This window comes from Heptranchias perlo, chromosome 19, assembly GCF_035084215.1.
Source record: "Heptranchias perlo isolate sHepPer1 chromosome 19, sHepPer1.hap1, whole genome shotgun sequence".
NCBI lineage: Eukaryota > Metazoa > Chordata > Chondrichthyes > Hexanchiformes > Hexanchidae > Heptranchias > Heptranchias perlo.
The window spans coordinates 47395246-47456193 of NC_090343.1; the positions used below are offsets into that span (position 1 = coordinate 47395246).

Sequence of the window (60948 nt, forward strand, 5' to 3'; positions counted from 1 at the left end):
CCTTGTTATTTCTCTTCTCCACCCATAACGATTCTACATCCTGATCCTCCGATCCAAGATCCTTCCTCACTACTGTCTTTATCTCATCCTTTATTATCAGGGCTACTCCCTCCTTTTCCATTTTGTCTGTCTTTCCGAAATCAAATACCCTGGAAATATTTAGTTCCAAACCTTGGTCACCCTGCAACCACATCTCTGTAATGGCTACTAGATCAAACCCATTTATCCCTATTTGTGATATTAATTCATCTACCTTGTAATGAATGCTTTGTGCATTGAGGTAAAGCACCTTTTAATTTTAACTTTTTCCTATTTTTCCCTTTGACCTTATTCACTGATGCACTATTACCGTTAAACTCTCTGTCCCTTCCTGATACACTCTGCTTATCTTTACCCAATCGCTACTCTGCTCAATGGCCTTGACTTTTCTCTTTAGACGTATAAATTTACCCTTACCTGAACCTTCCCCTCCCCCCCCCTCCTTTTTAGTTTAAAGCCCTATCTACTGTCTAGTTATTTGATTCATCAGGACACTGGTCCCAGCCCGGTTTAAGTGGAGCCCGTCCCAATGGAACAGCTCCCTCTTTTCCCAGTACTGGTGCCAGTGCCCCATGAATTGAAACCCCTGTCTCCCACACCACTCTTTGAGCCATGCATTTAACTCTCGAATCTGTTTGAACCTATACTAATTTGCATGTGGCTCAGGTACTAATGCAGAGATTATTACCTTTGAGGTTCTGCTTATTAATTTCGACCCTAGCTCCTCAAACTCCATCAGCAGATTCACTAATGTCCTTTAGGGAAGGAAACCTGCCATCCTTACCCGGTCTGGCCTATGTGTAACTCCGGACTCTGCAATGTGGCTGATTCTTAATTGCCCTCTGAAATGGCCTAGCAAGCCACTCAGTTGTAAAATCTCGCTACGAAAAGTCACAATAAGAATAAAACCGGACGGACCACCCGGCATCAGACCACTAGGCACCGGACAGGACAAAGGCAAACCAAGCCCAGTCGACCCTGAAAAGTCCTCCTCACTAACATTTGGGGACTTGTGCCAAAATTGGGAGAGCTGTCCCACAGACTAGTCAAGCAACAGCCTGACATAGCCATACTCACAGAATCATATCTTTCAGCCCACGTCCCAGACTCTTCCATCACCATCCCTGGGTATGTCCTGTCCCACCGGCAGGACAGACCCACCAGAGGTAGCAGTACAGTGGTATACAGTCAGGAGGGAGTGGCCCTGGGAGTCCTCAACATTGACTCTGGACCCCATGAAATCTCATGGCACCAGGTCAAACATGGGCAAGGAAACCTCCTGCTGATTACAACCTACCGCCCTCCCTCAGCTGATGAATCAGTCCTCCTCCATGTTGAACACCACTTGGAGGAAGCACTGAGGGTAGCAAGGGCACAGAATGTACTCTGGGTGGGGGACTTCAATGTCCATCACCAAGAGTGGCTCGGTAGCACCACAACTGACTGAGCTGGCCGAGTCCTGAAGGACATAGCTGCCAGACCAGGCCTGCGGCAGGTGGTGAGTGAACCAACATGAGGGAAAAACCTACTTGACCTCGTCCTCACCAATCTACCTGTCGCAGATGCATCTGTCCATGACAGTATTGGTAGGAGTGACCACCAGGGATCAACCCTGGTTCAATGAGGAGTGTAGAAGTACATGCCAGGAGCAGCACCAGGCGTATCTAAAAATGAGGTGCCAACCTGCTGAAGCTACAACACAGCACTACATGCATGTTAAACAGCGGAAGCAACATGCTATAGACAGAGCTAAGCAATTCCACAACCAACGGATCAGATCAAAGCTCTGCAGTCCTGCCACATCCAGTCGTGAATGGTGGTGGACAATTAAACAGGAGGAGGAGGCTCTGTGAACATCCCCATCCCCAATGATGGCAGAGTCCAGCACATGAGTGCAAAAGACAATGCTGAAGCATTTGCAACCATCTTCAGCCAGAAGTGCTGAGTGGATGATCCATCTCGGCCTCCTCCCGATATCCCTACCATCACAGAAGCCAGTCTTCAGTCAATTTGATTCACTCCACGTGATATCAAGAAAAGGCTGAGCGCATTGGATACAGCAAAGGCTATGGGCCCCGGCAACATCCCAGCTGTAGTGCTGAAGACTTGTACTCCAGAACTAGCTGCGCCTCTAGCCAAGCTGTTCCAGTACAGCTACAACACCGGCATCTACCCGACAATGTGGAAAATTGCCCAGTTATGTCCTGTCCACAAAAAGCAGGACAAATCCAATCCGGCCAATTACCACCCCATCAGTCTACTCTCAATCATCAGCAAAGTGATGGAAGGTGTCGTCGACAGTGCTATCAAGCGGCACTTACACACCAATAACCTGCTCACCGATGCTCAGTTTGGGTTCCACCAGGACCATTTGGCTCCAGACCTCACTACAGTCTTGGTCCAAACATAGACAAAAGAGATAAATTCCAGAGGTGAGGTGAGAATGACTGCCCTTGACAACAAGACAGCATTTGACCGAGTGTGGCACCAAGGAGCCCGAGTAAAATTGAAGTCAATGGGAATCAGGGGCAAAACTCTCCAGTGGCTGGAGTCATACCTAGCACAAAGGAAGATGGTAGTGGTTGTTGGAGGCCAATCATCTCAGCCCCAGGACATTGCTGAACGAGTTCCTCAGGGCAGTGTCCTAGGCTCAACCATCTTTAGCTGCTTCATCAATGACCTTCCCTCCGTCATAAGGTCAGAAGTGGGGATGTTTGTTGGTGATTGCACAGTGTTGAGTTCCATTCGCAATCCCTCAGATCATGAAGCAGTCCGTGCCCGCATGCAGCAAGACCTGGACAACATTCAGGCTTGGGCTGATAAGTGGCAAGTAACATTTGGGCAAGACAAATGCCAGGCAATGACCCTCTCCAACAAGAGAATCTAACCACCTCCCCTTGACAGTCAACGGCATTACCATCGCCAAATCCCCCACCATCAACCTCCTGGGGGTTACCACTGACCAGAAATTTAATTGGACCAGCCACATAAATAATGTGGCTACAAGAGCAGGTCAGAGGCTGGGTATTCTGTGGTGGTGACTCACCTCCTGACTCCCCAAAGCCTTTCCACCATCTACAAGGCACAAGTCAGGAGTGTGATGGAATACTCTCCACTTGCCTGGATGAGAGCAGCTCCAACAACACTCAAGAATCTTGACACCATCCGGGACAAAGCAGCCTGCTTCATCAGCACCCAAGCCACCACCCTAAACTTTCACTCCCTTCACCACTGGGGTACCATGGCTGCAGTGTGTACCATCTACAAGATGCTCTGCAGCAACTCACCAAGGCTTCTTCGACAGCACCTCCCAAACCTGCGACCTCTACAACCTAGAAGGACAAGGGCAGCAGGCACATGGGAACAACACCACCTGCATGTTCCCCTCCAAGTCACACACCATCCCGACTTGGAAATATATCGCCGTTTCTTCATCGTCGCTGGCTCAAAATCCTTGAACTCCCTACCTAACAGCACTGTGGGAGAACCTTCATCACACGGACTGCAGCGGTTCAAGAAGGCAGCTCACCACCACCTTCTCAAGGGCAATTAGGGATGGGCAATAAATGCTGGCCTTGCCAGCGATGCCCACATCCCATGAACGAATAATTTTTAAAAAGCAGAACCTCATGCCTAGTTCTGCCGATGTCGTTGATTCCCATGTGGACCATGACAACTGGATCCTCCCCCTCATGCTCCAAATTCTTTTCCAACCGTGAGGAGATGTCCTTAACGCTGGCACTGGGCAGGCAACACAACCTTTGGGACTCTTGGTCGTGGCTGCAAAGAACAGTATCTATCCCCCTGACCATACTAACCCCTACCACTACCACCTTCCTTTTTACTCCCCCCACTTGAATGGCCTCATGAACCACGGTGCTGAGGTCGGTTTGCCCATCCTCCCTGCAGCCCTTGTTCTCATCCATACAGGTAGCATGTACCTATTGGACAATGTCAAAGGCTGAGGCTCCTCCATCACTGCATCCTGGGTCCCCATACCTGCCTGACTCGCAGTCACATCCTCCTGTCCCTGACACAGGCCAAATCTAAACTACTAACTAACGTAAGGGGTGTGACTGCCTCCTGGATCAAAGTGTCCAGATAACTCTTCCCCCTCCCTGATGCATCGCAATGTCTGCAGCTCGGTCTCCAGCTCAACAACTCTGAGCCGAAGTTCCTCGAGTTGCAGATACTTACTGCAGATGTGCTTGCTCAGGATCTCACTGCACTCCACCGACTCCCACATGCTGCAGTTACAACACATCACCTGCCCTGCCATCTCGATCTAACCTTGTTTTATAAATTTAATTCGTTAAAGTTTTCGATATTTTTAGTTTTATTAACTAATTAGTTTATATAGCTTAAGTTATTAAGCTAGATAAACTAATTACAGGGAGTGGTTCCTGCCCCCCCCCCCCCGCTCAGGTCCACTCTCTCCCCTTTTGCAGGGAGTGGTTCCTGGACCCCCCGCTCAGGTCCATACTCTCCCCTTTTGCAGGGAGTGGTTCCTGGACCCCTCGCTCAGGTCCACACTCTCCCCTTTTGCAGGGAGTGGTTCCTGGACCCCCCGCTCAGGTCCATACTCTCCCCTTTTGCAGGGAGTGGTTCCTGGACCCCTCGCTCAGGTCCACACTCTCCCCTTTTGCAGGGAGTGGTTCCTGGACCCCCCGCTCAGGTCCATACTCTCCCCTTTTGCAGGGAGTGGTTCCTGGACCCCCCGCTCAGGTCCACTCTCTCCCCTTTTGCAGGGAGTGGTTCCTGGACACCCCGCTCAGGTCCACTCTCTCCCCTTTTGCAGGGAGTGGTTCCTGGACCCCCCGCTCAGGTCCACACTCTCCCCTTTTGCAGGGAGTGGTTCCTGGACCCCCCGCTCAGGTCCACACTCTCCCCTTTTGCAGGGAGTGGTTCCTGGACCCCCCGCTCAGGTCCATACTCTCCCCTTTTGCAGGGAGTGGTTCCTGGACCCCCCGCTCAGGTCCATACTCTCCCCTTTTGCAGGGAGTGGTTCCTGGACCCCCTGCTCAGGTCCACTCTCTTGTGCTACTGCCACCACCACCCTCGCTGCCGCTTTTATAGGCCAATATTCTGGTTGGGACTGGCTGTTGGTGTTAGGAAAGATTACTGCTTTTTTCCATTCTAGGTGACTCCCTATGCAATTAACCTCCCTGGGGATTGGGTGAGCGGTCATCAGTTCATCTAACGGAGCCGACCAAGGTTATTTTTTTAAATTACTATTTGGTCTGTCCTGGGAGGCCCGGAGAATTTAATTAACAGCGCTATATCGGGCGAGTGTTGCTTTGGATGGCAGAAATCGGAGACGAGTGTGTATTAGTGAATCATTGATTTTACTTTAATGCTGAGGTATCATTTTACCATTTCCCTCAAAAAGAGTGATGACTAATGGCAGGTGAAATGGTTTTATTAGGTAGTGTTTTTTCTGAAAGTGTTTTTTTTCCCAGGGTGTGATGCTTCCTGAAGTGTCAACCAGCTCTCAGTTAATATCTATGAACCCACTGTAGAAGCCCTACGGAGCACCTTTTGCCATTTACATTAGTATAGCATCTACAGAAACAAGGAGAGATGTGAAATGTAGGGTCTCCTCTTGAAGCCAAAGTTGTCACTTGAATCAAAATCTTTCCTCAGAGGTAGGAGATACCTGGCTTTTTAAAGACAGCAAAGTACTTTGGGGAAGGATAGACCTGGGGAGCAAGTTCTATGTTAAATAAACCAATCTGAATCCAGCAAACATTTGTTCCATATAAGTGACATCCTACATTCCAGGTTGGCTGCAATTTTGTTGGAGGCTGCATATTGCTGAATCTGCTAGTAGTGACCTGCTCTCCGTACATCTCCGTTCCCAAAGCATCACATTCTCTTAATATATGGGCAGCAGCTGTAGTGAGTAGTTCTGAATAGAGGGGAAAAAAATGAAATTTCCAAACTCCAACCAAACTACACTAGTTTCCACCCCCTCTCCCTCACCAGTCTAGACTGTTGTCCTGAGGTTATCAAACTCCGTCACACTAGTCTTTTCTATATCTAACTTTACCCTGCTGTGGAGTTCCAAGTCAGGAGTAGTTCTAAGAGGGAGCAGTGTTAAAATTAATGGGAAGTAATTTGACCACGCATTCACCACTGCTGTATATATACTATTAGACATGTTTAACTGCAGTTGGGTAAAATATTTCAGAGTATCCTCTCCGAGACACCGTCTCAAAGATTTAACTCTCAAGTTATAGCATTTTGAAAATCACATCTCTTATACATTTTCAATGATAAAGCAAGGAAAAGGGCCACGGTCTGTTCTACAAGGACCCCCAAGTTTGAGAAGAGTAATCCTGAAGACCATGTAAATCAAGCAGCAATGGTTAAGCTTGAGTTTTTAAATCCTGTAGATTGTAAGAGGAAAGGAAGACTTGGAAAAGGAGGGGGAGGATCTAGTTGTCGTGGTCCATGTCAGCACCAGTGACATAAGGAAGAACAAGGAGGAGGTCCTGCTAAGGGAATATCAGAAGCTAGGAACTAAATTAAAAAGTAGAACCACACAGGCGGTAATCTCAGGATTACTACCCGAACCACATGCTAATTGGCAGAGGGATAAACAGATCAGGACGGTGGATGCGTGGGTGAAAGACTGGTGTGGGAAGGAGGGGTTCCATTTCATGGGACACTGGCACCAATACTGGGACAGGAAGGAGCTGTACCACTGGGACGGGCTCCACCTGAACTGGAATGGGACCAGAGTCCGAGCGGAGAGGATAAATAGGCCGGTGCATAAGGCTTTAAACTAGCAAGATCGGGGATGGGGGGGGGGGATCTGGTAGCAATAACAAAAGCTTAAAGATAAAAGAAACAGGGGATGAGTGTAAAGATCAGACCAGGGTAAGGAATAAAGATAATATAAATGGTCAAGGAAAAAATACACTTATAAAATGGAAGTATAAAAAGACTGTTAATTAAAGTAAAAGGAACAACTATTAAAGATGAATTAAACTCCCTGAAAAGCAATGTACATAGCGCCCAAAATAAAACGGGGGAACTGGAGGCAATAATCTGTAGCGAGGATGTTGTAGGAATAACTGAAACGTGGCTACATAAAGAACAGGACTGGCAACTAAATATTGCAGGTTATAACATAATCAGAAAGGATAGGGAAGGAAGGGGGTGGAGTAGCTGTACTAATTAGAGATAACACAATGGCAGTAGAGAAAGGGGACATAACTAACAGAAGGATAGAAACAGAATCCATATGGATTGAAATAAAAGATGAGAAGGAATCGATCACTAACAGGGGTATACTACAGACCACCTAATTGTGGAAAGGAGGTGGAAGAAGAAATATGTAAGCAAGTATGTGACATGAGTAAAGGACATGGAATAATAATCACGGGAGATTTTAACTACCCCCAAATAAACTGGTAAGAAGAGGTAGGTAAAGTGGTACAGGGACTGGAGATTTTACAGTGTGTGCAGGACTCCTCTCTTACCCAGTGTGTAAAAAGCCCAAGAGACTGCTGGATCTAGTAATGGGAAATGATCCAAAATAAACAAGAGAATTAAGCGTGGGGGTATATCCAGGCAATAGCAATCACAACATAATAAGGTGTAAGATAAAGATTGAGAAGGACATATGTTAAACAATGACCAAAGTAATAAATTGGAAAAAAGCTGATTTTCAGGGGCTGAAAATAAACTGGAAAAATTTACTGATAACAAAGAAATAGAACAGTAGTGAGAAACATTTCAAACGGTGATCAGTAGAGTCCAGGAGAAATGTATCCCACTAAAGAGCAAGAACAAACTATGATACACCACACAACATGGAAGAATAAAGAAATAAGGGCAAAATTGAAACTAAAGGAAAAGGCACACTCCAAGTACATCAACAACAGAGAGAATGACAAAAGGGAATATGAAAAGGTTAGGAAAGAAGTTTAAAAGAAACAATTAGGAAAGAAAAGAGAAACTGTGAAATTAAATTATCAAGGAATATAAAAAGATATAGTAAAGTATTCTATAGGTACATAAATAACAAAAGAAAAATCAGGATTGCAATAGGGCCATTAAGGGATGCACAAGATAAACTCACAGGTAACGGCAGCGAAATGGCAGAAATATTAAATAATTACTTTGCTTTGGTATTTACCAGGGAAAAAGATATAAAGATATTTAAGATAGAAAGGGGGGAGATTTGATTTAATTGATTTAATTTTGATTTAATTGACAGTATTGGTAGGAGTGACCACCGCACAGTTCCAGTGGAGACGAAGTCCCGTCTTTAAACTGAGGACACCGTCCATCATGTTATGTGGTGCTGCCAGCATGCTAAATGGGATAGATTCTGAACAGATCTAGCAATTCAAAACTGAATTGTATTCCACCACAATCTGTAACCTCATGGCCAGGCATCTCCCTCACTCTACCATTACCAACAAGCCAGGAGATCATCCCTGGTTCAACGAGGAGTGTATAAGGCCATGCCAGGAGCAGCACCAGGCATACATAAAATGAGTTGCCAACCTGGTGAAGCTACAACACAGGACTACATGCATGCTAAACAGTGGAAGCAGCATGCTAGAAACAAAACTAAGTGATCCCATAACCATCGGATCAGATCAAAGGCCTGCAGTCCTGCCGCATCCAGTTGTAAATGGTGGTGGACAATTAAACAACCAACGGGAAGAGGAGGCTCTGTGAACATCCCCATCCCCAATGATGGCACAACCAAGCACGTGAGTGCAAAAGACGAGGCTGAAACGTTTGCAACGAACTTCAGCCAGAAGATGATCCATCTCGGCCTCCTCCCAAGATCCCCACCATCACAGAAGCCAGTCTTCAGCCAATTCGATTCACTCCACGTGATATCAAGAAAAGGATGAGTGCACTGGATACAACAAAGGCTATGGGCCCCGACAACATCCCGGCTGTAGTGCTGAAGACTTGTGCTCCAAAACTAGCTGCGCCTCTAGCCAAGCTGTTCCAATACAGCTACAACACTGGCATCTACCCGACAATGTGGAAAATTGCCCAGGTATGTTCTATCCACAAAAAGCAGGATGAGTCCAATCCGGCCAATTACCGACCCATCAGTCTACTCTCAATCATCAGCAAAGTGATGGAAGGTGTCATCAACAGTGCTATCAAGAAGCACTTACTCACCAATAACCTGCTCACCGATGCTCAGTTTGGGTTCCGCCAGGACCACTCGGCTCCAGACCTCATTACAGCCATGGTCCAAACATGGACAAAAGAGATAAATTCCAGAGGTGAGGTGAGAATGACTGCCCCTGACTTCAAGGCAGCATTTGACCGAGTGTGGCACCAAGGAGCCCTAGTAAAATTGAAGTCAATGGAATCAGGGGGAAAACTCTCCAATGGCTGGAGTCATACCTAGCACAAAGGAAGATGGTAGTGGTTGTTGAAGGCCAATCATCTCAGCCCCAGAACATTGCTGCAGGAGTTCCTCAGGGCAGTGTCCTAGGCCCAACCATCTTCAGCTGCTTCATCAATGACCTTCCTTCCATCATAAGGTCAGAAATGGGGATGTTCGCTGACGATTGCACAGTGTTCAGTTCTATTTGCAAACCCTCAGATAATGGAGCAATCCATGCCCGCATGCAGCAAGACCTGGACAACATCCAGGCTTGGGCTGATAAGTAGCAAGTAACATTTGGGCCAGACAAGTGCCAGGCAATGACCATCTCCAACAAGAGAGAGTCTAACCACCTCCCCTTGACATTCAACGGCATTACCATCGCCGAATCCCCCACCATCAACATCCTGGGGGTCACCATTGACCAGAAACTTAACTGGACCAGCCATATAAATACTGTGGCTACAAGAGCAGGTCAGAGGCTGGGTATTCTGTGGTGGTGACTCACCTCCTGACTCCCCAAAGCCTTTCCACCATCTACAAGGCACAAGTCAGGAGTGTGATGGAATACTCTCCACTTGCCTGGATGAGTGCAGCTCCAACAACACTCAAGAAGCTCGACACCAACAAGGACAAAGCAGCCAGCTTGACTGGCACCCCATCCACCACTGTAAACATTCACTCCCTCCACCATCGGCCCACTGTGGTTGTAGTGTGTACCATCTACAAGATGCACTGCAGCAGCTCACCAAGGCTTTTTTGACAGCACCTCCCAAACCTCTAGCACCTAGAAGGACAAGGGCAGCAGGCACATGGGAACACCACCACCTGCACGTTCCCCTCCAAGTCGCACATCATCCTGACTTGGAAATATATCGCTGTTCCTTCATCGTCGCTGGCTCAAAATCCTGGAACTCCCTTCCTAACAGCACTGTGGGAGAACCGTCACCACACGGACTGCAGCGGTTCAAGAAGGCGGCTCACCACCACCTTCTCTCGGGCAATTAGGGATGGGCAATAAATGCCGGCCTCGCCAGCGATGCCCACATCCCATGAATGACTGAAAAAAAACTTAGAGAGGATAAAACCCTGGTCCTAATGAATTGCATCCGTGCATATTAAAAGAAGTTAGGGAAGAGGAAACAGAGGCACTATTACATATATATAAAAATTCACTAGAAAAGTGAATAATGCCAGAGGACTGGCAGACAGTTAATGTGATTCCTATATTTATTTGAAAAGGGAGATGGAACCAGTCCAGGAAACTACAGACCAATTAGCTCAATGGTGGTGATAGGAAAGATAATGGAATCCTCACTCAAAATGTAATAGAAAAACATCTAAAAACTGAAAATATAATAAAGAATAGTCAACACAGATTTCAAAAGGGAAGGTCATGCTAATGAATTCTTTGACAAAGTAACAGAAAGGGTGGATAAGGGTAATGTAGTAGATGTAATATATATGGATTTTCATAAGGCCTTCGATAAGGTACCACATAGTAGACTCATGACTAAGGTCAGAGCATGTGGAGTCAGGGAACAGATAGCAGAATGGATAGCAAGCTGGCTACAAACAGAAAAGAGAGAGTAGCAGTTAAAGGTAGTTACTCAGACTGGCAAAAGTTGGGAAGTGATGTTCCACAGGGATCGCTGCTGGGACCACTGTTGTTCACCATTTATGTAAACGATTTGGACTTGGGAATTCGAAGTAAAATTTCAAAATTTGCAGATGACACCAAATTGAGGATATAGTTAATATTGAGGAGGACTGTGACAAAATGCAGGAAGACATTAATAAACTTGCAGAACGGGTGTGTAATTGGCAAATGAATTTCAATATAGATAAGTATGAAGTATTACATTTTGATAGGAAGAATAAGGGGGCCACATACTGCTTGAATAATAAGAGTCTAAATGGGGTAGAGGAGCTGAGGGATCTGGGGGTAGATAAGAACATAAGAATATAAGAAATAGGAGCAGGAGTAGGCCATACGGCCCCTCGAGCCTGCTCCGCCATTCAATAAGATCATCGCTGATCTTCAACCTCAACTCCACTTTCCCGCCCAATCCCCATATCCCTTGATTCCCTTAGTGTCCAAAAATCTATCAATTTCAGTCTTGAATATACTCAATGACTGAGCATCCACAGCCCTCTGGGGTAGAGAATTCCAAAGATTCACAACCTTCTGAGTGAAGAAATTTTTCCTCATCTCGGTCCTAAATGGCCGACCCCTTTTCCTGAGAGTATGACCTCTTAGTTCTAGATTCTCCAGCCAGGGGAAACAACCTCTCAGCATCTATCATGTCTAGCTCTCTAAGAATTTTATACGTTTCAATGAGATCACCTCTCATTCTTCTAAACTCCAGAAAATACAGGCCCATTCTACTCAATCTCTCCTCACAGGACAACCCTCTCAACCCAGGAATCAATCTAGTGAACCTTCACTGCACCCCCTCTAAGGCAAGTATATCCTTCCCTAGGTAAGGAGACCAAAACTGTACGCAGTCCTCCAGGTCTGGTCTCACCAGAGCCCCATATAATTGCAGCAAGACCTCCTTACTCTTATACACCAACCCCTTGCAATAAAGGCCAACATACCATTTGCCTTCCTATTTGCTTCCTGTACCTGCATGTTAACTTTCTGTGATTCATGTACAAGGACACCCAAATCCCTCTGAACACCAACATTTCTTAGTCCCTCACATTTTACAAAATATTCTGCTTTTCCATTCTTCCTACCAAAGTGCATAATTTCGCATTTCTCCACATTATACTCCATCTGGCCCCTTCTTGCCCAGGGGGCAAGTTTCGGACTTAACTACATCACTCTCAAACTCAATATGAAATTCTATCATATTATGATCACTCTGCCCCAGAAGATCTCTTACTATGAGATTACTAATTAATCCTCCCTAATTACACAATGCTAGATCTAAAATAGCCTATTCCCTGGTTGGTTCCTCGACATATTGCTCTAGAAAACTGTCATGAATACATTCCATGAACTCGTCCTCCAAACTACTTTGGCCAATTTGATTTGCCCAGTCTATATGAAGATTAAAATCCCCATGATTATTGCATTGATCTTGTTACATGCTCCTCTAATTTCCTGATTTATACTCTGTCCAACACCATAACTACTTTTAGCGGGCCTATAAACTATTCCCACCAGTGTTTTCTGCCCCTTGTTATTTCTTAGCTCCGCCCATACTGATTCTACATCCTGATTTTCTGAGCTAAGATCCTTTCTCACTACTGCCTTTATCTCATCCTTTATTATCAGGGCTACCTTCCCTCCCCCCGCCTCCTTTTCCATTTTGCCTATCTTTTCTAAAAGTCAAGTACACTGGAATATTTAGTTCATCCTAAAACCATGCCTCAGTAATGGTTACTAGATCAAACCCATTTATCTCTATTGGTGCCGTTAATTCATCTATCTTGTTATGAATGCTTTGTGCATTCAGTTATAGCACCTTTAATTTTAACTTTTTATTATTTTTCCCTGATGTGAACTTAGTCATTAAATGCCCTATTAAACCATTGTTAAACTCTGTATCCCTTCCTGACACACTCGGCTTGGTTTTACCCAAATCGCTACTCTGCTCTACAGCTTTGACTTTTCTCTTTAGACGTATAAATTTATCCTTACCCGAACCCTCCCCCACTCTTAATAGTTAAGCCCTATCTACCGCCCTAGTTATTTGATTCACCAGGACACTGGTCCCAGCCTGGTTTAAGTGGAGCCCGTCCCAACGGAACAGCTCCCTCTTTCCCCAGTACTAGTGCCAGTGCCCCATGAATTGAAACCCCTGCCTCCCACACCACTCTTTCAGCCACACATTTAACCATCTAATCTGTTTGTCCCTATGCCAATTTGTGTATGGCTCAAGTGGTAATACCTTTGAGGTTCTGCTTTTTAATTTGCACCCTCACTCCTCAAACTCCCTCAGCAGAACCTCATTCCTAGTTCTACCTATGTCATTGTTCTTTTGTTCTTATTAATTGAGCCTTCAGGGAGCTTTTTTTGATACTAAATCACTAAAAGTAGCAATGCAGGTTAATAAGGCCATAAAAAAGCAAATCAAGCACTAAGGTTCATTTCTAGATGGATAGAATTCAAAAGCAGAAAAGTTATGTTAAACTTGTATGGAGCCTTGGTTAGACCACACTTGGAGTACTGTGCACAGTTCTGGTCTCCATATTATAAAAAGGATATAGAGGCACTGGAGAAGGTGCAAAAAAGATCTACTATGATTATACCAGAACTGAGATGTTATATCTATCAGGAAAGATTGAACAGGCTGGGGCTCTTTTCTCTAGAAATGAGAAGACTGAGGGGTGACATTAGAGGTCTTTAAGATTATAAAGGGGTTTGATAGGGTAGAAGTAGAGAAATGTTTGCACTTGTGGGGGAGACCAGAACTAGGGGCCATAAATATAAGATAGTCACTAATAAATCCAATAGGGAATTCAGGAGAAACTTCTTTACCCAAAGAATGGTTAGAATGTGGAACTCGCTACCAACAGGTCCATGCCGGTGTTTATTCCCCACACGAGTCTCCTCCCTCCCTACTTCCTTCAGCCCTATCAGCATATCCTTCCATTTCTTTCTCCCTAATGTGTTTATCCAGCTTCCCCTTAAATGCATCTATGCTAGTTGCCTCAACTACTCCATGTGGTAGCGAGTTCCACATTCTAACCACTCTTTGGAGTTTCCTCTCTCATTGCTTGTCTCTGTCCATCTTTCTTTTCTCTCAGATTTGGTCTGATACCCCCATTGGTGCCTTACAAAGGCCCCAAAATGGTCTTGACTGTTTACTCCAGATGTAGTTACAGAAGATTTTTATATTGTTCCTTAATCTAATTGTCTATTTTTGCATGTTTAGCCAGTTTTTTATAACAGTCTTCACCCTATTATACTGCTGTTTACCCACCATTGAGCTTGTGGACCTTTGAAGAACACACTCTTTTGTGCTCTTATTCCTTGCATTGCTTGCTTTGTTTCCTCTTATTCCTATTGGGATTCTTGCCCTCTGATATAAATTAATTTTGTAATCCTCGCATTGTGCAATTAAAAGCTTCTCCAAGCTTTGTCCCTCTAACCATCAATTCCAGTCCATCTCCATTAACAGCTACCCCATTCCCCCAAAGTCCACCTTCCCACAGGATCCCAGAACACTGCACACCATATTATGGAACATTAATTATGTGCAGTGTCCGGGGAGCCTGTATATTAATCAGGGCCAGTTTTATGGATCAGTCTCTCTTTCATGATGTTTAGGAAAGTAAAATAGAAGTACAAATTGGCTGAAATTTTGATGCTTTGTCTGAATGTTTATGTAGGGGAATGAGCACGAGAGGGACCTCTGGGTGTTGTATTATTTGGAAATACAGAATGAATCAACCAGGCATTGTGTTTAAAGAATATACTACGCATCAATCATCTGATCATTAGTTGCATAAGATTAGTTGGGGAGAGAGATGGTAGTGTTCAATGGCCTGCTTATTCTGAATGATTGGTGGTGTCATTGTAAGAATGATTAACACCCGTCATATCAAATTCCTTTCTCTTATAAATAGTTTCATATATTGGTCAGCTTGGCCTAGCTGGTAGCACTCTTGCTTCTGAACCAGAGGCTGTGGGTTTAAACCCCTCTCCAGGACTTGAGGATAGGATTTGGTCTGTTGCTTCAATACAGCACTGAGGGGATGCTGCATTGTTGGAGGTGCCATCCTTCATAGAAATTACAAGGAAACAGACCGTTCAGCCCAATCAGACCTTGTTGGTGTTTATCCTCCACACGAGCAGCAGTCCTAATCCCATGTGCCCCATATCCTTTAATGCTCCTTTCCTTCAGCCACCTATCTAACCTCTTAAATGTTGACAGGGTCTCTGCTTCAATCATTAACTCCAGTAGTGTAAACCACAGCCCCACGACCCTCTGTGTGTTAATAAAAAAAGTTTCTCCTGCTCTTTGTCCTAAATCTCTTACATTTAATCTTATACCTTTGTCACTTTGTTCTAGACCCCACCGCCTCCCCCCCCAACCACTGGAAACAGTCAGTTTCTATCAACTCTGTCCCACCTCTTCATAATTCTAAACACCTCCATCAAATCATCCCATAATTCTAATAAAAATAGCCCAAATTTTTTTGAGTCTTTCTTCGTATTTGTATTGCCTCAAACCAGGCAACATTATGCATAGCAGCAGTCCTCCTGCAAGCTGTTGAGTGTGACCCCATGTACCTACTCTGGTGGCTTCAGGTGGATGTTAAGGTTCCCATGGCACGATTTCAGGAACAGCAGAGAGGCCTCCCAGTGTCCTGGCCAATATTCTTCCCTCAACTAACACCATCAAAAACAGATTAACTTGTCATTCAACTCATTGTTCTTTGTCATTATCAAGCCATTGTCTTCAGTCCCTGCCACAAACTCCTTTCTCCCTGGCCACTGTCTGAGGCTGAACCAGACCGTTCACAACTTTGGTGTCCTATTTGACCCTGAGATGAGCTTTCGACCACATATCTGCTCCATCACCAAGACCGCCGACTTCCACCTCCACAACATTGCCTGTCTCCCCCCCTGCCTCAACTCAGTTGCTGCTGAAACCCTCATCCATGCCTTTGTTACCTCTAGACTTGACTATTCCAATGCTCCACCCTCTTTCACCCTCCATAAACCTGAGCTCATCCAAAACTCTGCTGCCCGTACCCTAACTCACACCAAGCCCCGTTCACCCATCACCCCTATTCTCGCTGACCTACATTGGCTCCCAGTCTGGGAATGCCTCGAATTTAAAATTTTCATCCTTGTTTTCAAATGCCTCCATGGCCTCACCCCTCCCTACCTCTGTAACCTCCTCCAGCCCTACAACCCTCCGAGATCTCTGCGCTCCTCCAATTCTTGCCTCTTGTGCACCAATTGGCTTCCATATCTTCAGCTGCCTAGGCCCTAAACTCTGGAATTCCCTCCCATAACCTCATTACCTCTCCCTCCTCCTTTAAGACACTCCTTAAAACCTACCTCTTTGGCCAAGCTTTTAGTCACCTGTCCTAATATCTCCTTCTGTGGCTCAGTGTCAAATTTTGTTTGATAATCGCTCCTGTGAAGCGCCTTGGGACGTTTTACTATGTTAGCAATAGTATATGAATGCAAGTTGTTGTTGTTGTGGAACTTTGTTGTGTGAAAAATGGCTCTGGCATTAGTCACTGCGCTTCAAAATAATTCATAGTATGTGAAGCGCTTAGGGACATTTCAGAAATGTAATAAGATAATATATAAACACAAGTTCCTTTCTCAAGAATTCAGTTCAACATTTCCACAAAAAGAGGCACCTCCGACAATGCAGCACTCTCACAACACTGTGCTGAAGTAACAGCTTAGATCGTGCTCAAGTCCTGGAGTGGGACTCAAACTCACAAGCTTTTGCCTCAGAGGTGGCAATGCTACCACTGAGCCAAGCCTGACACCTTGAGAATGATGGTTTTTGCCCACTTTGGAGTACTCCGTGTACCCAAGCACTCCCAAATCAGATCCAGCATAGGTTGGAATAAAATCACAGAAAATTTACAGCACAAAATGAGGCCATTCGGCCCATCGAGTCCGTGCCGGCTCTATGCAAGAGCAATCCAGCTAGTCCCACTCCTGCGTCCTATCCCCGTAGCCCTGCAAATTTTTTCCTTTCAAATACTTATCCAGTTCCCTTTTGAAAGCCACGATTGAATCTGCCTCCATCATCCCCCGCTTGCAGTGCATTCCAGATCCTAACCACTCGTTGCGTAAAAAAGTTTTTCCTTATGTTACCTTTGGTTCTTTTGCCAATCGCCTTAAATCAATGTCCTCTGGTTCTTGACCCTTCCGCCAATGGGAACAGTTTCTCTCTCTATCCACTCTGTCCAGATCCTTCATGATTTTAAATACCTCTATCAAATCTCCTCACAACCTTCTCTGTTCCAACGATGCAGAGCAAAGTTCCCCCTCCTCTGCTCCAACAATGTTTCTTTATCCTAACCTCAGAAGTGTATTCTCTACCTCACCAGTGTGACATTTCCATTTCTCAAACTAGCCTTTCCTACATTGGCCCGGATGCAGCGCGAGTCTCGCTATGCTAACTAGAATCATAGAATGATACAGCACAGAATGAGGCCATTTGGCCCATCGTGCCTGTGCTGGCTCTTTGAAAGAGCTATCCAATTAGTCACACTCCCCTGTTCTTTCCCTATAGCCATGCAAATTTTTCCTCTTCAAATATTTATCCAATTCCCTTTTGAAAGTTATTATTGAATCAGGCAGTGCATTCCAGATCATAACAATTCGCTGCGTAAAAATGTTTTTCCTCATGTCACCTCTGGCTTTTTTACCAAATACCATAAATCTGTGTCCTCTGGTTACCAACCCTTCTGCCACTGGATTCAGTTTCTCCTTATTTACTCTATTAAAACCCTTCATGATTTTGAACATCTCTATCAAATCTCCCCTAAACCTTCTCTGCTCTAAGGAGAACAACCCCAGCTTCTCTAGTCTCTCCTCATAACTTACGTCCCTCATCCCTGGTACCATTCTAATAAATCTCTTCTGCACCCTCTCTAAGGCCTTGATATCCTTCCTAAAGTGTGGTTCCTAACCAATGTTTTATAAAGGTTTAGCATAACTTCCATTCTTTTGTAATCTATGCCTCTATTTATAAAGCCCAAGATCCCATATGCTTTTTTAACATCCTTCTCAACTTGTTCTGCGATCTTCAAAGACTTGTGTACGTACACCTCTAAGTCTCTCTGTTCCTGCATCCCCTTTAAAATTGTACCATTTAGTTTATATTGCCTCTCCTCATTCTTCCTACCAAAATATATCTAACTATTCCCCAGAAGTAAAAACCTCTCAATTCTTTATTACTGCCTTATTGCCCAGGGAATTCGGATGGCTCCTGTAAGACTGAACTTCGGAGTGATAAATACACTCATAAATTCCCTGTGACCTAATGATTTTGTAGTAAAAGTTTTGTGAAATGTAAAGTAGATCTGTTTATGATATTTACACCAAATGAATAGATGGGGCATAATGGCATCGACTGATTTGATCAATTTGATGGCATTTTGGTTCCTGTCTCAGAACTGCAAGCACGGGAATTTGAAATGACAAGCTATTTTAAAGCAGGATTTTATCCAGTCTATTAATTCCAAATGAGTCATTAAGGTTTGTAATGATAACAGTAATGGGATGTTACATCAACGCTTCAAAGTCATATAATGTGAGCACCTGACAACTTTTCAGAAAAAAAGGTGAAATTTCTAATTATGAAATTGCTGCTATTATTCCACAATAAGGAACAAAAACATTTAATTAGGAGCTGGGTAATAATTTTCTCCACTCCAAGAGATACACTGACCACACTTAAGATGCTTTGTAGCATTTCTACACCATGCTTACGCAATAGGATTAAACTCAGTTTAAGTTGTGGGATGGGCAGTACTTTCTTGACATTGGGTTCACCTGTAATATCATTTACTCCTACTCCTCCCATGTTCAGTATTCTTCCAATCCTCCTTAGATATGGGGGTGTTGCCAGAGGACTGGAGAATTGCAACTATTACACTCTTATTCAAAAAAGGGTGTAAGGATAAACCCAGCAACTACAGACCAGTCAGTTTAACCTCGATGGTGGGGAAGCTTTTAGAAATGATCATTCGGGACAAAATTAATAGTCATTTGGACAAGTGTGGATTAATAAAGGAAAGCCAGCATGGATTTGTTAAAGGCAAATCGTGTTTAACTAACCTGATAGAGTTTTATGATGAGAAAACAGAGAGGGTAGATGAGGGCAATGCGGTAGATGTTATGTATATGGACGTTCAAAAGGCGGTTGATAAAGTGTCACATGATAGGCTTGTCAGCAAAGCCGAATCCCATGAAATAAAAGGGGCAGTGGCAGCATGGATATAAAATTAGCTATGTGACAGGAAACAGAAAGTTGCAGTGATTGGTTGTTTCTCAGACTGGAGGAAGGTATACAGTAGTGGTCCCCAGGGGTCGGTACTAGGACTACTGCTTTTCTTGATATATATTAATGACCTAGACTTGGGGTGTACAGGGCATAATTTCAAAATTTGCAGATGACATAAAACTTGGAAGTATAGTGAACAGTGAGGAGGATAGTCATAGACTTCAAGAGGACATATTCAGGCTGGTGGAATGGGCAGACACGTGGCAGATGAAATTTAACGCAGAGAAGTACGAAGTGATACATTTTGCTAGGAAGAACGAGGAGAGGCAATATGAACTAAAGGGCACAATTCTAAAGGGGGTGCAGGAACAGAGAGACCTGGAGGTATAGATGCACAGGTCGTTGAAGGTGGCAGCGCAGGTTGAGAAAGTGGTTAAAAAAGCAAACGGGATCCGGGGCTTTATAAATAGAGGCATAGAATACAAAAGCAAGGAGGTTGTGATGAACCTTGATAAAACACTGGTTCGGCCATAACTGGATTAAAGTGTCCAGTTCTGGGCACAGCACTTTAGGGAGGATGTGAAGGCCTTAGAGAGGGTGCAGAAGAGATTTACTAGAATGGTTCCAGGGATGAGAGACTTCAGTTACATGGATAGACTGGAAAAGCTAGGGTTGTTCTCCTTAGAGCAGAGAAGGTTGAGAGGAGATTTGATAGAGTTGTACAAAATCATGAGGAGTGTAGACAGAGTGGATAGAGAGAAACTGTTCCCATTGACGGACGGGTCGGGAACCAGAGGACATAGATTTAAGGTGATTGGCAAAAGAACCAAAGGCAACATGAGCTGGTTATGATCTGGAATGCACTGCCTGAAAGGTTGGTGAAGGCAGATTCAACTATGGCTTTCAAAAGGGAATTAGGTAAGTACTTAAAGGGAAAAAAAATTGCAGGGGCATGGGGAAGGGGTGGGGGAGTGGTTCTAGCTGTATTGTTCTTGCAGAGAGCCGGTACAGGCTCGACAGGCCGAATGGCCTCCTTCTGTGCTATAACCATTCTGTGTGTTTCAATTTCAATTATCCTCTGGAAACAATAGACTAGCCTAAATTCACAAGTGAGAAATCCCAGTTCCTCTCACCTTTTAAGATGTTAAAGATTGGGAATGATGACTTTTCTCTCCTCTGTACATAAAACCTTGGTTTAACCATTTTGTTTTTTTATCCCCGTCAACAAATTAATTTCTGCTGAAGGTGAAACTGATCATAAAACCCAAGAGCTCCTCAAAGAATCTAATGATTCATTTTCCTTTAAGAAAGAACAAAAAACATTGTCTTTATATAGGGCATTTCATGACCTCAGGACATTCCAAAGCACTTCACAGCCAATGAAGTATTTTTGAAGTGTAGTCAGTTGTAATGTAGGGAAATGTGGCAGCCAGTTAGTGCACAGCAAGGTCCCACAAACATCAATGAGATAAATCACCAGCTAATCTGTTTCACTGAGTGTTGGTTAAGGGGTAAATGTTGGCCAGAACGCTGGGGAGGACACGTGCGTCCTCAAAACTTTTCACCGCTGTATCACTAACATACTTCTTTCTTTCATAGAAACATAGAAAATAGGAGCAGGAGTAGGCCATTTGGCCCTTCGAGCCTGCTCCGCCATTCAATATGATCACGGCTGATCGTCTATCTCAATACCATATTCCCACTCTCTCCCCATACCCCATTTTGCCTTTTGTGTCTAGAAATCTATCTAGCTCCTTCTTAAATATATTCAGTGACTTGGCCTCCACAGCCTCCTGTGGTAGAGAATTCCACAGGTTCACCACCCTCTGAGTGAAGAAATTTCTCCTCATCTCACTCCTAAATGTCCTACCCTGTATCCTGAGACTGTGACCCCTCATTCTGGACCCCTCAGCCAGGGGAAACATCCTCCCTGCATCCAGTCTGTCTAGCCCTGTCAAAATTTAAATGTTTCAATGAGATCCCCTCTCATTCTTCTAAACTCGAGTGAATACAGGCCGAGTCGACCCAATCTCTCCTCATATGACAGTCCTGCCATCCCAGGGATCAGTCTGGTGAACAAGGCAAGGCAAGCCCGTACACAGTAGCAGGGAGCAGGCAGCCATTGGAGGAGGGCCAGTCCTGCAGTTTTAAACCATCTTTCCCTCCTTCCCTTCTCACTTAAAGTTCATCCTTACATATAATGCAGGACAAATTTCTGCTGCTTTCAGAAGCCAACCATCTGTGTCTGCTCACCTATGCCACTAAATGCAAACTCTAGGCCCTCTTTTCCATTTCAGCTCCAGAACCTCACTCAGCCCTCAGGAAGCAGAAGATGATGATGAAGAGGGCAGCATTGCAAAACAGGAATCGTCACCTTACACTTGTAGATACCAGCTCAGAAACTAGCACCACATATGGTTCAGAGGATAAGCTCGAAGGATTTGCATGTGGAAGGGCAGGGGGTTAGGATGGACCAGGAAGCATCTTGCCAGAGGGGGAAGCTCACATCTTAGCCCCGCTGCGCAGGGTACAGATGGGAGCCATTGGGGGTGCATCATACATAAGATTGATGGCAATTCACAGGGACCTCCCAAATGCAGTGGACTGCCTACCAGCAAGCTTGCGCACAATGTCGGAGAGCATGGAGGAGTCCAGCTCCAACTTGTGTGCTGTCTTTGCTCACGGCATTGAGACCATGCAGTCAAACATGGAGCGTGTTGTCAGCTCTATGAGCACTGAAGGGGACCCACGGCAATAGAGCCTCTGGTGACAACTCTAACAAGTTTGATGGAAGCTCTGTGCTGCCATCTTGGCTCCGGGGCCTAGCATCTCCTCTGATTTACAAAGTCTGAAGGAGAGCGTAGAAAGGGGCTTCGAGGGGCTCCCAGCAGGCCTGGATTCCGTTCTTATGTAGAGCAGTGGGAATGCTGAGGTTCAGACCCTGAGAGTGGCTTTGGCATCATGGAGCACCTACTGTCCACATCATCTCTCAGGATGACAGCACACCTGCTCCCCTGCCAGCCTCTCAACCAGTGCCCTTACTTGTGCCGGACAGTCAGCTGGACCAGACTGCACCGGCCAAAGCTGAGTCCCAGCAATCTGCAGTCGGGTCATCAGTGGCCAGAGCTCCTCGAGTTTGCCCACCACAAATGTCCTCAGCGGAAGGCCAGCAGCTTTCCACCTCTCAAACCGGTAGCTACTTGGGAACCACCTCGTAGGAGCACTAGAAAAGGTAAAAGAGCACATAAAACAGGAACTAGGGCTTTGCACAAGGGTGATTTGTGGCTAGATAGCAGTTATGTAACCGTGTGAAATGAAGAATGGAGTTTATTGAATATAAAAATATTGGTCTTCATAACCTTAGTGATGTAACATGAACATCCATGAAGTTGTACAGTTTGAGGGCATTGATATGGTGGGTGTCAAGACTGGGTCAAATGGAAGGAGTGTTGATGCTCTGGACATGGGAGGAATTGATCAGGAGAGGAATTTGCTGCCTTACAGCTCTGCCAGCTCGTTGTACTGCTAAGCCGTGCACTTCTTCTGCATCGTCTGATTCCTCATCCCCTTCTTCATTTTCCTGCTCCATTTCTTCCTCCTGACACAGCTCCAAGGCAACCTCCCTTCTACAGCAAGATTGTGCAGCATGCGGCAAACGATAACCAATCTTCAGACCCACTCTGGGCTGTACTGAAGGAGCCCTCCCGAGCTGTTACAGTCTGAGTCAGAAGGCTGTGGGTTCAACTCTCATCCAGAGACTTGAGCAAATAATCTACGACACTTCAGTGCAGTACTGAGGGAGTGCTGGACTGTCAGAAGTGCCGACTTTCGGATGAGACGTTAAACCAGAGACTTCTGTCCTCTCAGGTGGATGTAAAAGGTCCCATGGCACTATTCGAAGAAGAGCTGGGGAATTCTCCTGGTGTCCTGGACAATATTTATCTCTCAACCAATGTTACTTAAAGAACATATCTGGTCATTATCTCATTGCTGTTTGTGGGACCTTGTTGTGCACATTTCCTACAACAGTGACTACACTTCAAAAGTACTTCATTGGCTGTAAAGTGCTTTGGGAAATCCTGAGGTTGTGAAAGGTGCTATATAAATGCAAGTTCCATCTTTCTTTCTTTAAATCAAGCCAGGGGTCAGCTTTTGAAACACACAGCACGCAACACGCAACAGGCAGGCCATTCTACCAACCAAGCCAGCACTTTTGCAACATGCTAAACAAACCGCTCCTCAGGAAGGGCATGGTTCTCACCTTTAGTCCGGCCCATACTTACCTAATGAAGACAACTGTGGATGGAAGCTCACAGCAGAAGGATGGGAACCACTATAGTCCTCTTTACCATAGCAGCGCGTTACGCATTAATTCATCGTGGTTCAACGCGATGCTGCAGTTGTGCAAAAGCAGCCTTGAAGTGTTTGGCCTTTGCTTCTGCTGAATGGATTGAATAATAACCTGACAGTGCTGTGTCTAAAGTTGGATCGAATCCCATTCAACAACAGCTTTTAATACTGGCGGATAAATAAGACTGAATTGACATTCCATAACTAATTTGTTTTTAGATGGAGCCATTTTTCTTGCAAGGGAATAGTGCAACTTTTTGGTTTAATTAAATCTTGAAAACTTTATTTTTGGTGAATTGTTCAGTGCGTTTTAAATAAACAAATGGGAAAGTAAGGCAACGGTAATATTTTTCCCAACATGGGAAGGAGGGAAAGAAAGACAGACAGACAGAAAGAAAGAAAGCACCCCCTCCCAACAGAATCGCTGTGCCGTTTTATGCTTTGTCGTGAGATGCACAATTCAAGACTGTCATTGCTGCAGCATCAGAGAAGCTACAAATCTTTTGAAAATGGCTGAGCGCTGCAACACATTTAATTTACAAAGAAATAAACCTTTTTTTTGTTGATGAGAGAAACACAAGCTTGTGAGAAGGCCCTGTTTACAAGAGAATTTTTTTTTAAAAAGGGGGAATAAAAACATAAATGCTGGGAATCCGAAATGAGGAAAAGTGCTGGAAAAGCGCAGTCAGCATCTTAGAGACAGTTAGTGATCCTTCTTCAGAATAGGCCAGTTCTGTCGAGCAGTCCCACTCGAAACTCCAACCACGGAGACGCTGCTTATCCCGCTGTATACGTCTACCATTCTCCCTTTTTGTTTGGTGATATCCATGAATAGAATCAGTGCTGCCTGTGGAAACCACAGGTTGAAGGGCTGGTCAGGTGTCATACCTCTGGGATGTCCCCTCCATATCCTTTCCTGCCATCAAATAAATCCTCCGCCCCTCCCACCCACACAACGAAGTACACAGTTGACGTCAATAGGACACCACAGGTTCCAACCATCCAGGATTATTCAGGAATTATTACCTGGTAGAACCTCCTCCAGCCCTATTGCCCATTCAGTTTCTGTCTCTCATGGATCAACACCTCTGCCCCCACCATCGTCAGAGGCAAAGATAAATTACATCGAATTTTTACAGCACAGAAACAGGCCATTCGGCCCAACAGGTCCAAACCGGTGTTTATGTTCCACACGAGCCGCCTCCCTCCCTACTTCATCTAACTCAAGAAAGAAAAAAAAGAACTTGCATTTATAAAGTGACTATTAAGGCCTCAGGACATCCCAAAGCACTTTACAACCAATTAAGTACTTTTTGAAGTGTAGTCACTGTTGTAATATAAGAAACGTGGCAGCTAATTTGGCACAGCAAGATCCCACAAACAGCAATGTGATAATGACCAGATAATCTGTTTTAGTGATGTTGGTGGAGGGATAAATGCGGGTCCAAATATCAGGCCGAACTCCCCTGCTCTTCTTCGAAATAGTGCCCTGGGATCTTTTATATCCATCAGAGGGGGCAGACGGGGCCTCGGTTTCTTAGATCCCCAAGAAGCCTCCGACAGTGCAGCACTCCCTCAGCACTGCACTGGAGTGTCAGCCTAGATTTTGTGCTCAAGTCTCTGGAGTGGAACTTGAGCCCACAACCTTCTGACTCAGAGGCGAGAGTGCTACCCACTGAGCCATGGCTGACAAAGCCTTCAGCAATCTTGGTCGCATCCTCCTGAACCCTCTCCCTAAACCCCTCCCATTTGCTTCATCTTTTTGGTCCTCTATCTCAACCACTACCCGCCACCACACCCGTCCATTTCTTCTCCATGAAGCATCTTGAGATTTCCTACATTAAAGGTGCTACATAAATGCAAGCTCTTGTTATTGTATAGCAGATTCCTGGAAGGCCTGCCTTTTCTAAAGCATATTACACTTTTAAAAAATCAATTCTAACATTTTGCTTAGTTTTCACAACGTTGGACACTCATTTAGGAAATGAATCACTTCGAACTCTCAATCCCCGAGGACACAATTATCCATTTGGCTCCCCTCAATTTGCGTATCACGCAATAATGTTCACAGACAGCTTGCTAGTGCTAGATAGACATCAAACTTTGACATTCTTAATGAAAGGAACTCACTGACTGAAACAAACACAGTACCAGGAAGAGGAAGGGGGCAGGCAATTTTTATTTAATGAATGAACTCATCGTAGAGGAGAGTTTTTAGGGGTGCAATTCATTAACTGCCCCTTAGTGACATTTACCTCACTTGAGAGGCTTCAATCCCATGACTCACTGTAAAACAAAAGACACTGAATGATCGAAGTGTATTATAGTAACTGGTAGTGAGAGAATATCCTCTTACCATTGTTATAACCTTCAATGGGGTATTGCAATCCATGTTATAACTCAGCAAGCACTTTTATTTTAAAGATAAATTTCAGTTAGTCCCACTACTTTTCTGCTATTTGAAAACAGGTGCCTGAGTTTAGAAGTGAGGAGATCGAGTTCCTCACTACAAGAAGAGACTGGAAATGGAGAACGAGGTCCCCAGAATCACAGGAGGAGCATGAGGCTGGACATGGAGACAGAGTTACTTAAAGTGAAGATTGGAAATGAGGGTCTTGAGCCCCTCACAAGCTGCAGAAAGTGATCTGAAATGAGACTTTGCACCTTTCCCAGCTAGGGATAAGGATTGGGGATTGGAGAAAAAACATGTGTAGTTCAGAAGCCGAAGGCTGGGGTTATGGACTGGAATTAAGGAGCAAAGGGGGGGGCACATGGTCAAGATTGGGGTCGGGGACTGAAATGGAGGAGCACAAATGAGCCCTGAACATGCTACTTAAAAATATGAAATATCAACTACAAAATTATGACATCTAAACCTATGCACAATCTTTTCCTGAGCTTGCTACCAATGAAAGGATTCAATCCAATTTTTAAAAATCATTGGTATCACTCGGTCATTCCTTATTCTTGTTTTTTTTTGTTTAACAAGGGCTGGTCAGAAGTGACTTTGCAACAGTTGTTTTGAGTTGAATGGCTGTTGCAAGCTCCTCTCTAATGACACAGGGAGGCCAATGCCCTCCACTCGCAGTGTGATTGACAAAGGGGCTCTGCGGAAATGTCTGTCGTCAGGTTTCCCGGCCGTCAATTCAAACCGTAGAGGGGCTGATAGCACGAACGGGAGCTACCAGCGGGGAATGGAGCGGCAAGTCGTGGACAGTGCACCCCTGAATGATGGGCAAAGCCCCCCCTCCCCCCATTAGTAGCACTCATTTGTAAAACAGTCCCCCAAAATGAACAAGTGTGATTAAGAGGGCTGGAATACACAGAGGTTTAAATGGAGATAAGAGTTTGCATTATACGACACATCAGATGAATCCTCGCAATACAGGCGCACCTTATATCTCAGTTTATCACTTTTGCAGATGCCTTTGCCCCCTCACTGCCCGTAGGCAAACAAGCAATTCTATCCGCATCACCCACATGCCACTGACCCTCAACTGGCATCATCCACACTTCACAACAATCAGGTTCACAGTGGCTGACCTGGTTAACAGTAGGTTGCACAGCACGTCAAAGATTTCCACATACCAATCCGCAAGTTCAGGCATTAATTTAACTCAGCTGCAGGGGAGCACTGGCTTCCAATTCGTCCCAACTGAAAAACACGGTGAAACCACTGCGCTGTTAACATGCAATTAATCCAACTCAGAAGCAGCCGCTGGTTGTGATATGTGCTCTGCCCAGCCTCTGCTTTAGTAAGTATGAAGATTTCAGATGGGTGGGACCCCACGCAATCTACGGATTACATTAGCAATCCTCTTTGCCACCCCGCCGCTGGGCTCGACAATCTGGAAGGTCCTCGTGAGGAGATTGTAGAAGGAGCCGTAGCCAACTGCTACCACGGTACAGGTCAGGCAGATGACATTGTAGGGCATGCTGAAATCAGGAGTCGGCAAATTCACCAGCAAGGCCTCGGTGTAGAGTCTGACAAAGTAAATGGAGGAGTCGATGGATGGAAACCTGCAGTAATATACATATTACACTGGTTAAAAAATGGCTCTTGTTGCTCTTCCAAAAGTAACAGTCTATAAATACCGCTCTACATAATTAATAAAATAAAGAAATAGTTTGATGGTATATGATTCATTAAACCAATAATCTTCAAACTTTTCCCAGGATTTACCCTGCAAATATAGATGTATTCCCAGTGTCTCTCCTGCAAATATAGATGTAATTATAAGATGCCCATTGCAAATACTCACTCTCTTCCAGGGCACTCCCCCCTGCAAATCTACACTCCTGAAACCCCCACACCCTTCATAAGTATTTACTCAATCCCAGGGTAAGCCTGCTAAATATCAAAACATTCCTGGGGACTCCCTGTTCTAACTTAAGGATATTAGTGCTGAAAACATTACTGAATTCTAACTGTGAATCAGTGACAACAATAACAATTTGCATTTATATAGCACCTTTAACGTCGTAAAACATCCCAAGGCGCTTCACAGGAGCGTTATCAGGCAAAATTTGACACCGAGCGACATAAGGAGGTATTAGAATAGGTGGTCAACAAGGTAGGTTTTAAGGAGCGTTTTAAAGGAGGAGAGAGAGGTAGAGAGGGGGAGAGGTTTAGGGAGGGAATTCCAGAGCTTAGGGCCTAGGCAGCTGAAGGCACGGCTGCCAATGGTGGAGCAATTAAAATCGAGGATGCGCAAGAGGCAAGAATTGGAGGAGTGCAGAGATCTCAGAGGTTTGTAGGGCTGGAGGAGGTTACAGAGATAGGGAAGGGCAAGGCCACGGGGGATTTGAAAAAAAGGATGAGAATTTTTAAATCGAGGGGTTCCCGGACCGGGAGCCAATGTAGGTCAGCGAGCACAGGGGTGATGAGTGAACGGGACTTGGTGCAAATTAGGATGAGCTTTTTGGATGAGCTCAAGTTTATGGAGGGTTGAAGATGGGAGGCCGGCCAGGAGATCATTGGAATATCTAGTCTAGAGGTAATAAAGGTATGGATGAGGGTTTCAGCAACAGATGAGCTGAGGCAGGGGTGGAGACGGACGATGCTACGGAGGTGGAAATAGGCAGTCTTGATGATGTAGGGGATGTGTGGTCGGAAGCTCATCACAGGGTCAAATAGGATTCCAAGGTTGCGAACAATCTGGTTCATCCCCAGGCAATGGCCAGGGAGAGGGATGGAGTCGGTGGCTAGGGAATGAGATTGCAGCGAGAACCGAAGACAATGGCTTAAAGCTTAAGACCTGGCACGACAGCCAGCTGCAATATTAATGTGCTGGACTCGTAGTTAGGAAAGAGCTGAATTAACACACGTGGCAGAAATTGATGCAGCCCTAACAACGACTGCTTTTAAATTGACAAACCCAGGTGAAGAACCAAGGCTCCTGGTGCATCACACAACCCGAGGTTAGAAAGAGTGGGAAAAAAGATGACATAAAACAAAAAGTACTGATTAGAAGATGTCAAGCTTAGATGTTGAAATATTGCAGGAGGAAGGGAAGACTGAGGGGAAGACTAGCACATGACCGCTCACTCCAGATGTCGCACTTTGTTACAAATGCAAAACCATCTTTAAAAGAAAAAGGAACAAAGCCAGGCATTTTCAATCTACAAGAAATCCCCCCAGCAGCAGAAAACAGCTTCTAACTGACGATGTGAATCACAGTTAAAAGAAAGCATTTAAGAACCTAGTCTGGCCTGAGGATCTGCAAAGACCATTCAGCCTCGAACTGACCTTAAGACGCTCTAACAATTACATCTTGTGGCCTTAAAGGGGGCATGAGAGGTTACGCACTGCTACAATTTAGCAGCTGCATAATACATTATATGTTATATGGTATAATATGCCTGTCCTTTTAAAACACTGTCCCCTCTAATCTACCACGAGCAGCATCACAGGAGATTCACTAATGTTTCTACAAAGGTCAAGTCAGCTCCGAAACACGCTGTCAAGCTCACTAAACATCCGCCAGCCATTTCCCCCAATACTTCATCAGCGTTCACTGTTTGGAACCAGTCATTCTGCTATTTCTTTCAACTGTTAATTGTTTTGAGATTTTAAAAGTAAGGTTCTGAGCATGAGACCTCCTTTTTTGACTGGTCAGAGGCAAGTTAAAGGGTCGGAAAATAGTTCAGATCACTTGTACTTACACTCTGGTGAAAATAGGCCTGAGTTTAGTGCTATTGGTTTCCATGGTTACGCTGCTCGGCACCAGAGCACTCAGCACAGATGAGCTGCAAAGGAAAAGAAGCAGTGAGGAAAATATCAAACACAGCATCGATCTATTAGTGGACCTCCCACGGCATTGCTTGTGGCTGCTCTGGGGTCCGCAGTATTGTCGTCATATTTAACTGCTAACCTGGCCTGTCCCTTTAGGGCCACTGCTCAAGTACTTTCCGCAAGAATCCAGGTAATTTTAGCTACGGCTAAACTGCTGGCACAATTAGAGGCGAGTAAATGGCTTCTAAATTTCAGGCTCCAGCTCAGAAGAACTCGAGGTGAAATGTCTGGCCTTCTTTCTCTTCAGTACTTTTATCTGTAACATAGTTTGACATCTGGAACGAGGCAGGCACATGTTAGACACGAGACTTCTATCTATTCGACGAGGAGTTCCCCTGTGGCACTGATCACAGTGAGTTGGAGGATACGGTGTTGTATAACAATTGGGTTGCAGTGTCATGTAACACAATGTATTATCAAGGCCCTGACTTAATGACTGAATAACTCAAATTCCATTTTTATTGCAGGAATAGCAACTAAATATTTAATCAGAAAGGACAGGGAAGGAAGAAGAGGGTAGAGTAACTGTACTAATTAGGAATAACACAATGGCAGTAGAAAAAAGGAACATATCTAACAGAAGGATAGAAACAGATTCCATACGGATTGAAATAAAAGATGAGAAGGGATCGATCACTAATAGGGGTATACTACAGACCACCTAATAGTGGAAAGGATGTGGAGAATGAAATATGTAAGCAAATATGTGAAATGAGTAAAGGGCATAGAATAATAATCAATTTTAACTACCCCCAAATAAACTGGCAACACGAGGTAGGTAAAGGGATATAGTGAATGAAGTTTTTACAGTGTGTGCAGGACTCCTTTCTTATCCAGTGTGTAAAAAGCCCAACAAGAGAGGAAGCACTGCTGAATCTAGTAATGGGAGATAAACCAGAACAGATAAGAGAAGTAAGGAAAGGGGAACATCTAGGCAATAGTGATCAGAACATAATAAGGTGCAAGTTAAAGATTGAGAAGGACATAAATAAGACAAATACCAAAGTAATAAATTGGAAAAAAGCTGATTTTGAGGGGATGAGAATGGAACTAGGGAAAATAAACTGAAAAAATTTATTGACAAACAAAGAAATAGAACAGCAGTGAGAAACATTTAAAACAATGCTCAATTAAGTCCAGGAGAAATATATCCACTAAAAAGCAAGAACAAACTAGCCAGTAATGACGCACCATGGATGAATAAAGAGATAAGGACAAAATTGAAACTAAAGAAAAAGGCATACACTAAGTACGTAGACTATAAAAGAGAGGATGACAAAAGGGAATATGAAAAGGTTAGGAAAGAAGTCCAAAAAAAATTAGGAAAGCAAAGAGAAGCTACAAAATTAAATTATCAAGGAATATCAAAAAAATAGTAAAATATTCTACAGACACATAGATAACAAAAGAAAAATCAGAACAGGGATTGGGCCACTAAGGGATACACATGATAAACTCATAGGTAATGACAGCAAAATAGCAGAAATATTAAATAATTACTTTGCCTCAGTATTTACCAGGGAGACTAAAATGGTGGGCATGGCATTGGAAGAAGAGATCAAAAAAGATATAAAAACATTTAAGATAGAAAGGGGGGAGATAATTCATAAACTAATCAAACTTAGAGAGGATAAACCCCTGGTCCGGATAGATTGCATCCATGCATACTAAAAGAAGCTAGGGAAGAGATAGCAGAGGCACTATTACATATATATAAAAATTCATTAGAAGGACTGGCGGACAGCTAATGTGATTCCTATATTTAAAAAGGGAGATAGAACAAGTCCAGGGAACTATAGACCAATTAGCTTAACGTTGGTGTCAGGAAAGATAATGGAATCCTTACTCAAAGATGTAATAGAAAAACATCTAGAAACTGAAAATATAATAAAGAGTAGTCAACACGAATTTCAAAAGGGAAGGTCATGCTTGACCAACCTTATTGAATTCCTTGAAGACGTAACAGAAAGAGTAGACAAGGGTAATGCAGTTGATGTAATATATTTGGATTTTAAAAGGCCTTCGATAAGGTACTGCATAGCAGACTCATGACTAGGGTCAGAACATGCGGAGTCAGGCGACAAGTAGCAGAATGGATAGCAAGCTGGCTACAAAACAGCAAACAGACAGTAGAGGTTAAAGGTAGTTACTCAAACTGGCAAAAGGTGGGAAGTGGTGTTCCACAAGGATCGGTGCTGGGACAACAGTTCACAATTTACATAAATGACTTGGACTCGGGAATCGGAAGTAAAATTTCAAAATTTGCGGAGGTCACCAAATTGGGGGGTGTAGTTAATACTGAAGACTGCGACAAAATACAGGTTGATATTAATAAACTTGAAGAATGGGCATATAATTGGCAAATGAATTTCAATATAGGTACGTGTGAGGTGGTACATTTTGGTAGGAATAATGAGGCCACATACCCCTTGGAAAATAAGAGTCTAAACGGGATAGAGGAGCTGAGGGATTTAGGGGCACAGATACACAAATCACTAAAAGGAACGACGCAGGTTAATAAAAGCATTAAAAAAGCGAACCAAACACTGGGGTTTCATTTCTCGAGGGACAGAATTGAAAAGCAGAGAAGTTATGTTAAACTTGTATAGAACCTTGGTTAAACCACACTTGGAATACTGCAAACATCTCTGGTCTCCACACTATAATAAAGGATATAGAGGCACTGGAGAAGGTACAAAAAAGATTTACTAGGATGATAACAGAAATGAGAGGTTATACCTATCAGGAAAGATTGAATAGGGTGGGACTCTTCTCTCCAGAAAAGAAGACTGAAGGGTGACCTAATAGAGATCTTTAAGATTATGAAAGGGTTTGATAGGGTCAACGTAGAGAAGATGTTTCCACTTGTGAGGGGGACCAGAACTAGGGGCCATAAATATAAAATAGTCACTAACAAATCCAATAGGCAATTCAGGAGAAACTTCTTCACCCAGAGAGTGGTTAGAATGTGGAACTCGCTACCACAAGGAGTAGTTGAGCAACTAGCATAGATACATTTAAGGGGAAGCTTGATAAACACATGAGAGAGAAGGGAATAGAAGGATATATTGATAGGGTTAGATGAAGAAGGGTGGGAGGAGGCTCACGTAGGGCATTAACACCGGCATAGGCCTGTTGGGCCGAATGGCCTGTTTCTGCGCTTTATATTATTTGTAATTCTTTGTATTCCGGGATTTTTCTCATGCTTTGGAGATAGAAATGAGGGACAAAGGCACATAATTCAGAAATCGGAGAAACAATGCCAACTGGTCCATGCCTGATCTTGAGTTGAAAACTGTAAATGGGTGCCCTTCATTTTATATGGATTTCTTTACCATATGTATATTTAATTTTTAGCCTCTACCATTTTAAAACAGGTGGATGTAGGTACCTGGTATTTAGTACTACTGGACAGGTAGGGAGGGGTGTAGCTTCACTGGAGGCAGTTCCGGGCTTTGGTAGTACTAAGGTGGTGATCCTAGAGTTTGTAAGCACTTGCGCGGGGGTGGAGGAGGAAACTGGGGCTTGGCAGAACCGGGAGGGTGGAATGTGGGGTTTGGCGCACTGGTGCGCTTCTGGATTCTGGAATTGAGTATTGAGGAAAGGGAGTGGGCATGAGCCTGAAGTACTGGGAGGGGAAGGGTCTCGGTTCTGGCAAAACTGGTTTATAAGTTTCTAAGAGATCACGGCAAACATTGAATTCAGTGTTTTGTGATTGATTCCTGGATATATCTAAGTCTCTGTCTGTCTCACACATTCACAAAGTTGTCACTAATTAGAATTACATTTTTTAATTATTGACAAAATACAGGGTGATGATAATCAAAGCCTGTTTGCCTGAGAAGCCTATAAAATTCAGTTCATTTGCTTTTTGGGAAAAGAAAAATAAACTCAAATTAGGATGCAGATAGACATTCTCTCCCTTGCTGTCTCAATTTCACACTCTAAGTAAAAAAAAAGTTAAAGCTTTTATTTAAAAATGTACATAGAAATACATAGAAGCAGGCTGTGGAAATGGAAGTAGTGTAAAACTGAAATAAAATGAAGGAGTCACCATGTGTAAGGGATAGTGGATAATTAATGCAGAGGTTCAATAATGTTCTGAAACAGAGGGCTCATAGGTAACCTCGTCAGACACAGGTGAGGTCACTACAGACGCCAATTAACAAACAATGGGTCAATGAATGAAGTAAGATGTAAGCTAATCAAGGAGATGGGACAGGTTGTAGAATAGGATAAACTAATCATCAGGGCGCAGGAAAAGGGAACAAATGTGTAATCAAGGAGGTGGGACAGATTATAGGATAGTATAAACCAGAAGGAAAAACCCCAGATAGCAGCGAGAACCTAGGAGCAACACTCGCCAGCAGGGACCTGGGGACAGAAACCCTACGTAGAGGTTTGGACAGAGATTGATCACCTCGGACCAAATCGGGTAATATCAATATAAGTTGTGAGTCTTACATTTTGGAATTGTACTTTAAACTACAAACAGTGTTTGTTAAGCATTTATTAAAGATAAATCTTTGTAAGCGAAATCTGTTGCCGGTGTGTTTGTTTGGCCCAAACTTACATTTGAACCCTAAAAGGAAAGGTTGCTAACCTATTTGTTCGATCTTTCGAACATCTAGCGAAATCGGAGCAACAATGCCAACTGGTCCATGCCTGAGCTTGAGTTGAAAACCTACTCAAATCTGTCATCCAATGCGTATTCAAATCATTGCCAAAATGTAAACTGAAATACTGTTATGCGAAGAGACACGATTTGACTTTTCACTGGGAAAAATAAGTAAGATAATTCAAACAAATAAATCTATAACACGTGTGTAATCGGTAGTCTGTCATGTTTAAAATGAGGACTTTCTTCCCCCCCCTCACCCCGCAGGTATGTACACCCTACTCTAAAAAATATTCAATAGAAACTTTACCTAAATAAAGGTTTTGAAACTTATCCACAAGCTTTTCTTCAAATAATTTTGAAAATCAACCAAGTAGAGAATGCTGGAAACTGAGGAGAAACTTTTGAACAGTCAGGTTAACTAAATGCTACTGAAGCATCCTGGGAACGTGCACACTGCACATGCTCATACTGTAAAATCTGGCTTCAGCTGACTACAGTCAAAACTCTGGACAAAAATATCAAGTCTGGCACAAGGCTTTTAGAGTAAAAATTTAATGATCGTGATAAAAGACAATTGAATGGATATATTTAATCACGTTATTGTGAAATATGTCATTTATATAATGTTTAAAGCCTTATTTTGGACATTAAAATTTTAGTTAGTGAAGAAAAAGGCTGGACAAGTTTTTTTTCAAAAAGCATTTGAAGTGATTCAATTAGTTCATTGTTTTTTTTATTATTGGTAGGTTCCCCTGTCTGGCTATTCGGGGTTTGTTGTTTTCATAAGTCCTTAGTAGTTTCTCATGGACAGTTTTCTAGCTGCTTTCCTCACTTTTGATTCATACATTCCCTATGTCTACACTTCTGATTTGCTATTGTTTTATTTTGAGACAATCAACAAAGTGGGCAGAAGTGTGAAAAGTGGAAGTATGTGTTAAGTGCAAAACTTTTAATATATTATATAGATAGATGATGAGTTTTTCTAACCTAGAGCCAGACATTTACAAGCAGATACAATTGATCTCTGTGTGACCTGCATTTATGAGCAGCTATAGTTACTTGCATTCGCCTATTTCTATCGCTTCCCCAGATTAGGTAATTGAACAGTAACCTTAAAGGGACAGGCAACATTAGCAGCTATATATGACAACCATGCTCCTGATCCCAGACGACCTGTGAGCAACACCACAGGACGTACGCTAGAATTATTAAATAGACTTTGCTCCCACAGCAAATTAAAATGAACAGATTCTTGTACAGCATCAACACAGCTGCAATAATCAAGGGATTCTGGGATAATCGGTCACAACTGGACCACTCCAAATAACCTGGTGCCCCATCAGCAAGAACAGGAGTATTTTGCAACAAGTCTCACAATGTTGAGATCTGTAGGTATCAGATGAGTACAACACACCATGTTAGGGAGCTGTGGCAGTGGGGAGGTGCTGCAGCACCCTATTCAATTGGCCCATCACCACCAGTTGTTTTAAAGTGAGAACCAAACTAAATAAGGAACAAAGTTGTACAGCGTAAGGCATACAACCTGATCAGAATATTTCACTCATCAAAACATCCAACCATTTCCAGATCATTCATTCCTTTATGAGCCTGAATAGAGTTTTAGTCACCAGTGAGGAGGCATTAATGCCTGGTTTAAAAAAGCATTCTAAGGGCATCCTTTGCATTTCAAAAGCACACACATTTATCTACATTATTTCTATACTATATTAAAATTCTTGTGTATAGCATGTATTTCCTATAAGTATCATATTTACTTCCTGTCACACTTCAATGACTGGTTCAACCTAAAACAGCAGCAAATCAGAATTGAAGAGGTAGGGAATCAAAGGCAAGGAAAGCAGCTAGAGAAATCAGTTCTGACAGACTGGTTCTGACAGAAAATTGTGCATTATGTGGCTTAACACCGCTATTATTATGGAACAGCATATCTTTCAACTCATCTAAATTTTAAGATTATGCCCCCTTGTTCTGGATTCCCCCACCAGAGGAAATAGTTTCTCTGCATCTACCCTATCAAATCCTTCTATCATTTTAAACACCTCAGTTAAATTACCCCTCAACGGAATACAAATCAAGTTTATGCAACCGGTCACCATAATTTAACCCTATAAGCCCTGGTATAATTCAGGTAAATCTGCAAGGCCCTCCAAGGCCAATATATCCTTCTTGAGGTTCAGTGCCCAAAACTGAACATAGTATTCCAGATACAGTCTGACCAAGGCTCAGTACAACTAAAGCATAATTTCCTCATTTGTATCCAAACCCCTTGAGATAAAGGCCAACATTCCATTAGCCTTTTTGATTATTCTATGTACCTGTGCACTAGCTTTTAGTGATTTGTTCACATGGACACCTAAATCTCTTTGCTCCTCCACAGCTCCTAGTTCCTCACCATTAAGAAAATATTGTGGTTTGTCTCTCTTGGATCCAAAGTGGATGACCTCACACTTACGCTCCTGGGATTTGCCATTTCATCTTTCCCCCTCATGTTTCTTTCCCTTCTTTTGTTCTTAAAATACTACTTGAAATCATGTCCTGCTTGCAAACTGAGCTCAACAATACCAGGCTCCACTGCACTTCCACCTCCTTACCCAACATAGAATCCATGATTGGGATCAGGAGGGTACTCGGTCCATTTCAACAGTGCCCTCTCAAACTCGATGCCGATCTTAGTGATGGAGTTGGCAGGCAGCTGAATCAGCATCTCCAGTAGATGGGGGCACTCTCGGTCTTTGGCCGGCTGATAATGGATATAACCTATCACCAAACACACATGGTACAAGGAATTGTGAGTTGTGGCCAAATGACTGTAACAATGTTTATTATGAAAACAATGATGCTGTAATGTAAATGATAAGATAGCAGATAGTGACATTGTAATGTTAAATTGTAATGAAAGTATTCACTGGAGTCCAATTTATGTAGTACACCCAGCAACCTAGAGGATCTTGCAGTCAGTGAGGCAGAGTACTTGATAGGCCTAGTCCCTTTAACCTGGGCCAGAAGGTACATATCCTACAAGACTAAGGAAAACTAAGGAGGAAATTTGTGGGACACTGATTATAACTATGGAGGAATCACTAAGCACAGGATTGGGAGAAAACAAACAAATGTAGTACTGATATTTAAAAAGTGACAAAACTGGCCAGAGCATCTACAGGCCCATCAGCTTAACACCAAACATCAGGTAAAATAACTGCATCTATTCTAAGGGGTAGGCTAAAGGAGTACCGACGTTGCTAGGACGTCAAGGGGAAGATCCTACCTGACTTCTTTGAGGATGTTAGATACGGTAAATGGTGGCACTCATTAGGATATATTTTATTCACAGTTTCAGAAAGCTTTCGACAAAGGTCCATACAAAAGACTTTTAATTGAACTAAACAGGAATCTATAATAGAACATGGGGATGGACAAGAAAATAGTTAAAAAATACAGAAAGCAAGAAAGTTCTCATGAGAAGTGTAGCGAGACTAGCCGTGGTGGAGACAAAGTGGAGCACTGAGTGCAGTCCCACGAGGTGCATGGCCCTCTACTGTTTCTAATGACTTGGATACTAGCCAAGGCTACTAGAGCAAGTCAGAGACTGGGTATTCTGCAGGAAGTATCTCACCTCCTGACTCCCCAAAGCCTTTCCACCATCTACAAGGCATAAGTCAGGAGTGTGATGAAATACTCTCCACTTGCCTGGATGAGTGCAGCTCCAACAACACTCAAGAAGCTTAACACCATCCAGGACAAAGCAGCCTGTTTGATCGACAGCCCATCCACCAGTTTAAACAGCCACTCCCTCCACCACCAGCGCACCGTGGCTGCAGTATGTCTACAGGATGCACTGCAGCAACTCGCCAAGGCATCCTCGACAGCACTTCCCAAACCCACATCCTCCAACGCTCAGAAGGATAAGGTCAGCAGGTGCATGGGAACACTACCACCTCCACGTTCCCCTCCAAGTCACACACCATCCTGACTTGGAAATATATCGCCGTTCCTTCATCATCGCTGGCTCAAAATCCTGGAGCTCCCTATCTAACATCACTGTGGGAGAACCTTCACCAAAAGGACTGCAGCGGTTCAAGAAGGCGGCCCACCACCACCACCTTCTCAAGGGCAATTAGGGATGGGCAATAAATGCTGGCTTTGCCAGTGACGCCCACATCCCATGAATGAATAAAAAAAACATTTTTTTTAAAGAAATACTGAAAGCTGGGTGGTAATTTTCACCTTAACCTCCTGGGCTGTAACGTGCGGAGCGGATCGCCTGCCTGTCGTAAAACCTGTCCAATTTTATCCACATTGGATTGAATGGGATGAAAATCGGACGAGTTCTATAACAGGCAGCGGTCCGCTCCGCACATTACAGCCCAGGCAGTGAAGGTGAAAATTACCCAGCAGAGGTCTAGAGCGAAAGCGACTAAGGGACATTCCATGGAAGTGTTAAATGGTATAGATATGGTAAACCCCTATGATTCCTTCAAAGCAAGCCAGGAAAGTAGAACCAAAGGATATAAATGGAAATCAGTGAAAAATAATTTTGGAATAGACATCAGGAAAAACCTATTTGCTGGAAGAGTGAGAATGATCTACCATGCAGGGTAATAGAGGCAGAACTTTTAGGACTAATCAAAATGAAATTAGATGCCATGATGGGAGAGTTAATGTACTTGGGGGATGAGTTTTGATGGCAGAATTCTCTTTTCCCCATCCCTGTTAATAGTTGCAGTCTATATCTTAGCTACAGTACCACCAAGTGGCTTCTGGTGGGGCCACAAGAACTACAACCTCTCCTGACTCCACAGCACCATCTCCAGGTCTTACAAATAACATAACCCCGAACATAGGAGGGGGTTAGGAATGAGAAACAGACATTCATCCTGTCCAGCTCTGGTGTCCATATTCAGACCCCACTCAGACCACTTTCATCCCCTTCTTGCCTCAATACTAGGTCCCTAGTGGATGAGCAGAATCTCTCTGTTTCTCTTTTGAACTCTTCAGCTGGAGCAGATGCCATCACTTCATTTCTGTGGCATTCTCATGCTCCGATATGGGAAGGGAGTTCCCCGGGTAAACAGCACCACAGGGTTTTACAGTCGCTGCCGAGATTCGCAAAGTACGCTATCTTGTGTATTCGTGGAGCATCTGAATAGCTAAACTAACCCGAAACAAAAAAGAACATTCGCAAGTGCTGGGCACCTGAAATAAAAACTGGCAAAGCACGGACAACCTGTCAGCACCCGGAAGAGGCAAGGCAGGTTAGCACTTTGGAGAATACACAGGTTGTATATTTTCTTTTGGAACCAGGGCTGCTATTTTTTTTAATTTTTCTTTCAATTTATTATCTCCTGGGGCTAGACCAGCAGCAGAGACAAAAGGAGTGGTGAAAGATTTGCCAAAGGCTTTAGATCAGATATGCAATTGGGCAGACACGAAGCAAATAAAAATTATCACTGATAAATGAGGCTGCACTTGAGGACTCATAGCTCCTTTCGTTTTAAAACTTGGATATGATCCTCACTATCCCTCATCATCCTTCCTCCATGAGCAGATCTAGCCGCCTCAGACTTCCTTCACAGCCCAGGACAAGTTTTGTTGCCCTTCCTTGAATCAGATTCCATTGATTGTTTTCTGGTGGGTCTCTTCCTCATTGAGTGCTGGTTCCTCTCCATCCAACACAGCAGGCACCGCCTCCTTCCCATCCACTCCTGCCATCGTCCCTCCCCAGCAAACTTGGTAGCGTGCTTTTTTAAAAATCAATGATGGGAGTATTACTAATGAGTCATTCTAACCGTGTGACCGTTGCGTCATTTACATATCATCATCAAACTAATAAATTGCATTTTAATACGTGTTTTAGTGGGACAAAGAAACCTGTATCAGCAGTTCTGACTCATGAAATAACTTTATCTATGTTGCCTCATCACTTCATCCCTCGTGAATTCGGAGTCTAGACCACTCTTGTAGTGGAGGAGGGGGAAGAGGGACATCGGTGGAGTAAAAAAGGGGGCGGGGAAGAGAGGAGGGGAGGGGAGGCAGACAGCTCTTACTCGGTTTGTTCTCTTTGCCCTTGGTGTTGATGGTGAGCGTGTGGACATAGAGCCGAAGGTACCAGGGCACAATCTCCATCAGCAGCACTGGGAACGACCGGTAAGGGTGATTGTTGTAGATCAGGGTGTTGATCTTGCCTGTCTGAAGGCCAAAGCCACTCACATATCTCTCTGCGTGGAAAACAGGCACTTCAGGTACCGCTGCACAGAAATCAGAAACAACAATCAGTAACAGAGAATTGCATAATAGTTGGAGAGCTCTTGTAAATGTTTACAACAACCAAAAAATGCCAAAGCCCTTGTGTACATGTCTAGTGCATATAATTTAAATGGAACATCATTTCCTTATACTGCAGTAATGTCATAGCATGCTGAATTCAACTTGTGCTTTAATCATTTCAAATGTCTCCATTCCAGCATAATGCATACTGCGGCAATCAGTCCAATGGTGAGTGCAGAGAGATCGCTCTGATTTTTCCCTGTGTCTCCCTGTGGGAAGGCACGTGCATAGAACCTCACCGCGGCAACTGGGGTGAAGTTGAAAAATGAGCAGAACAGGGTTTCGAGTCTGCACCCCACCATTCTAGGTCACTGATTGTTGGTGGTATAACACGCTGTGTCACTACACTGCCGGGTCCACACATTATAACAGCCCTCTCAGATAAACAGCTTCCTCTTCATTTTTATCCCCTTTCTTCCCCCCTCTCATTACGCCATTAATTCCTTGCTGGGATACGCTTCCAGTGGTGCAACCATCCTCTTGTACTTCACTCAAATTGCCATGCCTTATGTATAGGCTAGACAGTGAATGCTGGGAGTTTATTCAACCACAGGGACATCACAGCTCACCCCAACCTGCCCTAACTAGTATGTTCAGACAGGCATTTTTCCAGCAAAGGTCGTTGGCACTCAAGAGTAGGAACCTTGGCTGATTTTTCTGTTCCCTAGGCCACCAGTTCTGAGGTTTCTGTACCCACTGTATAGTCAGTTTCCGGCACTTATATATCAGTCAGTCTGAGATCTCTGTGCTTACTGCATATATAGACACCCTAAGGTCCTGCACTTACTGTATGTAGACTCCAAGTTTCCTGTACTTACTGTATAGTGTCAGTCCGGTTTACCTGTACTTGTGTATAGTCAGTCCCAGGTTCCCGTACTTACTGTTTAAACTCATTCCTGTACTTGCTGAGTAGAGTTAGTTTGGAGGTTCCTGTCATTACGGTTTTGAATCAGTCTGAGGTTCCTGTACATACTGTGTACAGTCTGAGGTTCCTGTACATACTGTGTACAGTCAGAGGTTCCTGTACATACTGTGTACAGTCAGAGGTTCCTGTACATACTGTGTACAGTCAGAGGTTCCTGTACATACTGTGTACAGTCAGAGGTTCCTGTACATACTGTGTACAGTCAGAGGTTCCTGTACATACTGTGTACAGTCAGAGGTTCCTGTACATACTGTGTACAGTCATTCGTAGGTTCCTGTACTTGCTGTGTAGTCATTCGGAGGTTCCTGTACCTGCTGTGTACAGTCATTCGGAGGTTCCTGTACCTGCTGTGTACAGTCACTCGGAGGTTCCTGTTCTGTGTACAGTCGAAGGTTCCTGTACTGACTACACAGTCAGAGGTTTCTGTACTGTGAAACCTCTATCGGAGGTTCCTGTACTTACTGTGTACAGGCTGACAGAGATTCCTGTACTTACTGTGTACAGGCTGACAGAGATTCCTTTACTTACTATGTACAGGCAGTTAGAGGTTCCTGTACTTACGTATACAGTCAGGGGTTCCTGTACTTACGTATACAGTCAGGCTGTCGGAGGTTCCTGTACTTACTGTCTACAGTCAAAGGTTCCTGTATATACTGTGTAGTCAGTCAGTTGGAAGTTCCTGTACTGACTGCGAACAGGCTGTCGGAGGTTTCTGGACTGCGAACAGGCTGTCGGAGGTTTCTGTACTGCGAACAGTCTGTCGGAGGTTCCTGTGCTTACTGTGTGTAGTCAGTCGGAGGTTCCTGTGCTTACTGTGTGTAGTCAGTCGGAGGTTCCTGTGCTGACTGCGTAGTCAGTCGGAGGTTCCTGTGCTGACTGCGTAGTCAGTCGGAGGTTCCTGTGCTGACTGCGTAGTCAGTCGGAGGTTCCTGTGCTGACTGCGTAGTCAGTCGGAGGTTCCTGTGCTGACTGCGTAGTCAGTCGGAGGTTCCTGTGCTGACTGCGTAGTCAGTCGGAGGTTCCTGTGCTGACTGCGTAGTCAGTCGGAGGTTCCTGTGCTGACTGCGTAGTCAGTCGGAGGTTCCTGTGCTGACTGCGTAGTCAGTCGGAGGTTCCTGTGCTGACTGCGTAGTCAGTCGGAGGTTCCTGTGCTGACTGCGTAGTCAGTCGGAGGTTCCTGTGCTGACTGCGTAGTCAGTCGGAGGTTCCTGTGCTGACTGCGTAGTCAGTCGGAGGTTCCTGTGCTGACTGCGTAGTCAGTCGGAGGTTCCTGTGCTGACTGCGTAGTCAGTCGGAGGTTCCTGTGCTGACTGCGTAGTCAGTCGGAGGTTCCTGTGCTGACTGCGTAGTCAGTCGGAGGTTCCTGTGCTGACTGCGTAGTCAGTCGGAGGTTCCTGTGCTGACTGCGTAGTCAGTCGGAGGTTCCTGTGCTGACTGCGTAGTCAGTCGGAGGTTCCTGTGCTGACTGCGTAGTCAGTCGGAGGTTCCTGTGCTGACTGCGTAGTCAGTCGGAGGTTCCTGTGCTGACTGCGTAGTCAGTCGGAGGTTCCTGTGCTGACTGCGTAGTCAGTCGGAGGTTCCTGTGCTGACTGCGTAGTCAGTCGGAGGTTCCTGTGCTGACTGCGTAGTCAGTCGGAGGTTCCTGTGCTGACTGTGTACAGTCTGTCGGAGGTTCCTGTGCTGACTGCGTAGTCAGTCGGAGGTTCCTGTGCTGACTGCGTAGTCAGTCGGAGGTTCCTGTGCTGACTGCGTAGTCAGTCGGAGGTTCCTGTGCTGACTGCGTAGTCAGTCGGAGGTTCCTGTGCTGACTGCGTAGTCAGTCGGAGGTTCCTGTGCTGACTGTGTACAGTCTGTCGGAGGTTCCTGTACCTACTGTGTACAGCTGCATACCGTGGTTCCTGTACTTACCAAACTGTTTGGATGGTTTCCATTTTAATGCTATGTTTAAGGAGTGTGATGCTATGCTGTACAGCTCAGGGTTCAGCAGGTTGTACACTGCATAGGATCTCCACTGCCCATGCACTGTTGTGTTAAGCCGCAAGGGCGCTGGTGGCATCAGCTCGTAGGTGTCATTCGCCTGGAAAGTTGAAAAGCAGAACTATTTTATTACAACCTTAGTGCCTCTTTTTCATAGAAAAACTACTCAGTACTAAAATGTTTCCTTTTCTATATTTTCATCCCTTATTCATCATTTGCCTGGAGCTGAAAGGGTGGGATCAGGGCCTGTTGCCAGTTTGCCACCAATGATGCCTCCAACCTGCTCACAAGGCATCAGAGGCCGTGAAGGCATGACTCTTCTCTCCGATTTAACGTTCCTCCCCTCCAACAGGCCCCAACCCCAAGCACTGGGAGACGCTGTAGTCTCCGCTGAACACTTCAGTCTGGAAATGGATTACAATGGGGTGCGAATGTGCATCCACTCCTGCTCTGTGGTACACTGACATTCGGTGCTAGCATATTGCCCATTATTGTCGTGCTCCCACGTACAGGAAACGGTCACATGCTGCCACTAGTGGATATCTAGGAGAGTAGGAATTCAGTAAATACATTATAACCTATATCTGGTTGGCATTAGCCCTTCTGTAGAGTGGTTCTACACTTCCAGCCTCGAATTCAGAGTCAGAGTGCAACAATACCGTACCTGCCCAATTACTCACTGGATCAGGAAAAGAAAGTGAAGGAATTGGTGACATATTTACACCCCCTCTATAAATCGAAAGCTTCAAGCGCGGGGGGTAAATATGCCCCCGATAGTGTGGAGGATAAACGTGACCCCGATAGTGTGGAGGATAAACGTGACCCCGATAGTGTGGGGGATAAGCGTGACCCCGATAGTGTGGGGGATAAGCGTGACCCCGATAGTGTGGGGGATAAACGTGACCCCGATAGTGTGGGGGATAAACGTGACCCCGATAGTGTGGGGGATAAACGTGACCCCGATAGTGTGGAGGATAAACGTGACCCCGATAGTGTGGGGGATAAGCGTGACCCCGATAGTGTGGGGGATAAGCGTGACCCCGATAGTGTGGGGGATAAGCGTGACCCCGATAGTGTGGGGGATAAGCGTGACCCCGATACAGCGGGGGGTAAGCGTGACCCCGATACAGCGGGGGGTAAGCGTGACCCCGATAGTGTGGAGGATAAACGTGACCCCGATACAGCGGGGGGTAAGCGTGACCCCGATACAGCGGGGGGTAAGCGTGACCCCGATAGTGTGGAGGATAAACGTGACCCCGATACAGCGGGGGGTAAGCGTGACCCCGATAGTGTGGAGGATAAACGTGACCCCGATACAGCGGGGGGTAAGCGTGACCCCGATAGTGTGGAGGATAAACGTGCCCTCGATACAGCGGGGGATAAGCGTGACCTCGATACAGCGGGGGGTAAGCGTGACCCCGATAGTGTGGGGGATAAGCGTGACCCCGATAGTGTGGGGGATAAGCGTGACCCCGATACAGCGGGGGGTAAGCGTGACCCCGATAGTGTGGGGGGTAAGCGTGACCCCGATAGTGTGGGGGGTAAGCGTGACCCCGATAGTGTGGGGGGTAAGCGTGACCCCGATAGTGTGGGGGGTAAGCGTGACCCCGATAGTGTGGGGGGTAAGCGTGACCCCGATAGTGTGGGGGATAAGCGTGACCCCGATAGTGTGGGGGATAAGCGTGACCCCGATAGTGTGGGGGATAAGCGTGACCCCGATAGTGTGGGGGATAAGCGTGACCCCGATAGTGTGGGGGATAAGCGTGACCCCGATAGTGTGGGGGATCATTCAGCTGATCTCAGCCGTGAGAGCCATGGAGTTGGCTTCAGCATTCCTGGAGTAGGAAGGGGGAGGAGACATCAGTTCTTGATTTGCACCCAATGACCGCTGCTGAAAGGTGCACGTGTGGGTGTCGGGCAGTTACAGGATTGGACTTATCTTTAATGCCAGTCGGATTCGAGTTAAATAGCTGCCAACACTCACTGTCTAGACCCACACATCAAGGCGGCCACGCGAGCTGCTGGAAACGAGGGAACCAGACCCCATGAGTCAGCTCCTTGGGCAGACAGTGTGAGGGGATTAAAACATGGATCTGAAACTTTCGGTACCTTATCTTTGTCTGTGATGTCCACATAAATTGTACTTTGCGATGCCAGAGGGCACACCTCTGTCAGCGTCCGTGAAAACATCTTAAATAGCGACCACTCTGTAAAACACCCACAAAGCAGCAGAATAAGGATGTAATACTAAATGACAGTAACTCCTAACATGTGGTCACACTGTAGCTGTGTGTGCGCGCGTGTAGGAAAGAGCACAACTGCATCGCTCCTATTCAGTTTGACTCGTATTTACACTCAGTTACCTGATGTGGTTATTCACCTGCTCTTGGATAGAACACTAGATGGCAAACCTGCCAAACAGACAAGTGCTTTAATTTCAGTGGAGAATGTTAAAAAACAGTGACACGGAGTTCATTCTGTGCACAGCATTAATCCTACCAATGAACAACAACTTACATTTATATAGCGTGCATTTACGTCGTGCCTTTAATGCAGAAAAACATCCCAAGGCGTTTAACAGTGGCGTAATTAGACACCAAGCCAAAGAAGGAATCAGTAGGAGGGGGTTGCCAAAGAATAGTCGAGTCTGGAAGTAACAAAAACATGGATGAAGGTTTCAGCAACATATGAGGTGAGGCAGGGGTGGAGACGAGCGATATTACAGAGGTGGAAGTAGCGGTCCTGGTGATGGAGCAGATATCTAGTCGGAAGCTCATCTCAGGGTCAAATAGGACGCCTCAGACAGTGGCTAGGGAGAGGGTTGGAGCCGGTAGCTAGGGAATGGAAAATGTGGCGGGGACCAAAGACAATGGCTTTGGTCTTCCAATATTTAATTGGAGGAAATTTCTGCTCATGCAATACTGGATGTTGGACAAGCATCATCAGGGACAGTGCAGGCGTCAAGGGAGGCGGTGGTGATGTAGACCACCTATGGTGGGGCGAAGGGAGGGTACGTAAGAGTTCAGAGTCATAGGAACGGTGGGGAGCCAGTTGTAGTGCTGGAGGAGGTTGCAGAGGTAGGAAGGGGTGAAGCCATGAAGGATTTTAAATATGACGATGAGAATTTTAAATTGAAAGTGCTAGGAGAACCAGAGGGCAATGTAGGTCAGCAGTGAGGGGTAGGAAATGGCAGCAGAGGTTTGGAAGTCTATGTAGGGTGGAGGATGGCCAGGAAAATGTTGTAGTAGTCTGGAGGCTGGAGGTGACAAAGGCATGGAGGAAGTTTTAGCAGCAGATGAGCTGAGGCAAGGGCGGAAGTGGGTAGTGTTACTGAGGTGGAAGTTGGCAGTCTGTGTGATAGATAAGGTATGGGGTTAGAACCTCAGCTTGGGATTATATAGGACACCAAGGTTATGAACAGCCTGGTTCAGCCTGAGACAATAGTTGGGAAGGAGGATGAAATCGGTGGCTGGGGGCGAAGCTGAGAGCTTCAGTCTTCCCAATGTTTAGCTGGAGGAAATTGAGGCTCATTCTAGACTGGATGTTGGGCAAGCAGAGGCAGTGGAGGGGTCGAAAGAAGTGGAGCTGGGTGTCTGATAAAGGTGTTTGATAAAGTGCCGCATAATAGGCCTGTCATCAAAGTTGAAACCCATGGAATAAAAGGGGCAGTGGCAGCATGGATATGAAATTGGCTAAGTGACAGAAAACAGAGAGTAGTGGTGAACGGTTGTTTTTCAGACTGGAGGGAGGTGTACAATGATGTTCCCAGGGGTCAGTACTGGGACCACTGCTTTTCTTGATATATATTAATGACTTGGACTTGGGTGTACAGAGCACAACTTCAAAATTTGCAGATGACACAAAACTTGGAAAGGTAGTGAACAGTGAGGAAGATAGTGATAGACTTCAAGTTGATATAGACAGGCTGGTGGAATGGGCGGACACGTGGCAGATGACATTTAACACAGAAAAGTGCGAAGTGATACATTTTGGTAGGAAGAACGAGGAGAGGCAATATAAACTAAATGGTTCAATTCTAAAAGGGGTGCAGGAACAGAGAGACCTGGGGGTATATGTGCACAAATCTTTGAAGGTGGCAGGGCAGGTTGAGAAAGCGATTAAAAAAGCATACGAGATCCTGGGCTTTATAAATAGAGACAGAGTACAAAAGCAAGGAAGTTATGTTGAACCTTTATAAAACACTGGAGTATTGTGTCCAGTTCAGGGCACTGCACTTTCGGAAGGATGTGAAGGCCTTAGAGTGGGTGCAGAAGGGATTTACTAGAATGGTTCCAGGGATGATATGCGGATAGACTGGAGAAGGTGGGGTTGTTTTCCTTAGCGCAGAGAAGGTTGAGAGGAGATTTGAGAGAGGTGTTCAAAATCATGAAGGGTCTAGACAGAGTAGAAGGTCACACAGGTTCAGGTCCCACTCCAGAGGCTTCAGCACATAATCCACGCTGACATTTCGGTGCAGCACTGAGAGAGTGCTGCACAGTCGGAGGTGCCGTCTTTCGGATGCGATATTAAACCGAGGCTCCATCAGTCCACTCAGGTGAGTGTAAAAGATTCCATGGCACTATTCAAAGAACAGGGGAGTTCTCCCCGGTGTCCTGGCCACTATTTATCCCTCAACCAACATCACACAAAAAAAATTATCTGGTCATTATCACATTGCTGTTTGTGAGACCTTGCTGTGTGCAAATTGGCTGCCGTGTTTCCTACATTACAACAGCGACTACTCTTTAAAAGTACTTAATTGGCTGTAAAGCGCTTTGGGATGTCCTGAGGTCGTGAAAGGCGCTGTATTAATGCAAGCCTTTTTAACCCTTTGTTGAAGGGTCCACACCCAAAACATGAACCTGTCCTTTCTCTTCACAGATGCTGATGTGCCTGCTGTGTGATCCCAGCATTTTCTTTTTTCATTTTATGTTTCATATGCCTACCTCGTTTTCCAGATCCAGAGGCATAGAGGTCAAACATGACAGACAGGCTCTGCGTCAGCTCCCAGGAGGTACTGGTACATAGCTGATCCTAGACACAGAGCAAGAAAATACATTCAGTATAGTAAGGATGCTAAAATGCAAGATGCAACAAATTACAGGCATTACAAAGGCCTGAACAGATCACAATTATTCCCAAGTTCATTTCATGAATTGTTAGCCAATCAAGAAGACATTATTGAATGCTCGTAGCCCCATAATGCTGATGACTGTCCTGGATGTATCCATTCAAGTGTTGGTAATATGGGATTTCAGGGGGGGGAGAAAAGTCCCTTGTACCTATGCAAAACTGCATCGTGCCGTGTACTCATGTGTTTAAAATAGTGGGTTGGACAGTTCCACACACACAAAATCTGAAATTACTATAGTACCAGTCACATGACACTGGATACCTTCAGGCCCAAACTCACTTCTACCTGTGTTATCCATCACCTACAGCAGTGAGAGTCAGAATGCAGCCCAGGTGCTCTGGCTAGTTGTAGCACCCCAATCACTGCCCCAACTGAGAGCAGCTGACAGAGCACACACCAGAATCAAACCCAAGGCCTTCCTGGCTTCCTTGGCTCAGCTACAGCTTACAGATTGGAGGAAAATATCAGCCGTCGTTCCTGTTCCTGATCACTGTTCAATGACCCCGGCCAGAAAGTACAAGTGTGTGGACATTGGCTGAGGGCAGGATCAGGTTCTGCCGTGATGCCTCCACAGTCAAAAAACCTGCTGATAATCAACCACCAGGCTCACACGTGAATAACGGCCACTTCAGTTTTGATAGAGAGAATAGAAAAAGACTATTTCCTCTGGTTCGGAAGTCAGTGACAGGTGGTCATATTTAAAACTGTCAGAGAGAGCAAAGAAAAAGATTAGAATTAATTTCTTGTTGGAGCAGGGAATGATTTACCACAGGGAGTGGCTGAGGCAGAAATCATTGCATCTTTTGGGGGAAAATTAGATAAATGTTTGAAGCAGAGGAAGATACAGGGCCATGGGGAGAAAGCAGGGCAGTGGGGATTAGTTTTGGATTGCTCCAGCAAACAGCTGGACACAATGGTCCAAATGGCCTTCTGTGCTGTAAACTTCTACGGCTCTATGCTTGGCAACATTTCTCCACTATAGCAAACTTCTCTCGAGTAAGCACCAGAACAGAGCACTTTGGAAACAGTACTGGGAACAACACAACTCTGGGAGTACACCCCTGAAGTGGGATTTTGAAAGTTGGGATGTTTGCAAATGCATTGTGCATAAATACCAGAGATAAGACAACTCTGCTCTGTCCATTAAAAGCTGCTCCAGGTTGACAATAAAATCCAGTGTTCAACACTCACCCTGCAAACAGGTCTGACGTGAACAGCTTGCGAATGGTAACTGGTGTGAAACAATCGTTCAGCCTTCAGCAGTACTGCCAATCCTGCCTACAACACAAATCACCTCCTTACAAAGAGCAGAGGACAAGCACAGGAACAAACAACAGTGAGTGGAAAATAAAACTGAAAAATCAAATCCATCTATGTATAAAAGGTTAACCTCTAACACACACCTGTCACATACCAGTTAGCACACTTTGCATCTAGCACACACCCGATATCACACTTTGCATCTGACACATACTTGTCACACACCAGATATCACACTTTGCATCTAGCACACACCTGTCACGTGCCAGATATCACACTTTGCATCTGACACACCCCCGATATTACACTTTGCATCTAGCGCACACCAGATATCACACTTTGCATCTAGTGCACACCTGTCACGTGCCAGATATCACACTTTGTTACAGGTGCCTAAACAATCTTAAAAAAAGAGAAAGCCAAGTATTTCATCCTTGTTTCCTTGGACCTGGATCCTGAATTCTACGAGCAATTTACTGACCTCTAATTGACACCATTAACCATGTGGGCTACCCCACACCAATGGCAAGACGTGCTTACACACTGGGATCCCATCGACTAGGCAGCACATGCACATAAAGAGCATTCCTTTTTATTTACTTCCTTGGAATGTGACTTTAATCATTGTTTTCTCCTCCTTCCTCTACTTTCCAAAAACAAAGGGACTCCCTTCTATTGACCACGTGAGTTTAAAAAGGTTATGCTGAGCACAATCAGGAGGTACAGTGCTAACACCAGCGTCCACTGTGTCACAAGTTTCACGCCTAACATAAAAATTGTTTCAGGCAGCTCCTCTGTGAACTACATACAAATGGTCTTAATGGTAAAAAGACCATTAATTACAAAGCATCTGCCACAGAATAGGCCGTTTAAAAAAAAGTATAGAAAGGAGACTTCCTCGTTAAGTAGTTCTAAAGCTGAGTTTCTCTTTTGCATCCAAAGTATTACTACCATTAAAATATCTCCCTCATCTCCAATATTTAAAATGTTATGTCCAGCTATAAACAGGCGTATTTCTTGGATGCTGATTGGGGCAGGTATGGAGATTCATTGGACATTTTTTTAAAGAACAGAATAAGACCCCCTAGCCTCACCACCAATCCTGCCACTCTCCCTGACCTCACATTCTGCCTCAGCACCCCACCACAAATTCAAGAACAACTCCTACCCAGGCCTTACCCCTATCCTGCACTCTAGAAGATTCCTCCTTCACCCTGCTCTCCAAGGCACCAAGCACTCAGTACCAGGCTACTGTGCTCGTGGCTCTACTGGGTTTGAGTAGCATTGGGAGGGCCTGGTCTCAGTCTGGAACTTGGGGAGTGGGAACGGGTCAGAAACCAGTCTCTCCACTCCCAAACCGGCACTCCTGCTAAGAGCCCGCCCAGCCTAAGCCCCAGCTTCGGTTACAGAGAATCTGCTCAGACTGAACAAGTTCTGCAAAGGAGAGTCCAGCCACAGGCCCTCTCCCTGTATGGCCTTTTCTGGCCCCAGTCTCCTCTGCCCAGCCTCAATCACACCCCGAGCAAAGCCCACAGCAGCAACTCCAGCAGCTGGCTGATAGTGAATAGGAGACTGCAGGGGCCTGGAGACGTTGAATAGTATTAATAGAATAGAGACAAGCTCAATAGCATATGTAAAATATAATTCAAAATGTTTTTGGTATCAACTTGTCAGAAGGGTACTGAGGACACAGATTTAAGGTGATTGGCAAAAGAACTAGAGGTGACATGAGGAAAAAAAATACACAGCAAGTTGTAATGATCTGGAATGCACTGGAATTTGATAAATACTTGAAGGGGAAAAAATTTGCAGGATTATGGGGAACGTGGGGAGGGGTGGGACTAATTGGATAGCTCTTTCAAAGAGCCGGCACTGATTGGGTAAGTGTGAATCAATTACATTCCACACAAAGCAAGCAAGATTTCATTGGCAAAGCAGTCGACCAATAAGATGGGAGATTTGACAAAGCTCCAACCAATGGGGATGGAGCTTGGAATAAAGCGAGTCTGCCAAGCATGACACTTGCCTAAATTCATGGCCCAGAATTTTCTCCAAGAATAACGGAGAGCCGAACAGCACTCACCATTATTTCACAGCAAACGGAAGAGCAACTTGTGTTTTTGACTGCATGTGTGCTCACCGGAGTGAGCACACATGCAGTCAAACGCGGAAATCCGGAAGTTGCTCTACAAGATGTCCTGCTGGTTTGAAAGCTGCGCAGGGAAGGAGATGTCGCCGGTGAAATTAATGGACCAGCGCAAAGTTGCTGCACTGCCCAGCTGGAAACTAACTAATCTACACAGAGAGAAGTACGCTGGGTATTTTAGGTCCAAGCTAACCTTTAACAGTGTGGTAAGTCTTAATTACTGCCAAACTACCTCTCTGGCACTGAAAATTAACTTTTAAAAATGTCGAGTCTCATTCCTTCAGATTTTAATTGTTGTTGGACATTTAAAAAGTTAAATTTTTTAAAATATTTTTTACTTTTTCTTTGTCTCTTTTATCTCTGTCCTTTAATTAAAATGTTTTTACCTTCTCTTTATTTTGCTTTCTTTAACTGATTTTACATTGAATTTACTGTTGAAGTTTGCACTTTCTGGTTTTCACTCCAAGCGACTTGTCAAGGATGCTTCAATCTGATTGTCTGTCCCCTCAACCAGCTCCTTGCCACACTCACACAGCTCACAGATGTCTGGGAGAGAACACTGCAATGTTTTTCAGTTCCCCATTGCAGCAAGTTGGCACCCAGAAGCCCATGGATAGTTTGTGGGTAAGTTTAAATCTAACCAGTGGCGCACGCCGTTCACTGGCCACTCAGCACAAATTTCAGGCCCGTTTTTTTTTACAATAATGGCAACAGCCCTTTGAACCCTCAACCTCCCAACAGGCCCTGCCGCTTTTCCTCTCAACCTCGGCATCACAAACAGCTCCACCCACTCCATTGCCACTCCCCGTTGCCAACTGTCAGCAAACCAACTACACTCGTATTTCAATTCAGGCTTTGCGGCCTACCTACTTCATCCTCCCTCCTGGTAACCAGCTCCACCACAGTTCATGCAAGACACACGACCTTCAATATGCATTGTGCACTGGTCTTTACAGCAGCTCCTACAAATGATTATGACTCTTTCCTATGCTTTTGTATCGAGATCAAGTCCATTTCAAAGTGACCTATATTATTCCCACTACAGTATATTTAAACCCATTAGTTATTCTTCATTTGATTTTTCTCTGAACTTTCATAGTTCTGGATCTCATTTATTCCAATTTTATTTTGAGTTTCTCCAATGGTTGTTTCTCAATTGCCCTCTGGTGAGTTTTACCTTTGAACCACACGGTAGGAGCTTCTTCCATGGAGTAAGGTTTTCAGTGCAGACAATCTCTCTTGGAAGTACTGCATACCTCAGGAATTTATGGTCCGTTTCTGGAAGGAAACATATAGATAGGATGAGATACCCTGCCACCAATGGACAGCGTAAGATGCAAAACAAGTAGGATGTTTATTGTAGGTGTCTCACGGCATTGCTGATGGCGATACGAACTGTATCAACCACCAGATCCGCAAAAAGTTTAGTTGCCTGGACTTTTTGAGTAACCATGAGGGCAGAGATATTAAACTACAAACTAGAGGTGGAAGCAATGACTCACTGCTGGTGAAATAATACCTTCACTATTTTACAAAAGGACAGCACACCCAATAACACTTCTATTTTTTTTTGTTGTACATTAAAAAATTTAATGTACGAGGGAGGGAGGGGAGGGAGAGCGGGGCGACGAGGAAGGGGGGGGGGGGGGAGAGCGGGGCGACGAGGGAGGTGGGGGGGAGAGAGCGGGGCAGCGAGGGAGGTGGGGGGAGAGAGCAGGGCGACGAGGGGGGGGGGGGGGGAGCGGGGCGACGGGGGGGGGGGGGGAGCGGGGCGACGGGGGGGGGGGGGGAGCGGGGCGACGGGGGGGGGGGGGGGGGAGCGGGGCGACGGGGGGGGGGGGGGGGAGCGGGGCGACGGGGGGGGGGGGGGGGGAGCGGGGCGACGGGGGGGGGGGGGGGGGAGCGGGGCGACGGGGGGGGGGGGGGGGGAGCGGGGCGACGGGGGGGGGGGGGGGGAGCGGGGCGACGAGGGGGGGGGGGGGGGGAGCGGGGCGACGAGGGGGGGGGGGGGGAGCGGGGCGACGAGGGGGGGGGGGGGGGGGAGCGGGGCGACGAGGGGGGGGGGGGGGGGGAGCGGGGCGACGAGGGGGGGGGGGGGGGAGCGGGGCGACGAGGGGGGGGGGGAGCGGGGCGACGAGGGGGGGGGGGGGAGCGGGGCGACGAGGGGGGGGGGGGGGAGCGGGGCGACGAGGGGGGGGGGGGGAGCGGGGCGACGAGGGGGGGGGGGAGCGGGGCGACGAGGGGGGGGGAGCGGGGCGACGAGGGGGGGGGGAGCGGGGCGACGAGGGGGGGGGGAGCGGGGCGACGAGGGGGGGGGGAGCGGGGCGACGAGGGGGGGGGGAGCGGGGCGACGAGGGGGGGGGGAGCGGGGCGACGAGGGGGGGGGAGCGGGGCGACGAGGGGGGAGGGGAAGAGCGGGGCGACGAGGGGGGGCGGGGAGAGCGGGGCGACGAGGGGGGAGGGGGGGGGAGAGCGGGGCAACGAGGGGGGGGGGAGAGCGGGGCAATGAGGGGGGGGGAGAGAGGGGGGCAACGAGGGGGGGGGGGGAGAGAGGGGGGCAACGAGGGGGGGGGGCGGGGCGACGAGGCGGGGGGGTGGGGCGACGAGGCAGGGGGGGGTGGGGCGACGAGGCGGGGGGCGGGGGGGGAGAGCGGGGCAACGAGGGGGGGGGGGGGGAGAGAGCGGGGCGACGAGGCGGGGGGGGGAGAGAGCGGGGCGACGAGGCGGGGGGGGGAGAGAGCGGGGCGACGAGGCGGGGGGGGGAGAGAGCGGGGCGACGAGGGGGGGGGGAGAGAGCGGGGCGACGAGGCGGGGGGGGGAGAGAGCGGGGCGACGAGGCGGGGGGGGAAGAGAGCGGGGCGACGAGGCGCGGGGGGGGGGGGGGGGGGGAGAGCGGGGCAACGAGGGGGGGGGGGGGAGGAGAGCGGGGCGAAGGTGGGGACTGCAGGGCGAAGAGGGGTGGGAGAGCAATGGGGTGGGCAGAGAGCGATGGGGTGAGTAAAGAGTGACGAGGGGAGAGAGGTGAGAGTTGGCATCCACTAAAGTATGGCTTGACAGAAGAATGCTGGACATAAAATATATATATATATATACTGACAATGTAGTGTAATGCTTACCATTAACGATGCCAAGTGGTTTGAAAGAAGCTGTTGGAGTAACGGTGTTTGTTGAATCAATGAAGTTAAGAGAGGCACAGAACAAACCCGAGAGAACGTTCGTCAGCTCTTTCCAGGTGGTGTCAACGCTGCAATAGAAAGGTTTAAACTAAACTAATGTACATGAAAAGACATAGCAATGAACCCTTAAATCATACGGATAAAATCAGTAGGCTGTTTACAATTTAGTCTGATTTATAAACTCTATCTCTCAACTAATTTCAAGGTCGTGGTGACGTGCATGGTGAAACCCTATCTCATTAACCTGACCGCACTACCACTTACAACCACACTCAATGGACAACCAAATCAACGCTGGTCCGAGCAGGAGTGTCAACTCGTGCCAGCTTTGCGTTTCTGGCTCGTGCCCATAAGGAACAGAGAAAACTGATTTCACATCAGCTCCTTACAGCTGGCAGAGGGAGGCAGCTTTGATTCTATCAGCCTAGTCTGAATTCAAAACCATTGCCCAGAGGTGAAATGGCCTCAGTCCCAGTGCGTCATCCAGTGCTCTTCAATGTGGACAACAGGTCAACAGTATGGAAACTGGTCAGAAGTTAAGCACCGTGACTGATGTCTAACAGCAAAATGGCTGTGCCTGAGAGCAGAAGACACACTACTCTTCAACAAGTTTGCTTTTAAATTTAACACATCTGAATCTGAGCCGAGTCAGCAGTTAGGGTCCTGCAATTAGTCTCAGTAACCCTGGACTGTGGGGGGGGGGGGGGTTCAAAAAAAATCATCCAGTGATTCCGCTCCTGATCGCTATCCAGTAACTCCTACTGGAAAATGAATCTGATGGGGACAGATTAGGTTCAGTTCTGATGACCTCCATGCTCAAATAACGAATGGCCAGTTGGGTGAGGTATTGGAAGGCATCCAGTGACAGTCAGCACCTTCAGGAGAGGAGGGGAGATAAGCTGGACATGCTAGCAGATCTCCTGTTGCATTGCTCACAGTGTGTCAAAGAATACAGTGGAGTTACAGCACCACCAGTGGTCACAACCTGCATATACAGCATTACTGGCAACTGTTTACATTGGAAATTCCCACTGTAATTGATTGCATAAGTATTTTCAATGTTAAATGTTGACATAAGAAGGGTGACCAGAAATTGTGACAACTAGAAGTGAAGCCTGTGGGCAGGATGTGTGTGCATACACAAGATTTTTAATATATTATTAGTCAATCGACCATGTCGTTATACACGGGCAGTCAAGATCAAATATCTTCAGGTAAAGAGGCGTTAGAGGCCAGGGGATGCAAATGGAATTCAGTCCTTGTTCATACATTCTACCTCTATTCTTATTTCGAATTATAAATGCCTGTGCTCACATTTATAACGGAAACTATCTTTGTAAACTTGTCACGCTCTGATTACACCTTCCGTTACGGGAAGCGGGCAGGAAATTGGACATGAATTTAGATTTGAGGTTAGGATCAGATCAGCCATGATCTTATTAAATGGCGGAGCAGGCTCGAAGGGCCGATTGGCCTACCCCTGCTCCTATTTCTTATGTTCTTATTGGCACTGCAGTGCCTTCACATGCCAGAGGGTGTAATTACAGTGTGACGAGTTTACACAGGCAGTTTCCATTATAAATGTGGACATAGGAATTTATAATGGGATAAACCAACAGGAAGTGTGCACAGACATAAGAGTTTTAATATATTATCAGATAGATTAACATTCTGTTAAGCGGAGCTAGTCTATGACTCACTCTGACACTGACGGCTGGAACCAGACCCAGAGTTCCGCCCCTGGGGGGGCCTGCAGGAAAGGCTGCCCCCACCCTCCACGCCTCCAGAAACCATGAGTGAAGGAGAGGTGCAGCTCACGAACAGAGAACTTGGAGATTACTTGTCCCAGCGACTTCGGAAAGAGCCTGTAGTGAGAGACTGCAGACACAAGCTGGACATTAACATCACAGTTATTCAAACATCAATCCACAACAGTGCAGTGTTGTCACTTAGCATGTTGCTATCATAACCCTGCGGGGGGACGGGGGAGGGAAGTCACACTAGTGTATCAAAATGCTTCTTGTATGTAGACACTTAAATGATTCCCCCTACCACCACCACCACCACTGTAACCACCGGTACTATACTCTAGTGTTATCCAGCTGAAAATGCTCTCTCCCAGATACAGCCCAAGTTTGGAAAGACAAAATCTATAATTGTACTGCTGTGTGATTCAAGTGGGCAGTACAGAAAATGCAAAATTCAAACAGTCAAAAGCAGCAGTGTGTCGAACATCCCAGTAAATACAGAGCATTGTCTGCAAGAGGGCGAGTTACCAGAGCTGGAAGGCATTTAGTAAATCTGGTGATTCAGTAAGTTCCGCGGTGCCCTGCTGTAATTATATAATGACTCGACAAACAGCTAACTTACTAAAGGCTGCAAACCAATCTTCAAAGTTCAAATAACATCTATAAACTGCTCAAAATAAACACTGATCTGATACCGTGCTTCATTGTACCTCAGAGTACATTCTTATTACAGACATTGATTGTTAGAATTTCCCACCCAGGAATGATTCTAGGACACATTTTAGAAAACTAAAAGATATATCTTTTAATTTCTTCTAAGTATATATGCTATTGACTGTCTCATGGGCAATTCATACCAAGTGTTGTCTTTAGGTGAAGCTGGGGATATTTAGCCAAGGTGTGCAGACATAACGCAGTCCCTATTTTAAGGTCATACATTCTGTCCTTATTTTTATATTTCCATTACAAAATCCGATGTCCACATTTATAATGGAAACTGCCTAAACTTGTCAGCTGCAATGCCTCCACTGGAAGGAGGGTATATTTACAGCATGACCAGTAGTCTATTTAACTGTAATATTACACTGCATGCACTATGTACTTTACATTAGTGTGCATGCAGTCTATGCATTTTGCATAGTGTGGTTTACTGTAATGTAAAAATCTGCATGCAGTATATATTTTACTGTAATATTAACATGCATACAGCCTATGCATATTGTTGCAATATTAATATTGCATGATTTAGATCTAATATTGTCTCAATGTATGACTAATATTACTCTCTATGCAGCAAGTATTACTACCCACAAGCCTGTATGTCCTTACACCATTGATGTTCAAAATCAAAACAGAAGACATTGGAAATATACAGCAGGTCCATCAACTTGTTACACAGCAAAGGCACACTGCTGTTTGAGGTGAAGACTCTCCATCAGCACGACTATGTAATCTGTCAACAGCCCCCTCAACAGTTTGTGCCTATAGCTGTCAGTCACCCCACCCCACTGTCAGTAGCCACCCCCATCTCATCAGTGAACATAGCTGTCAGTCACCACCCCCGTCAGTGCCCATCTGTACCCATTGCTGATGATCGCTCTTTCCCCCCCAGTCTCGGTGCCCGTCCCCTCCCCCCCCCCGGTCTCGGTGCCCGTCCCCCACCCCCGGTCTCGGTGCCCGTCCCCTCCCTCCCCCCACCGGTCTTGATGCCCGTCCCCTCCCTCCCCGTCCCCCTCCCCCCCCGGTCTCGGTGCCCGTCCCCGTCCCCCTCCCCCCAGGTCTCGGTGCCCGTCCCCCTCCCCCCGCCCCGGTCTCGGTGCCCGTCCCCCTACCCCCCCCCGGTTTCGGTGGCAGTCCCCGTCCCCCTCCCCCCCGGTCTCTGTGCCCGTCCCCGTCCCCCTCCCCCCAGGTCTCGGTGCCCGTCCCCCTCCCCCCAGTCTCGGTGCCCGTCCCCCTACCCACCCCCCCGGTCTCGGTGCCCGTCCCCCTACCCCCCCCCCCCCGGTCTCGGTGCCCGTCCCCCTACCCCCCCCCCCCCCCCGGTCTCGGTGCCCGTCCCCCTACCCACCCACCCCCCCCCGGTCTCGGTGCCCGTCCCCCTACCCACCCCCCCCCGGTCTCGGTGCCCGTCCCCCTCCCACCCACCCCCCCCCGGTGCCCGTCCCCCTACCCACACCCCCCCCGGTGCCCGTCCCCCTACCCACCCACCCCGGTCTCGGTGCCCGTCCCCCTCCCCCTCCCCCAGGTCTCGGTGCCCCTCCCCCCCCAGTCTCGGTGCCCCTCCCCCCCCAGTCTCGGTGCCCCTCCCCCCCCCCAGTCTCGGTGCCCACCTCCCATCCCATCAATGCCAATCAACAAACCACTCCCCTCCGCCCCTGACTGCTGCTGTTAATGCCCGCTGTCTGACTCTCACCCTTGTGTTTGCTGCCGTCCCGCTGCCCCAGGTCCACATCCCAGCGGGTCCGGAACTGGAAAGTCGCCGCCAGATCCCCGGAGCTGAGCGGCTTCAGCACCAACTCCTCCTCGAAGCGGTCCCGCTGCGAACACTGGTCCGGCCCCACCGACAGAGCCGGGCCCATCGCGGCAAACAGAAAGCCGGCGAGGAAAAGCCGCAGCCCCGGTACCGGCCCAGGCCTCATCTCTATGGGAACCGCCATCACCAGCGGGAGAGACCGCCAGCCCAGCCCGGAACACACGTCACTTCCGGGGGGGAAAGACTACTACTCCCAGAACACACCGCGCCCAACTGAGGGGCAGATATAGAATCATAGAAGTTTACAACATGGAAACAGGCCCTTCGGCCCAACATGTCCATGTCGCCCAGTTTCTCCCACTAAGCTAGTCCCAATTGCCTGCATTTGGCCCATATCCCTCTATACCCATCTTACCCATGTAACTGTCCAAATGCTTTTTAAAAGACAAAATTGTACCCGCCTCTACCACGTCTACTGCACAGCCCTCATCTATCTTCTTGGTTACCCCTTCAAAAAACTCAATCAAATTCGTGAGACATGATTTTCCTCTCACAATACCATGCTGACTGTTCCTAATTAGTCCCTGCCTCTCCAAATGCCTGTAGATCCTGTCTCTCAGAATACCCTCGAACAACTTACCCACTACAGATGTCAGGCTCACCGGTCTGTAGTTCCCAGGCTTTTCCCTGCCGCCCTTCTTAAACAAAGGCACAACATTTGCTACCCTCCAATCTTCAGGCACCTCATCTGTAGAAGTCGATGATTCAAATATCTCTGCTAGGGGACCCGCAATTTCCTCCCTAACCTCCCATAACGTCCTGGGATACATTTCATCAGGTCCCGGAGATTTATCTACCTTGATGCGCGTTAAGACTTCCAGCACCTCCCTCTCTGTAATATGTACACTCCTCAAGACATCACTATTTATTTCCCCAAGTTCCCTAACATCCATGCCTTTCTCAACCGTAAATACCAATGTGAAATATTCATTTAGGATCTCACCCATCTCTTGTGGTTCCGCACATAGATGACCTTGTTGATCCTTAAGAGGCCCTACTCTCTCCCTAGTTACTCTTTTGCCCTTTATGTATTTGTAGAAGCTCTTTGGATTCTCCTTTGCCTTATCTGCCAAAGCAATCTC

The 60948-nt window shown here is 46.0% G+C and overlaps 1 protein-coding gene across 1 annotated transcript; it reads right to left on the reverse strand.

The window, feature by feature from the left end:
- Positions 1-25867: 25867 nt before the first annotated feature.
- pigt (phosphatidylinositol glycan anchor biosynthesis, class T) lies at positions 25868-60043 on the reverse strand. Its single transcript, XM_068000711.1, has 12 exons — positions 59747-60043; positions 57286-57463; positions 55526-55653; positions 53587-53687; positions 50195-50281; positions 48816-48903; positions 45979-46076; positions 43801-43969; positions 40688-40888; positions 37235-37400; positions 29872-29955; positions 25868-27726 (listed from the first exon to the last, which is right to left on the reverse strand). The coding sequence occupies exons 1-12, from the start codon at positions 59988-59990 to the stop codon at positions 27477-27479; spliced, it is 1794 nt and encodes a 597-aa protein (XP_067856812.1). The 5' UTR covers positions 59991-60043; the 3' UTR covers positions 25868-27476.
- Positions 60044-60948: the final 905 nt, after the last annotated feature.

What these genes read in the sequence shown, in the direction of transcription:
- pigt (XM_068000711.1), bottom strand. Translation starts at nt 59,990, where the DNA reads ATGGCGGTTCCCATAGAGATGAGGCCTGGGCCGGTACCGGGGCTGCGG. An exon ending in CTCTGGATCTGGAAAACGAG is followed by an intron (nt 46,077 to 48,815) that starts GTAGGCATATGA and finishes GGTGTTTTACAG; the next exon opens with AGTGGTCGCTATTTAAGATG. An exon ending in ACATCACAGACAAAGATAAG is followed by an intron (nt 43,970 to 45,978) that starts GTACCGAAAGTT and finishes TCAACTTTCCAG; the next exon opens with GCGAATGACACCTACGAGCT.